Raw genomic sequence first — 71727 nt, 5'->3', positions numbered from 1 at the left:
GGTCCTGTCCATTCGGGAACCCTGATGTCCCCATATTAAGGGTTTCGAAATGGACAAGTAGGTATAGGGAAAGACGTCCAATTCCCTAAATGCACCAGTCCAATTGGAAACCCTTAATATGGGGACCTCACGGTTCCCGAATGGACAGCCCAAATGGCAGAAAGGTTCCCGAATGGACAGCCCAAATGGCAGAAAGGTTCCCGAATGGACGGCCCAAATGGCAGAAAGGTCCCCGATGGACAGCCCGAATGGCAGAAAGGTTCCCGAATGGACACTGCACTGGAGTGGAATGGCAGAAAGTGTCCCAGTACATTTCCCTAAACGCACTTGTCCAATTGGAAACCCTTAATATGGGGACCTCAGGGTTCCCGAATGGACAGGGCTTACCCAGCAATGGCTTCACATAGCTGGGCATGGTCCTGTCCATTCGGGAACCCTGATGTCCCCATATTAAGGGTTTCGAAATGGACAAGTAGGTTTAGGGAAACACGTCCAATTCCCTAAACGCACTTGTCCAATTGGAAACCCTTAATATGGGGCCTCAGGGTTCCCGAATAGACAGCCCAAATGGCAGAAAGGTTCCTGACTGGACAGCCCAAATGGCAAAAAGGTTCCTGAATGGACAGCCCGAATGGCAGATAGGTTCCCGACTGGACAGCCCAAATGGCAGAAAGGGTCCCAAATGGACGTTCCAAATGGCAAAGAGGTTCCCGAATGGACAGTACATTTCCTCTAAGTGCTGCTATTCCTATATCTCTTGAACGGCAGGTCGTAGAGACTCGGGACTAAGACTGGCGTGTTGGTCTTGCCTGAGTTCTATTTAGGACTAGGTGATACAATCCCTTGTTTGCACATACTTGAGCCCTTGCTGATGTGAGTGGGATGACGATGAGCGACTTGAGACCTTGCTGATGTGAGTGGGAATGACGATGACGTCTCAGGGTTTTCAAGTGGGCACCCTCCTTCCTCAGCGTTTCACTGATGAGCCCACTACACCTCCAGAGGGTTCAGCGATGAGGCCTGGCGTCCTAGGCTCACCCCCCTTGATGTCATCTCGTTCTTGATGTTATTTGAGAGCCCAGGTGTTGTCTCTCCTCTTAATCCAGAGCCACTGGCTCGCCCTTTCAGCAGCACCAGAGAGGGCTTTGATGGCTTGACGTTGGGCCTGGCCTCGGATTCCCATGTCCTTAAGCAGCCTGGTAGTTGACATGCCTACGAAGCCTCTGCATCCAACTTCCACTGGGTGAACCTTAGCTTTCTAGCCATGTTGTTCAGCGTCGGCTGCCAGCTCAGCGTACTTAAGCCTCTTACGTTCGTAGGCCATGCCCACAGCATCCTCCCAGGGCACTGTAAGCTCTATGATGTAGACGGAGCGAAGTGAGATGGACCAAAGCACGAGGTCCGGTCTGAGATTGGTCGTGGCGATCTCAGATGGGAAGCAGAGCCTCTGTTCCAGGTCCGCCAGTAGCTTCCAGTCCCGTGCCGCTCCCAACTGCCCGGCCTCTTGATTGGAAGTACAGGCCTTGGGCTGCTTCGTACCTTCACAGACAAACTCTCTTGCAGCTGCAGGATGGGATGACAGAGGAGGCAGGGCGTTGATGGTCATACTATATGTGGACCTTGGTTCCAGGTCTCTACGATCTTCCGAAAAAAAGTTATTCAAAAACCAAACAGGCCCAAACTCTGGTTCGGGTACTTCCCGAGGTCCTATCGATTCGGGACCACGTTATATCATCTCGGGGTGCGCAAAACCCCCCAGAAAATATGTTGCATATCTCTATTCCAATAAGAAGTCTATATTTGGGGGGCTGTCCAAATGGGAACCCCGAGGTCCCCATATAAAGGGTTTCGAAATGGACGGAAATAGGTTAAGGGAAAAATTTACATTTGGGAACCTTTTATATGGGGACCCAGGGTTCCCGAATGGACAAGGCTTACCCAGCAATGGCTTCATATAGCTGAGCATGGTCCTGTCCATGCGGGAACCCAGAGGTCCCCATATTAAGGGTTTCGAAATGGACAAGTAGGTTTAGGGAAAAATGTCAAAAATTGGGAACCCTTAATATGGGAATTCAGGGTTCCCAAATGGACAGTTCCATGCCCAGCTATGTGAAGCAATTGCTGGGTAAGTACTGTCCATTTGGGAACCCGTAATATGGGACCTCAGGGTTCCCAAATGGACAGTACTTACCCAGCAATGGCTTCACATAGCTGGGCATGGCCCCCAAGTCCCTGGCTCTGGAAGTGGAACACCCAAACACCAGAGAGGGGGAGAAGCGCAGACAGTGCCCACGCTTCTCACCCTCTTTCACTTGTCCAATTGGGAACCCTTAATATGGGACTTCAGGGTTCCCAAATGGACAGTTCCATGTCCAGCTATGTGAAGCCATTGCTGGGTAAGTACTGTTCAATTGGGAACCCTTAATATGGGACCTCAGTGTTCCCAATTGGACAGTACTTGCCCAGTAATGGCTGCACATAGCTGGGCATGGCCCCCAAGTCCCTGGCTCTGGAAGTGGAACACACAAACACCAGAGAGGGGGAGAAGCGCACACAGTGCCAACGCTTCTCACCCTCTTTAACTTCTCCAATTGGGAACCCTTAATATGGGACCTCAGGGTTCCCGAATGTACGGGGCCATGCCCAGCTATGTGAAGCCATTGCTGGGTAAGTACTGTCCATTTGGGAACCCGTAATATTGGACCTCAGGGTTCCCAAATGGACAGTACTTACCCAGCAATGGCTTCACATAGCTGGGCATGGCCCCCAAGTCCCAGGCTCTGGAATGGAACACCCAAACACCAGAGAGGGGGAGAAGCGCAGACAGTGCCCACGCTTCTCACCCTCTTTCACTTGTCCAATTGGGAACCCTTAATATGGGACTTCAGGGTTCCCGAATGGACAGTTCCATGTCCAGCTATGTGAAGCCATTGCTGGGTAAGTACTGTTCAATTGGGAACCCTTAATATGGGACCTCAGTGTTCCCAATTGGAACGTACTTGCCCAGCAATGGCTGCACATAGCTGGGCATGGCCCCCAAGTCACTGGCTCTGAAAGTGGAACACCCAAACACCAGAGAGGGGAAGAAGCGCAGACAGTGCCCACGCTTCTCACCCTCTTTCACTTGTTCAATTGGGAACCCTTAATATGGGAATTCAGTCAATGATTTGAAGTAGGCCTAGCCATCAACTCTCTGTATGCCTACTGACTTATGCGTGTATATGGCACAAAGGATAATTACATATCTTTTGGATTTCTCTTGGATTAGGCTCTTGACCAACCAACTGATGACCCTCTTTAACATGAAGGGGAAGGGGGAGAAAGAGAAGCTGCGGTTTGAGGACACAAAATTGTTCTCGGCAATAAAAGGTAAGGTGTCTGTTCCCCTCCAGACACATTTTAACAGGGTGGCCGCGGGTCCTTAAAGTCTTAAAATGTCTTAAATTCACATTTACTAATAAAAGGCCTTAAAAAGTATTAAACAGTCTTAAATTCCGTTTTGGAAGGTCTTAAATGTTTACCTCCGCCAAGGAGGTCATGTTTTCGGTGCCGTTTGTTTGTCAGCAGGATTATCGAAAAACTACCGGCCCGATTTTTATGAAACTTGGTGGAAGGGTGTAGCATGGGCCAAGGAGGAACCCATTACATTTTGGAGCGGATCCGGATCCGACTCACGAACAAGCAATTTTTAGCCTTGGCGGAGGTCTGCGCTCTCAGAGTGCCCTTCTAGTTATTTATTGAATGCTGTAAGCGTGGTCTAAAATTCACTCCAAGCGCAAAATGCTTGTATATTTAATCTTTGCCTAAATCAACAAGAGTTGAATTTGAATGCCTCTGTTACCCTGTTACAGTCTTTTAGGTTTTTGCTATTGTGTTCGCAAACTTTGTCCCCTGGTGACCACATTTATTTTGGTCTGAGATCCTGTATAGAGAACCTTTTTAAGGACAAATATATTTTCACGGATACAAGTCAGTATAGTCAAGGCCAGACATTTTAAGGGACATAAACATAAGACAAACACATTTTTGAGTGGAGGGGATCTTTAACGTCAGTCTTTTTTTTTTTTTTTTATTACTGTTGAATACTGTCGAATGAAATGGAATGTTGGTTAATATTAGACTTGATGTAATGTTACTTGATTTACATCTATAACTCATGTACATGTCTCCCGCAAGCTAAGCCTCAACAGTGGCATCTGTATTTATTTATTTATTTTACATGTTTGTTTTTTTTGTTTGTTTTTATTGTAGCTGCTGTTATGAAATGGGATCCGTCTGCAACAGAGGCCCACGTAAGAAGCGCAGCTGCAGACCATCTCAAACATGCCCCCGGGAGAGTGGGGGGAGGCGGTTACAAACCGTAAAAGTAAATTTGTGTGCTTTGTGTCTTTATACACAGTCTACTCTTTCTAGTTTCATTTAGAAGAAGTTCCTAAGAAGTTAATAAATTTTGAGATTTAAACAATTTCTTGGAGTGGTCAGTTTTGCTGTGAATGGCTGAAAAGCGATCTGTACATACTGATGTTGATCAATTGAAGTTGATGCATTTTAGACATTGTTATTGGAGGGTACTACTTTTGCATAGAAGCTGTTCTCCCCTGCTACCTAATTTGACCAGACTACACTTCCAGGTAACTTCTGTTTACTGCGTTTAAAAGGTTACCTTCATGGTCAGTTTAGTCAGTGGTTATCAAAATGGGGCCTGGGGACCCCCAGGAATCTTTGAGGGGTCTCCAGGGGGTTCACAGAAAAATGATAACTTTGTCATTACAATTATATTCATAAGACTTGTCCCAAAATGGAACGCTTATAAGATAGGCTGACTACTGTAATCCTAGGTGTCACTTTCACCCTGTTATTTCCCCATGTAAACGGTTCTACAATTAAATACTGAATCAACAACAATCTTTCCATGGGTCCCTGGGGCAAAATCTTATTTAGGTCTATAGCCCTAATATGTGAGTTATCTGCGGGTCCATGACATGAAAATATGAGAACCACTGATCTAGGTGACGATGGAGCACCTGGCTAAAATAATTTTTTTTTACCCCCAGTGCTCTTAGTCTTTTGTTTTTAATAAGTTACTGTGACACAAATGTATGTTGGAGTTAAGAATTTTTGTATAGATAGATCCCTGAAAATGTGGCTGATGACTGACAGGTTTTGGGATTCCAATGTCAGTGTGTAAAATAGGGTCAGAAAACTGACGTCCATCAGACGTCCACAAAAGACGTAGCCTATAGCTCTCATGAAGACGTCTTGTGGATGTCAAAAAATTCAGTCTTTAACACGTCTTTTCATTGACATCTATACAACGTCCAGAAAAGATGTATAAAAAACTTTCATTCTGGCTCCTCTGAGGACGTCTTCTGGATGTCTGGAAATCATGTATTTTGGACGTCTTTTCATTGACATCTATACAACGTCCAGAAAAGACGTATCAAAAACTTTCATTCTGGCTCCTCTGAGGACGTCTTCTGGATGTCACGTATTTTGGACGTCTTTTAGATGAGTCTCTGCTCACTGGGCAAAGTCATATGAGCCGTGGGGAATTTTTTCAGCAACAAACTGATTGCGCAATATATCAAACCACAATAGACATGTGAGTGAGTCCCTATTCCTCATAACAACAATTGGATCCTTTAATTGGATATGGTTGAGGGCTAAGAGGGGGGCTAGACCTGTCTCAAGGAAATGCAATGTCTCCTTCAGAGACAGAATTAAAATCTTCTCTCACCTAAGCCTAACCCTGCCTGTTTTTGAATGGGAGTCTATGTCAGCTATACCATAGGAAGATGCTAGGGGTGCCAAACATAGTACACATGGTCAGTGGGAAGAGACGATCACACACACCAAATTTGATGGCTGTCCCACTTACGGTTCTCAAGTTACGGCAAAGTGGCCCTCTTTACGGCCCAAACTCTGGTTTGATGATTGAGGCCTAAGAGGGGGACTAGACCTGTCTCAGTGAGATGCAATGATGGCCTGTGCATTAAATTCTGTCTCCTCAGTGATGACAGATTATATTTTCTTTGACCATGAGAAGTCATGACACAACACAGGCAACAAAAGAGTAATATATTGGTTTATTTTATAAAATACAAAACAAATTTATAACAAAACACGTTTGCAAAAAAGAAAACAATGTTTAACCTTTAATTTGGGAAACAACTGTAAAAAACATAAAAATGTTAAGCTTCGAATGGTGAGATTAATAAAATATCAAATATAACAAAGATCCAAAAGAAAGATATGTTAACCTGTGAATCATAAACAACTTGATTGTCTAATTAAATATTTCATTCATTTCATTTTCTAAATAAAATATTATAAAATACTCTAGTTTTATATTATAAATATTATAAAATACCTGAGTACCCGAGTAGCCAGTACCTAAGTAGGGTTTGTTTGCGATCGCTGCTATACTGCTCTGCTTGCGCGAATGTTCATCCAAGCCCTTGAGAGTACTGGGGTTTGGCCTAAAACCAGTAAAATTCAAAAACAATGCATAAAGTAAAATCGCTACCACTCCACCATGTGCATCTGCCTGTCAGTGCACCTGCCGCCATCGTGCCACTTATTGTCCTGATACAATTAGCATCAGGACCACCGACTACGACTCCACCTCACACCCATCTCTGTCATAATCACACAAAGCTGGACACTTGGTTTAACTTTAATCTTAGTAATCTGGCAAGAATGCCTCACTGAGGTTGCATTATTAAAAATAGCCTGTCTTATTCCTTGAAACCTCAACACTTTTTTCAGTCAACTGAGGGTCCATTCTAGCCAGATTGTCTAAGCAGGCAGGGAGTGGCGTGTGTGTGTGTGTGTGTGTGATCCGAGTGAACCATCATTTCAGAAGCTGTTTTTGGTCAGCAGTGTGTGTTTCTCTCTCCCTCCTATCTGACAAGAGACACTGAGGAACCAAACCCAAACCCAAACCCAGGATAGAGTGGTTCAGTGAATGTGGAGTGGAAGGTGTGGATGTGGATCTGTGTGTCAGAGGAAACTCTGTAGAAGGACAGAGAGCCAGCAGGCCAATCCAGAAACACTGCTACTCTGTTAGAGCCAGAGGAGGAGAGGGAACGTATAGCTGTTGATCTTTTATTGTGACAGAGTAACTGTTATCAGAGGACAGACACCAGGACTTTTCATTCCCTCCAAGCCTGCAGTCATTACCCTCTCCTCTCCTACTGATTCCTCTGTCAGTCACTCCTATATAAACCTTTCCTTTCCACTCGACCTCCCAGTAACAGCGACCAGTCAGACCATTTCTACACAGCAGCTGTTTCCAGTAGTCAAATCTCTCTGGGTGATCAGGATATGGCTGCTCCTCTCTTGCCTCTGTCACCTTTCTGTTGTCTTCAGACAGGAAGAGCTTTCGGTTTGCTGTGTTTGGGTCCAGTGTGAGTTCACAGGCATCTGATGAAGAGAACAAGACACAATACAGGAGCAGTTCATCATCTGATACACCTGCTCTATTGAATTATTGTTGGTTTATTAACAACAGTTTAATTTCTGTGAACAATTATTTATTGATTTGATGCAAATTACAAGAAAAGGCAACCAACCACTGATAGGGCTTGCTAGAGCCATTTCTTTAATTTACCTTTTTTTGTGAATAGTTTAGAGGAATAGCATCACCTGGTTGCTAAGTCCCTGTTTTCACCTGACACAAGGAAATACAGGAAGTGAGAAATCATGGGGCTTTTGCCAGCAAATTGATCTAGGTGGAAGACGCCAAGAGCGCAGTAGTTTTCAACTGTGAAACGATTAGAAATAGCCTAATGTAACCTTTGTTTCGTTGTGTTATTTGTTTTACTCATTATGTACTGAAAGGTTTTTTATTTAAACTTTGTGGAAGGCTCTTTTTCGTTACATCACAACTTCACCTGCTACTCCATTTATCATCATCATCATCATCATCACGATCAACAACTAGCATCAACAAACCATGAGTAAATTAAGTAGCCTAATTCAAGAAACGCGTTGAGAACATGTTTGGCATCTATAACCGTGCAGCATGTGGAAATATTGGAATCAGCCCCTACATAAGTTGAAAACTAGCTTGTTGTGACATGTATCGCTACATTGAGTGGAATGTTGGATCAATACTGGACTGTGGATATTGTTTGTTGGATTGAACTGATGTGTATTGGATTTTGGCGTAGATGGATGGCTTATAGCCAGTGCGCTTGGTATGCACACACTGAGAATTGCTCGCAACTAAAAGGGTTCAAGCGAGTAGCATTGTTGGAGTACCCTGTACATGCTGCATTGAAGTTTAATGTTGGATTATACAACAGGTAGTTCCGACCAAGCAATCTGATTGGTCAACTAGACATTTAGAACGTGATCAAGTCAGCATGACAGCACACCTGGCTCATCACTAAAAATATTACTCCGCCATATATTATTATACAATATATTTAAATATAACTCTGTTCAGCCTTGATGTTACTAGACGCTCTGCCATACTCCATCAGCTGTGCCGGCGAGTCGGTGACACGGCGCTACTAGCTTAAAAATACATGTGAAGTTTGCGGACGTAGTAGCTAAATCTGTCCATGGAAAAATTATTTTTTTCAGCAGATATCTTAGTTTCAACAATATTGAGCTAGCAAGGCAATTTTGTGTTTATAAGTGTGGTATTTATTCAGTTTGGGAAATCCCACGATCTCTAGAAAGCATTAGCTCAAGTTGGCTGGCTGACTCAACTGGGACTAGAAATCGTCTCTGGCTCTCTCGTTACTAAGGGTTGCCTACTTGCTGGAGTAGCAAACTAGGTTCCATTACATAGGAGTCTACTGAAGTGACTGATTGTTTTACAGTCATTAGTCAGACCCCATGTATTTCCAGGGAAATGGAGATAACGCTAGCAAAAAGTTTTTTATTTTGAGAGCGAATTGCCCCACAATATGAATACATTTTGTTTATATCTTTTATTTTGTTGGTAACTGTTGTATAATTGCAATATTACACTCGATGGTGTGCTTTACCGTCATTATTGGCACGACAGTGATGTGGTCAGGACCGAGGCGCTTGCTTAATTCTATGCCCTTGTGTTTGGACTTTTGAAATTAAATGGCTAACCCAGCGAAGGAAAAGGAAAGTGGGAGTGTAGAGTCTAAAAATGTGAAAGATGAAAGGCAAACTAAGCCTACTGAAAGGGTACTGATTGCTCAGTTGACCAAGTTAGTCAATGGAAGAAGAGCAAAGTTGGGACAACTGATAAGCAAAACAAACTGTATTGAACCTCTCATGATCGACTATGTAAATCTGGAAAACGTTCAACTGCTAAAAGCTATGCTGGCTACACTTCACTGAATTCTGACAGCTGCACTATTCCATACAGCAGAAATTGCCTAAAGAAGAAAGGGAGAGTGTGTTATATACGTGTTGAAAACATCAGTAAATAAAACAAACATCACCAAACAAAAAGCAAGTGGAAAACAGGTCAAAAGACTTTACCGCTTCCCTGTCTGAACTAAGCCCACCTGTTCCCACTTTGTCCTGCCTAAATAGATACACACGTCACGTCCTGTCTACTGCAGTCGCAATACATACAAATGAGCAGCAGAGGGCAGACTTCTATCTACAAATAATATAACAGTAAGCATTAATTTGTCAACATCTTCATTCATTTCATCAACATCAATTTTCAAATAATTCAATAAAAAATAATAATTCTGTAGGCAACCAAAATGGCTCTAACACCTCTCGCGGCAGTATTGGATGCCCACAACTATCTCTCCCAGACCACGGAACACAGAAGCATTACATAGTCTGGCCTACATTTTCAGCCCAAATAAGGGATTCCGGCTGGCTGCATTTCTTTGCTTGAGCTCTGTGGTGCTAATATGGATTTTAGGCTAGACTCTGTAACGCAAAGTCTGCCAGAAGTTTCTGGCAGACTTTGTGGGAATGAGCTGAGCTGAGTCGAGCTGGATACTGATCTGTTGTTGTACAGAGGGACAGGCTGGGATGACAAGGAGCTCAGTCTTTGATAGATTAAGCTGGGCGTTCCTTCATCCATGGCGAGATATTGGCGAGGCATGCCGATATCCATGCCGAGACCGTGGGGTCATCTGGCGGGAATGATAGGAGAAGCTGGGTATCGTCAGCATATGAATGGTACGAGAAGCCATGTGAGTGGATCACTGCACCAAGTGAGGTGGTGTATATTGAAAAGAGAAGGGGTCCAAGCACTGACCCTTGAGGTTCCCCTGTGGACAAGCAGTGGGATTTAGACACTTCCCCTCTCCAAGACACTCTAAAGGATCTCCCTGAGAGGTAGGACTCAAACCAGCAGAGAGCAGATCCTGAGAAGCCGAGCTCAGCGAGTGTGGAGAGGAGGATTTGGTGGTTAACTGTGTCAAAGGCGGCCGATAGGTCAAGCAACAGAAGGACAGAGGACTGACCGGCAGCTCTAGCTGATCACAGTGTTTCCACTACAGACAAGAGCGCAGTCTCGGTAGAGGGTCCGCGTTTGAAGCCAGACTGGTTAGGATCATACAGGCTGTTCTCAGAAAGGAATTCAGAGACTTGATTAAAGACTGCAAGCTCAAGTGTCTTGGAAAGGAAGGTGAGGAGTGAAACGGGCCTGTAATTATCAACCTGAGATGGGCTGAGTGTAGGTTTCTTTAGCAGCGGGGTAACCCGCGCTTACTTAAAAGCAGTGGGGAACACACTCGTTGTAAGTGAGGAGTTGATGATGTGCGTGACTGCAGGTATAAGTGTGGGCGAGATGGCCTGCAGGAGGTTGGAGGGTATGGGGTCCAATGGACAGGTAGTGGGACGAGAGTCAAGCAGAAGTTTGGAGACTTGCTCCTCAGTGAGATGGGAAAAAGACAGGAGTGAGGTCCTGTTAGCTGGTGGCAGCATACTGAGTTAGTTTAGCAAAGGAGTTATTTGGCACTTGACCACCATGAAATCTAGAATATAAATTACTCACCAGGATTGGATGCAGCTGGGACAAGTTTGTAGTGTTCAGATTTTTACTTCCCATTCATTTGAATGAGGCCATGAAAATGGTTTGTTAGAGCCATTTAATTTCTTGACCTTTTTCTTTGGATAGTTTAGAGGAATAGCGTCACCTGGTGGCTAAGACCCTGTTTTCACCTGACACACAAACAGGAAATATGGGAAGTGAGTAATCATGGGTCTTTGCCAGCAAATTGATCCAGGTGGAAGAGGACGAGAACCATGAAACGATTAGAAATAGCCTAATGTAACTAGCGTTGTTCCGATACCGATACCAGTATCGGAAATGCCTCCGATACAGCCTAAAATGCTGGATCGGGTATCGGCGAGTACGCGAGTCTATGCACCGATCTGATATCATGTAATTTATTAGCCCCGAAAAATCAACTTTAACGTAGTTTCACCCGGATAAAACGTCCGTTTTCCTGGAAACCTAAAATTACTGCTGTGTTCTTCTACAGATGAGTGAAGCAACTACCGTCTGGCTCAATACTGCTGCCTACTGGTGGGGGTACAAAACTGAATGCAAGACTATTAATTTCTAACACAATACTCACAGGTGTTGTAGTGTACACTTGTTAGATAGTTGATTACATACATTGGACAGACACAATAATTTTTTGAAAATGTGCATTATAACAAGGGCACACCAACAATAAATAAATAAATGCAATAATAATAAAAAATAAATACATTAATAATACATAAATAGATATTAAAAACAGGTAGTCCATCATAAAATTAAGTGATGCTGCACTAACAATAACAACCAATGAACATTAACAATTTATCTGTCACTTTGTGTGTGTGTGTCTGTGTGTGTGTGTAGATAACGGCATGTGTATGACTGAGTGTGTGTGTTTGTGTTTCCTAGTGTGTTAGATTGTCATAGAAGCTGTGGAAGTCTTTTGGTATGACCTCCTTGAGGTCTTGGAGGTGTTTGTATTTCATCTCCTTGATCTTGTCAAGGAGACTTGACTGAGTGTGTGTGTTTGTGTTTCCTAGTGTGTTAGATTGTCATAGAAGCTGTGGAAGTCTTTCGGTATGACCTCCTTGAGGTCTTGGAGGTGTTTGTATTTCATCTCCTTGATCTTGTGGCTCTCTGTGTAGAGTGGTATGACTGTAAGCATGTCTGAGGTGGTGTGTCGGAGCTGGTGCTTTGGCAATGGAGTCCAGTTATCCGAGTGCTGAAGTCCATCGTCCAATTGATGTTGTACCTAATAACATACAAAAAGAAAAAGTTATGTCTATAACTGGCCTTGCCTTGTTTGCCTCCTCATATGACATATTGACCATTGCACACATTTCCTCCAGGGACACAGACATTGCTACTGTAAAAAAACAAAACAAACAAAACCCCCGGTCATATCAGATTAGTTTGCCTCAACAGGTTACAGTAGCATCATGTTGAGGCAAGAAGTTGGTTATCTAGCTAACTAGACGAGACATCTGTAATCTGCACAACACTGATATTACATAACGTTACATCTGCTGATGACAATCTTAAGTAGCGACTGATCAAGTGAACGATAGGCTATAACATTAGTCTGATCATTTCTTGTCATAAATTAGCTTGCTATCTAGGCTCCTCAGCAAGCTAGCTGCTATACTTCATTTATCATCGCCGTTTCAATAAAGGACAGAGTTTCAACTGAGTTTTCTAATAAGGATTACTTTAGATGAAGTAGGGATTGATCTAACATTAGCTAGCGAGAGAAAGGCTATGAATAATCTGATAATTTCTTGTCACATCGCTAACGTTAGCTTCTAATCTAGCTTCTAGCTTCTAGTCTCCTCAGCAAACACTTCCATCTATAATCACAATGTTAACATCAGAGCTAAATTTGATAAACAGGTACACTGCATAGTTTTAACTAAGTTTGCAACCTAGGGCTAATTTGAAAACATTTTATTGAACTATTTACCTCAGACAAAGTCAGACGAAATCGCCTCTTCACTGTTTACCTCAGCTCTGCGTGCGGCACTTCATCCAAGATGGAGGCGGGGTGGAGTTACGAGGTTTTGCCGACAGTTTGAGGATCCAATGGCGTTACAAGATTTAGTCACAAGCTCTTTTTAATACTTTTCATTGGTTAAATATTTGTAAAACCCACAGACAGATATAAAGGGTGACCAATAGCATTGATTTATGAAAAACAAAAAAAATGACGAAATGTGGAGATACAAGGTTTCCGTCCGACAGCGACGATATACACATGAATAAATAAAATAAATATTATTATTTAATAGTTTCATTAAAACACGTCAGCTATCATCTTCATTCACAGTAGGATCTGAATGAATTGACGTCACATACTTCTGTGTAAATGGACTTTCTATCTAAGTAGTTGAATGTGTGTTGCTTTGTTTTCATTAATCAAACTAAATTCACACTTACATTTCCTCAGACCTGGTTTCAGCCTCTGCACTCCACCATGGTCCACACCAGGACCAGCAGATTCTCTTTGATGATAGAAACATGGACATTTAATAACCTTCAATATGAAGGATTTCCACTCATATCCCCCATTAAACATTAAACAGTATTCCTGAGCTTCTCAGTGTGACAGAGGAAATGTCTGTGACTCTCAGCCTTCTAGCAGACTCTCCATACCTGAGAGAGTCCAGTCTCCGGTGTGGATCCTCCAGTCCAGCAGAGAGCAGCTTCACTCCTGAGGCTCCTGGATGATTGTAGCTCAGGTCCAGCTCTCTCAGATGGGAGGAGTTGGAGCTCAGAGCTGAGGCCAGAGAAGCACAGCCTTCCTCTGTGAGCAGACAGCCTGACAGCCTGCACACACACACACACACACACACACAAGAAGCAAACTGCGACATAGTGTTGCATTTTCTTCCAGTGATGTATAGTTTGTAGTGCTGGGTGATAAAACGATATTGATAATTATCTTAAATTTTCCTTGATTTAAAAATAAAACAAACATGATAACTTTCAATAATATTGATCACAGCAGAGTTTCTCTCTTAAAGCATAAAGCAACCTAAGACTTGTTTTCCTAGTTTTAGTCATCATGAAGATTGATTGATTCAAAATTTTATCAATTCCTTCACTGTAGAGTTTTATGTAGCTTCAGTTAAACAGGAGCGCTGCTGTCCAACACACACACACACACAGCAAACACACTCTCCAACAGCAGTTACACAGTAACACTCACACTGCAGTGAAACGTCTTTAAATAGCTGCGACTGAACACTTATGATGTTTCAGTTAGAATAGTTTATTTGATATTTTTTAGGTTGCTCATACACTTCCTTGTTTACTTTACTGGCTGCTGGTTTTCTGCTGGGTTCAGGTCAAACTGGAAGAACGGGCTTCACTGCTTTGTTTCGTTATTAGGGGTTCAAGCCCGTAGTGCTGAAACCCTCTTGTTTTTGTGCTGGTTTATTATTACTAGGGGTTCAAGGAAACCCTATTGTTTTTGTGTTAGTTTATTATAATTAGGGGTTCAAGCCCCAAAGGGGCTGAAACCTTATTGTTTTTGTGCTGTTTTATTATTACTAGGGGGTCAAGCCCTGAAGGGGCTGAAACCCTATTGTTTTTGTGCCGGTTTGTTATTATTATTTTCTGTTGGCGCAAATTCCTGTGAGATGGTACATTACAGAGACATCAAATTTGGCCAAATGACAGATATTGGTAACCATTACTAGGTCCAGAAAAATGAACCCAATCGGCCTTAAGGTGGCGACATAATTTCAGGTTTTATGTTAACGGCCATAACTTCTACACCCTAAGTCTGATTTTCATGAAACTTGGTCCACATTATACAGGTGACCATACTCTACAACTTTGCCATTTGGAAAAACACATTTTTAACATCTCCTTCTACACCGTTTGACCGATCACCACCAAAAGTTTTATGTATCATCTACAGACCTATCTTATTAAAAGCTGTTAAAAGGTTGTTGATATCTTCTGTCGTTTTGAAGATATTAATTTTTAAATTTGAGAGAGAGCATTGCCTGTCCGCTAAATTGTCGTAACTTCATGACCGATTGTCAAATCATCACAAAACTTTGTGAACATGTTCAGATGTCATCAATGACCATGTGTGCACAGCCGTTTTAATCTTGAATAGTAGGGGGCGCCACAAATGCGAAAAGTTTATATCTCGTAATCGGCTACATGGATTCGTACGGAATTCGGTTTGCACGATCTAGGGTCATGACTCAGTCGATGCATAAAATTTGGTAATGATTGATTAAAGTGGGCATGGCTTATTACAACAAATCTAAATTTCTAGGCATTTCACATTCTAAAATTCAAAAAATCTAAATAAATCACCCGTTTGTCCTAGAGAGCTGAAATTTTTTCAGCACATCCACTGAATTGTGACAAAAGTTTGCCTCACTGCAACCTATGGTCATTCAGAAGTCCATCACTATATTTTTCAAAATATGCAAAATCAATTAACATCTATATCTCCACAAGCCTTCATTCATATGCTACCAAAATTTTCACAGACATTCTCTAGATGGTAGATATCAAGTGTTTCAAAGGGTGTTCATTTTGGTCAAACAGTGAGTCCACAGTGATATTCAATATCTTGCTGTAATTTGTACTATATGCACATTTCCTATTACGCCAAATGTTTGATCAAACTTCACCAAAATATTTGACAATACACCCGAAACCAGCGGAATGTGTGATTTTTTTTTCAGAATTTTATCACTAACATTTTGACTGTAAGTGTTTTAAGTTTAAATAGACAAAAATACCCCAGTTTTGCCCATGTGGTGTCATTGCCTTGACTTGTGAGAATGAGTGTGGGAACCATGTCTTCCCAGTGGTGGCCCAGTCCTACTTGCCAACAATGTACAATGTACACATATCTTTGCTAGATATTGGTGGCTAGTTTCTGCTCAAGAAATATTTACCCAATCGGCCTGAAGGGGGCGCTGTAACTATAATTTTACTTTAAAGGCCATAACTTCCATAACTTGCTATTTGGACCCTCAAGTTCCGCCTGGAAAGTTTTTGAGATATTTTGAAAGTTTTGAAAAACAAATTTTTAACATCTCCTCCTACACCGTTTGACCGATCATCACCAAAATTGGTATGTAGCATCTACAGACTAATCTAATTAAAAGTTGTTAAAAGGTTGTTGATATCTACTGTCGTTTTGAAGATATTGATTTTTACATTTGTGAGAAGGCGTGGCCTGTCAGCTAAACAGCTTGCATACCGAATTTTGTGCGATCCGACCAAAAGGGGGCACCGCAAAAGCCAAAAATGGGCGTGGCCTAACACAAAAACGGCCGTAACTCCACACCCGTTTGTTCAATGATCGCGAAACTTGGCAGGTATATCAAGAGATATATTTGGACGATTTCCTAAGAAATACTGACACTTTTTTCGCAACGTCAGTAACATTCACAAAAGGCTTGAAACCCACTCATGGCCGCTTGCGGCTATATTTCTTATTTAAAGATTATATAAGGTTATAGTGTTGAAAAATAAGACTGTTGAAAAATAAGACTGATATACGACATTTCAGTTCCACTTGGTGTCTGTGTCATTATTATTAATGTTGTTATTATTATCATTTTAGTTTTATTCTGGCAATAAAGAAGTATTTTAAATTAAAGTTGACTGATCTATTCCACTTTTTATTCAGGAGCAAAATTTGACAGTTGACAGAAATAATAATTTTACATAAAACTCGATATCGCCTGATATGAAAATTTAAATCGTGATAACATTTTCAGCCATATCACCCTGCACTAATAGTTTATTTATTGTTTATTCTTGAGGATTGCTTTTTCAAGCTTTTGTACAGGTTTTCTGAAAGAGATCCTAATCCTAATAACTATGTGAATATGTACAGTATATAGTATACGTATATATGTATACGCATTTATTATTATTATTATTCACATTAATTTGCATTATTTGCACTGTCTCTATAGTTTTATAGTATGTACATTACCTTTATTTATCGTATTACCTCTTGTTTTTTATTATCGTCCTGTATTTGTTTTCCTTGATACTGTTCTGCCAGTTGCTGTGGCACCTGAATTTCCTCAAGGGGGTTAATAAAGTGATATCTTATCTTATCCTATCTTATCTTATCTAGCTCTCAGTGTAAACTCCTTGTTTAAAAAGAGTTACATGTTGGATTTTCTCATTAGCACACTATTCTGAAATGAGTTATGATAATGCAAAAAAGCTAGGATAGAAAGTAGAGCTGCATGTTGCTTTCTCAGCTGGTTTCAATAAACAACATCAGCAAGAAAATGAGAGCTCAGGTATTGTCACTGACATTAATGTGCATATAAAGCAGAATTTAAATTTGTCTGTTGAACAGTAACAGTGATCCTGACCTGAGAGTCTCCAGTCTGCAGTGTGGACTCCCCAGTCCAGCAGAGAGCAGCTTCACTCCTGAATCCTGCAGGTCGTTGTTACTCAGGTCCAGCTCTCTCAGACTAGAGGACTGGGAGTTGAGAATTGTCCACAAGTCCTGACAGCATTTCTCTGTGAGCTTGTTTTGATTCAACATGATAAAACAGAAAGAAAATCATTCACTCTATCTTTCCAGAGCGACTCACTGTCAGTGAGCAGGAAGGGCTTCAGTTTCGAAGTCCAGTTCACTTGGGCAGGAAACATTGGTTTTTCAGAGTCCCAAGCACTGTTAGGGTTAGGGTTAGCTTTCATCAATGACATTTTTTCATTGAAGAAAACAAGACAATAACTAAATCAAAAATGTATTATGATGACAAAAATTATGATGAAATGTACTGACACTTTCGTCAACAAATACAAATGAGGAGGAGCAGGACAGTCTGGACCAGAGGAGCTGCTGAGCAGTAAAACAGGGTAGATAATGTAACAATGTTAAAGGCTGTAATGTAATGATGTAAAGATACAGGTGAAACTGACAGCACAGAGAGATGTAGCAGGACAGAGGGGCAGAAAAGCAGATTTCTTGTACAAGGGGCCTCATTTCTATTGTTCTTTACCTTGTAGACAAAAACAAGCAACAAACAGAACAGTGTAGCACTGTTTATATTTTTAAGTTATGTTATCTTTGACAAAAAGCACTTGAAAGGGAGCACTTCAGATATATAAAGGTTAGTTATTTGTTTGACAAATGGAACTATTTAAAATGGAATACATTAGATAGGGTTACAGTCCAAGTAATGGGATCCTTTACTGATAATAGCCTATATATTGACAATATAAGAGAATAAAAAGACCCCCTAAATCTACTGTAGATGTAGTAGACTAAAATCATATAATATTTGGTCAACTAAAACTAAATGGCATTGCAGTCAAAAGACTATGACTAAAACTAAATCAAAATTTGCTGTCAAAATTAACACTGGTCCCAACATGTGATGCTCTAACCGCACCAGTTTAATAACATTAAAGATACAGAGTGGAACAGAAGAGGGACACAACACAAGACATTTGTATCATGCAGAGTTTACACCTGCAGCATGTAGAGGAAACAGATATGGTCTTGTCTCGCTAGGCCTACTTGTCGCTCCTGAAATATGTAAGTAGACTTTTTGATACACATACTGTGCCAGTGGTTGAAAAAGTTTTAGCTGTAGTAAGCTAAAAAGTTTCCCCCATCTTTTTTTTATTTTCATGATAATGGGGTGCAGGTCTGTCATCATCTCAGCTTGCTAGCAAACCTGTCGTCATTGTTTGGTTATTGTCAATGATGCTAATGCTAGCTATGTAAATCTGTCTTGTGTATCTTAGTAGGCCTGAGTAAGTTTTGCATGTCACATTCATTCATGCATACATAATTAAATGTATAAATGTGCAAGATATAAAGTGACATGCGTCATGCGACGATTACAATATGAAAAGAAATCAGAACATTCAGGATTTCTTCAAAAGAATGAAATCCAAAACAGCAGAGCAGGACAGGGGGACTGACCATTGTTCCGACGGCCCATTATTCCGAAACCCCAATAGTCCGAAAAATGTTCCATTGGACCGAAAGCCCATTTGTCTGACAGCCCTTTATCCTGAAAACAAACACCCATTGCTCCGAAGGCCCATTGCTCCGAAAATACACACTCTCCCTTAGTGTTGTAGTACTCGAGATCGGTCTTGGTCTCGAGACCGGTCTTAAGACCACATTTTGCTGGTCTCGGTCTCGTCTCGGACTCGACTGCATTTTTACTCGGTCTTGACTCGGTCTCGGACAAAGAGGACTCGGAATTTTATTTCAAGACCAGTCGAGACCACAAGTGCAGTAACATCATTACCTGCCGGTGCATTGTCTGACTCTGATTTATTTTTTACTGTGATTGGATATAAAACTTTCCCCTTCAAATTGCAACCGATAACTTGGCTTATTTTAAGTTTGAAAGTTTATTAACCATTAAACGCTGCCACCCTCACTTACCCCCCTCTGAGCCGCGCCAAGAAAGAGAACGCAGGATACAGGAGGAGAGAGCACCATGTGTGGCTGAAGAGGAGAGAATAAGAATAATACAATTTGCCTACAGAAATCACAGAGAGTTTTGCAAAACAGTTCTAAGAACAAACACCGATTCCATACAGGCACACGGTGCGTTCAATTCAATGCGCTGCATTAAAGCATTGCAACACAGTTATCGGTTAAATTATAATTTCACTAATGTTAGGCTTAAATTCCACAAGGTAATAACGTTACCGTTAAAGTCTGTAGTGCAGCAGAAGACGTGTTATCAGGTTACTGTTTATACCGTTACTAACACAGGCGAGTAAATTGTGGAATTTCAAGTTTCACTTTCGTCTGCACAGCGGGGCTCTGGCAGATTGAGTAGGGGAGAGCGGGGCAAGTTGTCACATTGGTCAAAGTCAAAACACTAAAACATAAAAACAATTTGTAGCCTATACATGACAGTAAGTTTATGTTTCTTCTCATTTCAGGAATCAAAATAATTATACATTGTGACATAAAAGCAAGGGACAGCTATAACCTGATAATAATTTTGAATGTTTTAGTGAAGCTCTGTGCTCAGGGTGTTTTAACACTTCTGTTTCATTCTGCCCACTGTCTTGAGCCTTTCCAAAGGTCAGTGAAATCGAATTGCAATGTTTCAAAGGATTGCCTTCTGTCACCGAGTACATACTGTACATCCATTTGTATTTTACTTAAATTCCTAAATGATGCTTTCTTTCTTTTTGAATTTTAGCAGAGAAATTGTGTAAATGTTGAGCCATCACTCTGATTACATGGTCTTGAAAATGGACTCGCATTGGTCTGGTCTCGGTCTCGACTCGGTCTCCCCCCCCTTTGGTCTTGGTCTTGACTCGGTCTCGCCCCCTCAAAGTCTTGGTCTTGACTCGGACTTGATACGCTCTGGTCTTGGTCTTGACTCGGTCTCGGTTTAGGTGGTCTCGACTACAACACTACTCTCCCTGCAGTTAGAAAGATTCATGGCCTGCAATCAGTAACAAGGCCCTGCCTCCTAATGTTTCACACCCTCTTTCCCCCGGTTGATTGGGAGCATCTATGTATATATATGGCTGTCAGAACTTACCAACTACACCACTGCTCCAAACATCAGACCATGTGCGTCCATGAAGAAAACATGAGTAGCTTGTTCTTCTGACGCCCGGGCCACACCGCCTGCGTGAGCGGCGCATGTGCATCGCGGAACCTGTTGCTTTTAATTTCGGTGCCCATGTTAACAGGTGAGAGCAGCCACACAGCCAGCGTGAGCAGCGTGAGCAGCGTGGCTCAGGTGCGGCTCGGCTGCAGCTCATCCAGAGATTTGGTGTCTTGCCTATTTTTTCAGCGTGACGTGGGCAGTTCCCAGCAAAAATAGACAGGGAAAATGATCTGTTGGTAGTCATATTGACATCATACCAGCAACATTACACCTTTAAATACTGTTTCAATGTCTATATCTGTAGAATATGTCACAGACATGAAAAAAAAAATCTGTTTCCGTTTCAAATTAAAAGCCTTCTAGCATTTCTGTGGACAGAATCCCTTCATTTGTTAACACAAGGCTTCTATTGTTAAATATTTGCAGGACCGTGTTGTAGAAAATTCAGTGACTTGCATGGCTAAATTAGTGGAGTACCGGCTTTTAACTGTGGAAATAAGGTAGTCATAGCTGAAACCCCACGTAGGCTATAGGCAGTATTTTTCCGGTGCCTCTCTCCCTCTCTCGCTCTCTCTCTCTCTCTCTCTCTCTCTCTCTCTCTCTCTCTCTCTCTCTGAACGAGGGTAAACAAAAACCACGTGACTGCTTCCTTGGTACAACTCTTCACTTTTCGGACCGCTCATCAACATATAAATGACATAATGACATGAAATTAAACATTCTATGGTCATTATCAAAGGTAAACTCAATGTAGAGGGATAGGCAGCGCCACAGTAGCGCTGTAGCAGCAACGCTCTCTGTGTGTGACACCACAGGCTGTGAGCCGCAGCAGTTCAGCGAGGTAGCCGTCAGGCACCGCTCACGCAGGTGGTGTGGCCCGGGCGTTAGGGGATTAAGCCCTCACTACCATCATAATATCACTGCTGCATGGAATGCTGCATAATTCCAACCAGGGAATAAGGATTGTTAGAGTAAATATCCGACTGTGAGGTCCGACAGCCAGCTTCCTCCATTGCAGAAGCACATGGCTAATTATTATGCAGAATGATATAATTCTTATGCTTAATATCTTATATCTTAACATCTAATGCTTATTTTTTTTAATTTTGTTGCCACTTTATACTGTGACTGTATTTTTGAATGTGCATTGTTTTCTTTTGTATATAGCCTACTTTTGGAGGTACAATTTCTTTAAAGAATAAAGTATGGAAGCTTTATATTACATTTGTATGGTGCCACTCTGTTGTGTTGTGATTGGTAGGTCTATTTATCTTTTAAATTAAACTTTAAACACAGTAATGTAAGACAATGTAATGTTAGTAATTAAAGTAGATATGGGTAGTGGAGACAAAAATGGTAAATTAATGCTATTCTGTGAAAGTGAATTTTATGATCTGTTAAATTAAATGCTAAAGGAGTATGATTTTGATAAAGAGGGGAAATGGCGGACTTTAGCTGCAACGGAAATGGGGGACTTTAACTGGTAAGACAAATCTCGGGAAAAGTCCCGAAAACGAGTAATTAAGAATTTTGACTTTACCCAGGTAGTGACAGGACCCACAAGGGTAACCCATTCCTCTCAGTCTCAGATTGACCTGACAGACCTGAGAGAATAACAAGATCCTACAACATGGTAACGGGAATGTCTGATATATAATATATATATTAATCTGACACTTAATAATCTGATACTTATAACAAGAAAGCTGTCAACAATTGTTTTAACAACTGTACTATTAGAAAGTCTCCTCAGTTAAGAATACCTAAGGGTGACCTAAAAGCTTTTGAGGATGCTATAAAGGGAATCAACTGGAGTGACCACCTATCAGACGGGACTGCAGAAGACAACAGTCACATTTTTCTATCCGTAATTCAGACCACAATAAATAGCTTCCTTAAGAGAACTAAAATTAAACAGGGCTAAAAGAGCACACTTCCTTGGTTAAATGGAGACATTTGGAAATTAATGAAGGAGCAGGATCATGCGCTTAAAATAGTGCTTAAGTCAAAGCTAGTAAATGATAAGCAGAGGTTCATAATGCTGAGGAGCAGGGTAACTAAAGAACTAAAACAAGCTAAGGCAAACTTTTATTAATATAATTGGTGAGGCACAGGGTAATTCCAAATTAATTTAGGATAATATAAAGAAGTTAACAGGCAATCAATCTAATTCAAAAAAGCGGTGTGAACGGTTGCTTAACGCAAGATGTAGCTATTATTTCTACAGCTTTTAATTCATATTTTATTAACTCTGTGAGAGACCTATCACAACATTATAATATTGGTCCCTTAGATTTGTCGCCATTAAATGAAGGTCAACCCAGCTTTTCCATACATGAAGTCACTGAATCAAAAAGCTCACTGAAAAATTCCAGGGCTAAAGACATATTTGGAATGGACCACAAAGACTCACTCGTCCCATCACAAGCATTATTAATTAATCTTTCAGGCAGGGTGTGTTTCCAAAGGGATGGAAATCAGCCATCATCCCATCCAGTTTGGATTTAGAGCTAACCATTCCACTGAAACCACAAACTGTTTTTTCATTGAGAATGTCAAGTGTAAAATGGATAAGGGGGCATAGTAGGGGCTGTATTTCTTGATCTCAAGAAGGCATTTGATACTGTTAACCACAATGTCTTGATCAAAAACCTGTCCAATTTTAACTTTTCTGCAGAATCTCTAAAATGGATGAAATCCTACCTCGAAGGGAGAACTCAGTGTGTCAGAGTGGACGACGAAGTATCGTTTACTCTGAAGTATGATGTAGGAGTGCCTCAGGGTTCTATCCTTGGACCTCTATTGTTTAGTCTTTATATTATATTAATGGTTTGCCCGGTGCCTGCAGTAAGTGCGACATTCAGATGTATGCCAACGATGCTGTGATTTATGTTCATGCCAAAAACAAAGAACAGGCTGTGGTTAAATGTACATCCATAATGGTCAGTGTCTCCAAATGGCTTAGAGACTCATGCTTGCACTTGAATGTTAAAAAAACCAGCCTGCATGTCCTTTATGAAGGTAGCATGTAACGTTCCTGAGCCAAATGTATATGTATCTGGTGAGAGGATCCAGGTAGTGTCTAATTTAAAATATTTGGGCATTGTTCTTGATTCTAACCTTTACAAAACAAGTAAAAACAATGACAAATGCACAAAAACATTTAATCTGGCAAATTTTAAGTATATAAGAAGCAAGAAAGAAAGAAAAGAAAGAAGAAATTGTATTATTTCTACTAACAGACTGTATTGATGTGGCCCTTATCTAAAGCAGGTCACAGTGTGTTGGCATGGTGCTGTATACTGAGCTGACTGGAGCACTAACACTGACAGAGAAACTGGTTTGATTCCCACTGGACCGCCCATGATAACAATGTTTTCACACATGGTGCTGTAAGGTGATTGGATAAATAAATCCACCAAATGGCACATGCTTTGTTATACTGTAAGAAAATAAAGTGGATATGAATTAGGAAACACTTTAAAAAGAAGTGGCTTTATATCATCATAATCTAAAATAGAAACATGAGAACATGAGAAAGATTAAGAAGTGAGGAGAGACAAAAAACATTACACAAAATTACACAAAAGCAAGTCAATAAAAGTGTGTTTTACAAAGAGTTTTAAAGATGATAGTGAATCTGCAGCCTCAGTCCCTCAGAAAGGCTTTCCACAGTCTGGAAGCCCTGAGGAAGCCCTAAAGTGCAACCACCTTCAGTGTTGAGTCTGGATTGAGGGAAAGTCAGGAGGACCTGAAGATCTCAGCTGGCTCTAAGCTCACAGGGAACTAAAAGCTCCACAGTGTAATTCAGGACCAAAACTAGCCTGCTTTAAATGTGTTCAGTGACATTTTATAATTACAATTTCCCATTTGGCAGACGCTTTTATCCAAAGCGACGTACACATGATATTTCAATACAACACAAGCAAGGTTCTAGTCAAGAGAGAACAATGAGAGTAAGAGCCATAAAGCTAAGATCTGGTCCAACAGGACATAGGTGCTACGAGGCAGTGCTATGAGGCAATGCATAGAGTGCATAGAGGCAGATAAAAGTTAAAGTTAAATAAAAGTTTTTTTTTTGTTTTTTTTTTGGTTGGTTACACAGTCCATTAGGTGATAAGGTGTTCACTAAAGAGCTGGGTCTTTAGCCTTTTCTTAAAGATTGAGAGGGACTCTGCGGATTGAATGGAGTTTGGTAACTTGTTCCACCACCGAAGAACCACAGAAGAAGAGTCTGGATAGAGACTTAGGCCTTGTTGTGGCGGCAGCACCAGGCGCTGCTCCTTGGCAGAGCGTAGTGGGCGGGAGGGAGCGTAGACCTGAATGAGGAAGTTCAGGTAGGTCGGAGCCGTTTTGGTCATCGCTTTGTAGGCGAGCATCAAGGACTTGAACTTGATGCGGGTGGCAAGTGGGAGCCAGTGGAGGGAGATGAACAGCGGAGTGACATGTGCTCTTTTGGGCCGGTTGAAGACCAGAAAGGCCGCCGCCTTCTGGATCATCTGCAGAGGTTTGAGCGTACATGCTGGGAGCCCTGCCAGTAAGGAGTTGAAGTAGTCAAGGCTGATATTACAAGAGCCTGTACCAGGAGTTGTGCTGCATGCTCAGACAGGTAGGGTCTGATCTTTCTGATATTGTACAGGGCAAATCCACATGACCGAGCAACAGAAGCCACATGCTCCTTAAAGGTTAGTTGGTCATCAATCATGACACCCAAGTTTCTGGCAGACTTTGCGGGAATGAGCTGAGCTGATTGGAGCTGGATACTGATCTGTTGTTGTACAGAGGGACTGGCTGGGATGACAAGGTCTCAGTCTTTGACAGGTTAAGCTGAAGGTGACGTTCCTTCATCCATGCCGAGATATCGGCGAGGGCAGGGAGCGTAGACCTGAATGAGGGAGTTCAGGTAGGTCGGAGCCATTTTGGTCGCCGCTTTGTAGGTGCATAAGAGATATTGGCGAGGCGTGCCGATATCCGTGCCGAGACCGTGGGGTCGTCTGATGGGAACGATAGGAGCCGGGTATCATCAGCATATGAATGGTATGAGAAGCCATGTGAGCGGATGACTGCACCAAGTGAGGTGGTGTATATTGAAAAGAGAAGGGGTCCAAGCACTGACCCTTGAGCAGTGGGATATAGACACTTCCCCTCTCCAAGACACTCTGAAGGATCTCCCTGAGAGGTAGGACTCAAACCAGCAGAGAGCAGATCCTGAGAAGCCAAGCTCAGTGAGTGTGGAGAGGAGGATTTGGTGGTTAAATGTGTCAAAGGCAGCCGATAGGTCGAGCAACATTAGAACAGAGGACTGACCGGCAGCTCTAGCTGATCACAGTGTTTCCACTACAGACGAGAGTGCAGTCTCAGTAGAGTGTCCGCGTTTGAAGCCAGACTGGTTAGGATCATACAGGTTGTTCTCAGAAAAAAATTCAGAGACTTGATTAAAGACTGCACGCTCAAGTGTCTTGGAAAGGAAGGTGAGGAGTGAAACTGGCCTGAAATTTTCAACCTGAGATGGGTTGCGTGTAGGTTTTTTAGCAGCGGGGTAACCGCTTAATTCTCTGTCTAACTGGTAACCAGAGGACAGATGTTAAAACTGGGCAGATGATGATGTCACCTTCCCACTGGTTAAAATCTAGCTGCTCTATTCTGAACCAGCTGGTAAAACCTGCAGGGCGACCTCTGCAGATTCAGGAATCCTGTTTTGAGAGAATAGACCTTAGTTTGGAGAAATGTGTCAAATCAACTTAGAAAAACTGTAACTGTTGGACTTCAGAGCTGAGACCAGAGAAACACAGCAGCTCTCTGACAAGCTGCAGCCTCTCAATCTGAATAAAGAATAAAGCATGTAGCTATAAAATAAAATATTACTGAATGCTTTCAACAATCTAGTGTTTCATAATCCAATTCCATCTGTTCAGGTTTTAAATGTGCAGCTCAACATTAGTCAATGGACTTCAGCATGTTGTCAGTGTGGATCAGCATCATGTCGGCCTTATAGAGTCTTTCCATCTGAAACCAGACAGGCTGTCACACCTCTGTCTCAGAATTGGTCCATTTTCCTTGAACACATTCTGTAACCAACCATATGAATAAAGACGTTTGGGCCCTGAATGCCAAGTAGTTTCAATTAAAGGTTTAGTTAAAGTCCAGAATGGACACTTTTTATTGGGACAATACTTTCAGATGGCAGTTTCTCTGGACATAATTGTGATAAAAAGCAGAATTTGAGTTGGATGGGGCAGCCACCAAGAACTTATGCAGAACCAAAAATCAAGCTGTTCATTTATTGAAACCAATAAACACCACCGTGCCTCCAATGCGCTTGTTGTCTTGTTGTTGTCTTGATATGTTCCGGAACCTTTTCCCTCCAGACCGACTCGCGGGAACACCAACCACTTGGGGTCACTGTTCATAGTCAGTATTGAGATGACTTTTAGAAAATATGGAGCCAAACAACTGGTGACCCTTTAATATATAAAGATTCAGTCTGACAAAAGAACACATGCACCTTTTTTCACAGATTTTTTGTTCAATTTTGTTTGTACATTTTAACCACGAGTTCATCTTTGTTTAGCAGTCATTCATGGAAAACATTATAGAAATAACAAAAACTGAAGTACATATTGCATTATAAAAACACAGTTCTGGTGATCCATATTAGGCAGTTGTCTCTGGCTCCCATTAAGACCAAACTTAAGAAAAAAACAAACTATATTCTCTGAATATCTTTTTGTGAATTGTATAATCCAGATAACACTTGGTAATACAGGCTGCTCACCAACACAAAGGAAGAGGAAACAAACTGACTGATGCAGTTAGTTTGGGAACAGTGCAGAAAACACCATGGAAAAGGTTTCAACCAGAGATACACAGCTGAAAGGAAATTTAAAATGACATCTGAATATGAAATGACTGAAGAATATTATTCTGAAAATGTCCAAACAGCAATTTCATTAAACTTTCATCTTCATAAAATTTCATCTTGCACCATGCAGTACGTCTTTAAGTCTGTGGAAACACCAATAAAGTGCAACTTCCCTGGTGTCCAAAGTGCATTTTTTATCAAAATATGCATTCAAATTGGAGTTATGAATTAATTTCATAAGGAAGATAAAATGTTGTACACATTAACTACATACCATCATGCTTAAACTGTGAAAGATATGAGTATACTAATATTCTCACGTGACTTTTTATCACTGAAGATACACAAAATAAAATATTTTTAATACATTGTGTATCCATAGTTGGATCAATACCTGGGTGATTATGTGCTCTATACGTTCTGTGTAATTACCACAATAAAAATCTGATCTTTCCTTCCTTTATTGCCTCCAACACACTCACATCAGAGTTTTGTTCTCCATAGATGGAGGCCATTTTGGAACCGATTTGGACTCCTGTATCTTTAATACTATGGAGAATATAATCACCATAGTTCATTGTTATTCATTTGAATACACAAGGATTGTGTGAAAAAAACATCAGGACAATTTGAGACGTAAGTCTGTAAATGATCATCTGATTTAAGATGGAATGACTCTATGCATAAATCCTCAGATTAAGTTTCACCACAATATTCATTTAATATTCATGTCAGCACATTATTAAATATTCTGTCTGACCTGAGAGTCTCCAGTCTGCAGTGTGGACTCTCCAGTCCAGCAGAGAGCAGCTTCACTCCTGAATCCTGCAGCTTGTTGTCTCGCAGGTCCAGCTCTGTCAGATGGGAGAAGTTGGACTTCAGAGCTGAGACCAGGACTTCACAGTGAGTCTCTGAGAGTTCACAGCCAGAAAGTCTGTGGTTACAGATTAATGTGAAATGAGTCATTATCAAAGCAGAGTTGCCACTAAGCATACCAATCAAAACATATACAGCATAATAATACTGAAAATAATTATAATTATTTGAAATTTTTCAAAAAACACTCAGTGTATATTTTTTTTATTATAATTTAAGCAGAAACCAAGCAGAAATACATAAATGCAATTACATGAAAGTAATTCTGTAAAAAGTGTTTGAAAAACTGATTTACAAAATGATTGAGATTTTATCCTAAACTTGCTAACTTTGTTAGCTTGTTCATGTCGCTCTGTAATTCTGATATGTCTGAAATGAGTTGAAGGCAGGATAAGACGAGGGCAATCTTTCATAGATATTACACCAATAAAGAGGCTAAAGAGGTTGAAGAATGTAACGCAAGTAACAACTGATCTGTTAGATCAGTAATGTAATGTGAAACTGAAACTGGAACAGTAATGACTTACTTTACATTACAGGAAAACACATGACTTTGTAAAGCGTTAAGCCTAACACTGTGTACCACAGCTATGTAGAGCAACACTTTATAGTGTGTGTTTGAGGAACTATAGATCTTTATTGTAATTCTGATGGTATCAGGTATGAGGGTCGCTCTACACTGTTCTATACTGTTGGTATTCACATCAGGACTAACCGAGCCTTCCTGCAGTTCCTCACAGCTGGGATCAGTCTCCATCGTCCTTCCTTTGATGTGTTGTAGGCCTCCAGGTCCAACACATCCAGAACCTCCTCTGACATCTGCAGCATGTAGGCCAGAGCTGAGCAGTGGATCTCAGAGAGTCTCTTCTCTGGTCTGGTGTCTGACTTCAGGAACTGTTGGATCTCCTGATGTACTGACTGGTCGTTCATCTCCATCAAACAGTGGAAGATGTTGATGCTTCTGTCAGGAGGGGTTCTGAAGGTGTTCATCCTCTTCAGATTGCTGATGACTGTCTGGATGCTTTCTGGTCTGCTCTCTGTCTGACCCAGCAGGCCTCCTAAGAGTTTCTGGCTGGACTCCAGTGAGAGGCCATGAAGGAAGCGGACAAAGAGGTCCAGGTGGCCATTTTTACTCTTCAGGGATTTGTCCATAGCTCTCCTCAGGAAGACATCCAGGGATTGTCCACTGTCTTCAGATCTACCCAAGCCTTTTCCCAGGAATGTCTTCAGTACCTTCTCATCCTTGTTTGTGTGACAGTGGAACATGTAGACAGCAGCCAGAAACTCCTGAATGCTCAGATGGACAAAGCAGAACACCTTGTCCTCGTACAGCCCACACTCCTCTTTAAAGATCTGTGTGAACACTCCTGAGTACACTGAGGCTGCTGTGATATCAATGCCACACTCTGTCAGGTTGGCTTCATAGAAGATCAGGTTGCCTTTCTCCAGTTGGTCAAAAGCCAGTTTTCCCAGAGAGAGAATCATCTTCATAATCTCTGTAGTCCAGTGTGGATCTGTCTCAGGTCTCCCACGATACTTGACGTTCCCCCGTTTGGACTGAACTGCCAGGAAGTGGATGTACATCTCGGTCAGGGTCTTGGGCATCTTTCCTCTCTCACTGGTTCTCAACACATGGTCCAGAACTGTAGCAGTGATCCAGCAGAATACTGGGATGTGGCACATGATGTGGAGGCTTCGTGAAGTCTTGATGTGGGAGATGATTCTTCTGGCCTGCTGCTCATCTCTGAATCTCTTCCTGAAGTACTCCTCCTTCTGTAGGTCAGTGAAGCCTCTCACCTCTGTCACCATGTCAACGCGCTCAGGAGGGATCTGATTGGCTGCTGCAGGTCGTGTGATTATCCAGAGGCAAGCAGAGGGAAGCAGATTCCCCTTGATGAGGTTTGTCAGCAGCACATCCACTGAGGTTGACTCTGTAACATCAGTCAGGATCTCGTTGTTCTGGAAGTCTAGAGGAAGTCGACACTCATCCAGACCGTCAAAGATGAACACAACCCGGAACTTGTCAAACCTGCAGATTCCTGCTTCTTTGGTCTCATTAAAGAAGCGATGAAGAAGTTCCACCAAGCTGTATTTTTTCCCTTTCAGCAGATTCAGCTCTCTGAAAGTGAATGGAAATGTGAACTGAATATCCTGGTTGGATTTGTCTTCAGCCCAGTCCAGAGTGAACTTCTGTGTTAAGACTGTTTTCCCAATGCCAGCCACTCCCTTTGTCATCAATGTTCTGGTTGGTTCATCTCTTCCAGGTAAGGGTTTAAAGATGTCTTCACATTTGATTGGTGTTTCTGGTCTCTGGTTTCTGGACACTGCTTCAATCTGTCTGACCTCATGTTCCTCATTGACCTCTCCACTCCCTCCCTCTGTGATGTAAAGCTCTGTGTAGATCTGCTTCAGAACGGTTGGCTTTCCTGCTTTAGGAATCCCCTCAAACAAATACTTCAACTTCTGCTTCAGGTTGGATTTGATTTTACGTTGGCAGATGGCAGCAAGAGTCTCTGAATGAATAAACAACAGATGACATCAATGAGATGATGCTATAGTAAGTATGAGTAATGCAAACATTTCCTGGTAAATGTGCACATTCCCAACTCAATGGACTCTATTCGGCTCATTACTGATGGGCGGACAAGCAGGTCCTCACTGGGTATAAGGTGTAAGGTAGCTGTTGTTGAGTCAGTTATTATTACTCAACCAGGAGTTTCATGCAACCAATCTGATTCCTTAAAGACACATTCACACTGTGCTGATTCCCATAAAGCTCTGCTAGCTATGCTTTATTGGTTGCATGGGTAATGATTGTATAAAAACCCTGCTACCCCTGAGGACCTTCTTTACTGGGATTATGGATAAAGTGATGATGCGGCTGCATCACACTTGTCTTTTAGAAGGTACTGTCAGGTATTATTGTTATATCGTGCACAACTGTGATCAGTCTTTGAGCAAGATACTTAACCCTGACCTGCTGCAGGGGCACCGAACTACTTGGCTGACTCTGCACCCCAATTAGAGGCCGAAGCAAGAATTCACCCACTGGGGGATCAATAAAGTATATTAAAATCCAAAGAAATTACATAAATGCAAAAACGCCAGTTTTGCTGTTTTCCTGACATTTGCACAACATAAAATTTACAATAAACACAGACACTCACAAGGCCGCCAGTCTCTCTTCACACATCTATTGTCTGGATGTAGGCCAACAAAAGTACACAAATAAAAAAAAGCACAATTTGAAAAGACGGACAAAACATTAGAGAAGTTAGACAGACACACAAGTTGCGAAGATCAGACATGGCTATTTTTGTGTTGGCTGTAACTTCTGTCAAGTTTATAATTTCATTGCAACCACTTTGTTGAAGTTATGCACAATGGCCAAACTTTCTATTGTTTTTGAGAACTGATGACTTCAGAAAGGACAAGCCTGGATTTGAACCTGCAATCTTTCACATGAGAGGCTGATACTTTACCTACTGAGCCAAACACCTGTTCCAGGTTTACTGAGGAGAAACTAACTAAAGGTAAGGCTAGAGTTATTGACAGTGCTAATCACTTTATAGAACATCGTAGTGCTCTCCATTAACAAATAAAACCAAACTAACGTTAGAGCTCCACTACCAGTGTTGCATCGCGTTGCCATCAGCGGTGCGCCAATGTGACGTTCTCGCTCCACAGAGCTTGTTGACTTTTGAATGGAAACACCAGAAAACAACCAATTCAACTTTATTTCAATGAGGGCAAACGGGTGCGTCAGCCATCAAGAATTGAACCTCAGCGATTTTTTAGCTTGGACACAGCCATCGGACGCAAGGCGAACGCGAATGCAACGCGAACGCGAATGCAACGCGAACGCGAATGCAACGCGAGCAGTGGAGCATCTTTCAGTGCTGGTAAAGGAATCATTCCTTCGATGGCTGATGGCCATTGACAGATGATGTCAAACACCTGCTTTGAGTTTTCTGTACTATGTGATTTAGTGTTGATTTACTTTTCATGAAACTTCAAAATGGTCAGAGTTCATCAGGGACTTGAACTCACAACCTTGTGTTCCTAAGACCTGAGCTTTACCACTCTGCCAACTTCCACTTTGGTGTGCCAGAGTGGGGAAACAAAACAAAGGGACAAGTGATCGGTCATAGATGATAGTCCAACCCATATTGAAAGAATATGAATATTATAATTGTATTAGTGCCCCACATTAATCAATTTACACATGGCTTTACAGACATCATCTTGACAGTCCAGACATCCTTTGAATTTAGTTTGATGAACATTGATCAAACTATCTTGAACATATCACAGTCAATTTATCAAATTATTTTCAGCTAGACATTGCTATTTACTGTACGCTCAGTTTTGAAGATATCATTACAATTTGTAATGTCTATTTACTAATCAAGGTATGAAGATTTCAAAAATCATATTGTTTTTTTCCTGTAATGTACAGTTTAGGACAACACTAGGAGGACAACACTGTGGGATCAGTCAGTTTTTACTAAAAACAGAGGGGGGCGACTTCAGAATCGGGGGAAGGTACCAGTGAACGACATATTTAACAAAACAAAATGACGGACAATACAATATTGCGGACATTGAAAGTGATATATGGGTTGGACTTGGCACCCTCCAAAGGATCTATGGACACAAGAAGTTTCTCTCTATGACACACGGTTCAGACGTTATTGACCAAAACGCAAAGTTGCTTGTTATAGTGCCATCATCTGGCCAGTGTATGTGGGGTGCATTGCCTGAGTAGTGGGAGACCATGGGAGCCCACCTGCCAAATATGGCTGCTGTAGGACTTACGGTTTCTGAGCTGCAGATACTTCTAGTGGAGAAAAAGAAAGAAAAGAAAAGAAAGAAAGAAAGAAAGAAAGAAAGAAAGAAAGAAAGAAAGAAAGAAAGAAAGAAAGAAAGAAAGAAAGAAGAATTCCAGCAAATACAATAGAGTTCCAGCACTACGTGCTTGGACCCGTAAAATGATACAGCTAGCACTTTATATACATCTTGTACAATAAATCATATGTGATGCATGATTGCATAAGTTGTATATTCTTTTCAAATGTGCCTTTTTTAAAATTTTCCCATGACTTACCTATGGGTCCTGAGCCGATGTTTGACAAACTCTGCACTAGATTATTCCTGTTCATCTTCATTAAAACCTTCTTGGTCACCTCCAGAGTGTTTTCGCTGTAGATCTGCACCATCTCATCCACTGTGTCCTGCCTGCCTGCCTTCTCCAGTCGGCTCTTTGGGATGGCTGGGAAACCTTCCAGGCTGTCAGGCTGCTGCAGGAACCACTTGAACCTCTTGAAGTCTTCATCTCCCAAATCCTCCAGAGTTTTCAAGAGCAGATCTACAGGCATGGCCATTATTGCTCCCTGGTAAAATCACAGGAAATATTCAACTCTAAGAACAATTATGTGATTTCCCCACAGGAATGACTAAGATTCATGTCATCACATCTCATCAGTACCAATATTTTAGACATGTGTGTCTAAAGATAGTAAGATTATTTTATCAGCCAGGTCACACAAGTAATCAGTAATGTAATTGGTAATATTTGTCTGACCTTATCTGCCCCTTCATTACAAACATAGTACTCGTAAAAGTATGCATGTCTTCAGCAAGGTCAGAGTACAGGCTAATTCCCTTTTTTCTCTTTCCATTTCCTTTATTTCTGTGAACTAGGAAAGATCTTTTTTTTTCACTTGGAGGTTTTTCACCTAGGTTTTTCACTTCTGTTCTTGTCTATATGGCCAGTGTTCCCAGTTTGGCTTGAATACAATCCCTTTTTGATTCAGGACCAACTAAAAGAATGTCTGATTTCTCTCCATTTAGCTTTAAAAAATTGTTACTCATCTATTCATTTATGGCTGAGACACAGTCAGCCAGACTTGTGAGTGTATCAAGGTCATGTGGCCTCACAGACACATACAATTGTGTATCATCAGCACTGGCCTGAAAATTCACACCATGCTGCCGGATGATCATACCCAGTGGAAGCATGTACAGTGAAAATAACAGAGGTCCAAAGATGCTTCCTTGGGCCACACCATAATCAACATCAACTGGTTTAGAGACATGTTCTCCAATTTTTACATAAAATTTTCATCCAGTGATATAAGAATGAAACCATTTAATAACTGTGCCAGAGAGACCAACCCATTTCTTGAGGCGATCTAATAAAATGTTGTGGTCAATAGTGTCGAATGTGGCACTCAGGTCTAGGAGGACAAGAACTGATACAAAGCCAGCATCTGCATTTAATCTAAGATCATCTAGGACTTTAACAAGGTGGTTTGCCCTGAAGCCGGATTGAAACGTCTCTAGGATGTCATTTTCAGAAAGGTGTTTATATAACTGAAAACCACTTTCTCCAGGACTTTACTCAAAAAGGGTAGATTAGAGACGGGGCGGTAATTATTAAGAGCAACGGAGTCCAGCTTTGGTTTCTTTAGTAAATGTCTAACTGACAATCTGGAGCGCAGACGGGGATAGTTTGTCATAGGTGTTCGTGAAAAGGGTGGATGGAATAGGATCTAGAGAACAAGTGGTGGCTTTCATACCCAAGACAATTTTGTGGAGAGCAACCTTGTTTATTGGGTCAAAACTAATAATCATATGTGGTGGAGAGGTGGTTTGATGTGGCAATTTATTACTAGTTAAGGAGATTGTAATGTTATGTTGTATGCTGCACCTAATATTTCTGATCTTCCCTTTTGAAAATGGGCAAACTCCTCACATCTGTAGGGGGAGGCCTGATCAACTATGTCTGAGGCTGCGCATGGGTTTAAAAGTCTATCTATACGTGAGTATCCTGGAGTTTCCTGAGTTTCTTGCAATAATATTTGAGAAATGAGTTTGTCTCTCTGCATGCACTGCTTTATTGTATCTAACAGTGAGGTCTTTATAGATATCACGGTGAACTGTGAGTTTGTGTTTTCTCCACAAATGCTCTGCTTTTCTGCATTATATTTTCAATTCACAAATGGACCTAGCTCTCCAGGGCATGTTGTTTCCTTGACAGTTTCTTCTCCCTTATAGGCGCAACAGTATCAAGTGTGTCAGAAAGCTGACTATTAAAATTAGTGACAAGATCATGTTTAGAGTTGCTAGAAGGGAGAGACATGTCAGGCTGACTCACAATGTCGGAGAATTTGGCGATTGCATAGGCATTAAGATGGCGCTTGTTAATGATCAGCTAATAATCTTCATCCCAATTTCTTCAGGACAACCTTTTCACAATTTTCCATTAGATTCAGAGGACCACTTTTTTGGAACAATTTAGGCCTACCTGAACACATTAGAATTAGAATCTGCACATTAGAATCTGCTCCAACTTAAATTCATTCAAGAAGCAAATTATTCAGCTGTTTTTGGTACAATTAAGTAATGTAATATCGTAATCACTCTCTGCCATATATACATTACACTCGTAAATACTTACCACTTCTTAGATTATTTTTGATTGTATTTATTTTGGTTGCTCCACAATAGGAGTTCCACTTGACTTTAGTTTTTTTTTTTGCTCCTCTTGCACATCTTTTCTGTTTCTTCAGTTGATGTCTCTTAACTCCCAATCTCTATGTATTATATTCTGTGTCCCTCCTCTGTTATGTTACATGATGTGGTTCTCTTTCATAGCATTTGTTTCGATGTTTCACTATGAGATACGTTCCCTCGTGTATCTTCAGAAGCATTTATTCCACTAGGGTCGTGACGCATGCATGCATCAGGACCCAGCTCCTCTAAATAGGGCTGACGCTGCATCACTCATCATTCAATCACCTCTTCTCGCTTCAGAAGCTTGTCTGTTGCTAACTAGCTTAACTGTTCACAGACAGAGCGCACAACTCCATCGCCGGGCGCTAGTTTTTTTGCAGCTTCTTCAGGTTTCGTCCTGCCTTCTCCATAGGTAAGTCGTTAAAAGAGATTTGTATTAACTCTAGTCTGCCTCCAAACAGTGGTTTAGTTTCTCCGGGTTTTACCATGAAGCTGGCTCCAGCTCACCTCATGAGACAGGCTACCTCACCGTCTTGCTCCACCTGGGTTAGGTTGGGCTCTTATCACACCAGATATTAGCCAACTGTTTAGCACTCCAGCAAAATGGCGACAGCTGCAATGCTGTCCCACACCATAGGGGAAGAGAACACCTGTGCTCAGCCCAAGCAGAGATCGATTTTCCCGGATCGTGCAGGCACTGCACCCGGTTCACAGCAAAGAGCCTCCGTCGGAGGCTAGCTTCACTGCAGTCACCAAGCTCGGTGCAAGTGATGAGGAAACCCCAATACCAGCTAGCCAAGGCTGGGGCTCGTCACTGGATATGTCAGACTGGATGGCGGAGGGGCCCTCCTGCTCGAGTATGAGGAGGAGGAAGGGTCTATGGGAGAGGAGTTTCTCGTGTCCGCTGAGGACCCCTAACCGTTCCTCTGACTCACCATGTCAGTGGCAGTCCCCTTGTTATGTCGACTGCCCAGGGAGTGACAGGGGAGCTCGCCTCCACCCAAAATTGTCAGTTGCATCGCCTGAGCCACCGTCTCTGCCGTCAAAAGCAGACCGGTTCCACTCCACCATGACGGAAAGGGCGAATAAGGCGGCTGCTGTGATGGAAAGGGCACTGAACGTCACATCCATGCTCACTGCCTACCAAGGCGCTGTATGCTGACATGGCTGAAAAACCTGGCCCGGCCGTGTGGGATGAGATTTCCACGGTCACTGGCATCTGTCTCCGTGTACAGCAATGCGCTATCCAGGCAACAGGGAAGTCCATGGTTATGATGGTGTTGCAGGAGCAACCTTGACCAACCCATCTGATAGGGAGAAGGAGGACATCCTGGATGTCCCGGTTGTCCCTGAGGGGATCTTTGGCTCTGCACTAGCTTCCATGCTGAAGCAATGCTGGGCGAAGAAGAGGGAGGATAGAGCTTTGCAGCTCTGTCTCCCATGGAAGGCGCAGCCAGTGACATACCAGTTACTCTCACCAGTCAGTCTCACTGACCTCTGCTCAGGCGATCTCCAGGTCTAACCCCCCCTTCCACATCCCCGAGCGCCCTAAAGGTCCAGGTCCCTGCTCCAGTGCCTCCCAGAGTCCCCGATGCTAAAAGCACATAGTCCAGAAAGCCCTTCAACCCTGCTGCTGTGCAGGCTAGCCGGATGGTTCTGGATGCACTCACACTCACACAATTTCCATAAAGGAAATAAAATGTACACTGATGCATCCAGGCTGTCAGCTAAGGGCGCAGTTAAATATTTTAAAACAAAAAACAGAGAAAACACTGTTGTTCCCCCTTATAACACCCCCCAGGGGGCTTCCGCTCCCTGGGGGGTGAATTGCCCCAGAAATGCTGTCCCAGCACTAATAGGTTGTGCATGCGCAGTAGCGTCTGGTCGCACCGATGGGCGTCGGCCACTGGAGGGCAGCGCTATGCTGCTGCTCAGACATCAGCTGGTCTCTCCCCTATCCATAAGGGGAAAGAGTTGAGCAGCTTGCACAGTGTCAGAGTGGGTACTGAAGGTGATAACCAGCGGTTACAGACTTCAGTTTGCCACGGCTCCACCCCTGTTCAGTGGGGTGGTATATTCCCATGCAGAAGGGGAGTCGGCCCGAACCCTACAGGAGGAAAATTCCTCGCTGTTGGAAAAGGGGGCGATCATGAAAGTACCACTCGAGCAGAGCTATGACAGCTTTTACTCGAGATACTTCCTGGTGCCGATAAAAGGGTGGAGTGGGATTCGGCCTCTACTGGACCTACATGCCTTCAATGCCTTAAGCATCTCAGAAAACACCTGGTGTTGCCGTTTGGGCAGTCTCTCAGCCTGAGAGTGTTTGTGCAGTGTACTGAGGCAGCTTTAACTCCGCTCAGAGATCCCGTCATGCCCATATCAACTGCCTGGAGTTGTTAGCAGTTCTCCTGACCCTACAACACTTCCTCCCATTCCTCAGGGGATGTCACGTATTGGTGAGGACAGACAACACCACCATGGTGGTGTATATCAACTGTCAGGGGGGTCTGCGCTCCCGGCAGCTACACATGCTGGCACGCAGACTGATAATATGGAGCGATGCACATGAGGGTGATGCGCGTTCCCAGAATTCAGATCCGGGGGAGCGGATCAGCCATCAAGACGCAATCACCTCTACGGGGAGTGGCGACTGCACCCAGCTGTAGTCAATCAGCTTTGGGAGAGGTTTGGCAGAGCGACGGCGGACCTTTTTGCGTCCAGAGAAAACGCACAGTGTTTGCTGTTCTTCTCTCTGCACGACCAGGACATGCAGCTGCTTTACGGGTTTCCCCTGTTGGCCTTGATTCCCCCCACCCTGTTCAGGGTGAGGGAGGATCGATTGTGGTTAATCTCGGTCGCTCCTTACTGGGCCTCAATGCCTTGGCTGGCGGAGGTGAAACAACTCCTCTGCGGCCAGCCTTGGCCCCTGCCATTACGCAGGGACCTGTTGTCGCAGGAGGGCAGGGAAATATTTCATCCTCACCCGGAACGCCTTGCCCTGTGGGCCTGGCATGTGAGTGAGTTACTCTGAGCACTGCGGGGGTTCCACAGAGTGTTATAAATACCATTCACAATGCTAGGGCATCTTCCACTAGGTCTTTATATGACTGTAAGTGGAAGGTGTTTGAAGAATGGTGTGCTAAGGCACAGGAAATTCCTTTCCAGTGTTCAGTGGGTGTGATTTTATCCTTCCTTCCATCCTATTATATCCTTCCTTAACCGATAAACGGAGAGCCTTGACTCACCAGAGCCTTCGAGGCTTCGAGCCTATTGAGCAGATTGGCATGAAGCCATTGTCGTTTAAGACAGTTTTATTGGTGGCTTTGGCATCGGCAAAGCGTGTGGGTGATATTCACACACTGTCAGTGCATCCTGCATGCATGATCTTTGCCCCTGGGAATTTGCGGTTACGTTACAGTCAAACCCTGCTTTTGTCCCTAAGGTTATCAACTCATGCTCGCCTGTAGAGCTTTTTGCTTTCCAACCTCCACCGTTTAGCTCTCCATGGCTGCAATTGTTGTGCCCGGTGCACGCTTTATGCACATATTTGGATAAAATTGATGGCTTCAGGAAAGGGCACCAGTTGTTTGTGTCTTGGGCTGCGCCCTGAAAGGATAACCCTGTCACAAAGCAGAGGCTTTCTCACTGGATTGCGGGGGCTATTGCACTGGTCTATTCAAGCTCGGGTCTCCAGGCCCCGGTTGGTTTACGCGCACATTCCACCAGAGGTTTGGCTACCTCCTGAACCCTGTTTAGAGGGGTCTACCTCCTGAACCCTGTTTAGAGGGGTCTCTATTCAGGATATATGTGCTGCAGCTGACTATTGCTCATGCTGTTCTTAGCGTTGGCTCTGAGGTGGAGCAGGCGTTGGTGGTCAGTCTTTGAGATAAGCTTGTCTGGCAATACGTGAGTCTCCATATCCCATAGTGAGACATCGAAACGAATGCTATGAAAGAGAACTTTAGGTTACTTGTGTAAACCCGGTTCTCTGAGTAGCATTAGTGAGATATCTGACCGGACTGCCCTTCTTGCTACTGGAGTGAAGCGAGAAGAGGTGTGCTTTCTTGAATGATGAATGATGCAGCGTTAGCCCTATTTATAGGAGGAAGGTCCTGATTTACATGTCACGACTGCCAGCCACTCGTTGTGGAATAAATGCTTGTGAAGATATGCATGGAAGCGTATCCCATAGTGTGACATCTCTCTCATGCTATTCAGAGAACCGGGTTACGTAGTAGTAACCGAAAGTTTTGTTGTTGTTTTTTTTTTTTTTTTTTTTTTTATATGTGCAATAAACTAAACTAAACAAATTAGCATAAAATAATCACCTGATCTGTGTGGGTGGGTTTAAAATTAAAGAAATTATGTATTAATTCTTATGGCTTAATAAAATCAAACAGTGCACATTATAGCTTACAGTCCTGAAGAACACTCATATTAACACTAGTAGTTGTCCCCCAATCAAAGCAGTCTAGACCCGGGCCTACTCCATGGCGCTGAAAGGGCGCACAGCGCTATATGCAGACTTTTAGTGCAGCAGCTACTTCTCAGTCCCAAACATAATGATCTCGTTCCCATGCATTAATAAGTCATGGCCACACATTATTTTATTAACATGAGATGTCACCAGACAGGCTCCATACTTTTAGTTCTTGGTGTAATAAGTCTAGGACATCCAGTTTCTTATTAATGGATTTGAGGACACTGACCTCAATATCCGTGGTGAGTAGATCTTCCATGCTGTTGGAAGAGTCGGTCTTTTTCCTCTTAGCTGGGATGTCTGCTGGTTGGTGTGTTGTGTCTTCCGTTGCGTACTGACAGTAGTATATTATTGATCGATAAATCTTTCCACGTTCTCCAGGTCCGTTGTGAGGAGTGAAATGTTCTCCGGTTTATTTACGTTTGTTATGTTTCCTGTTAACTGAGATTAGTTGATGAGTTGTTTTGTTATAGCGGATCTTGCTTTCTTGTCACATCCTGCAAGGGAAACATAGCCACTCGTTATAAAAGGCATATAAGCATCACTCTCAATGACACCCACCACTGGAGCGGGTAATGCAGCAGACTTCACATTAATTTGTTTGGATTTTAGTTTTAGAGCATAGCAGCAACAGTTTTCACCTTTTTACAATAATAATGACATATTGGCTCACTATCATGCAACTCTCTCCCCTTTGCTTCAACATCAGGCTTGACTGAAGGAAGGCGCGCATGGTCTCATTGCGTTTTGGCCCTAATCTAACCCACACATTCAGAGAATCAGGAAGTGGTTTTATGATGCATCTTACCAAATGGTGAAACTGAACTGTCACAAAGTGTTTTATATTTCCAACCGAAACAGAGTTTCACCCTCCTAATCACAAACAGAGGCTTATTCTGTATGATTGCAGGTACAGGTCTCTGACCTGGAAACGGGCATGTTTTAAAAAGAGCTTTGTCCCCTCTGATTGAGGCACTAAACAAACTGCAACGCTAAATGTCCCTTTGAGGGACAATAAAGTATTGTATTGTATTGTATTGTACTGTATTGTCTTATTACAGTTAAATCAGTCAACAGTAAGCGTTAACAGGTTGAACAATAATACACTATAAACTGTAATGTAAAGTGTTTGTTACAATACCTTTTCATGATGTAAATAACCAGCCATCACACCGGGGAGTGAAAGTTAAACTAGACTACTGGGTTGATACTGTGAGGGAGGGAGAGAGAGAGAGAGAGAGAGAGAGAGAGAGAGAGAGAGAGAGAGAGAGAGAGAGAGAGAGAGGAGAGAACGAGGAGGAGGAGGAGGAGGAGCAGAGAGAAAGTGAGAGAGCGAATCAACTTTGAAAAACGACAAAAGAGCAACCTGGTATATGCGGTCAAATGCAGTGAGGAGTGCAAAGATCTCTGTATTGGGGAAACGAAACAGCCGCTCAGTAGACGCATGTCCCAACACAGGCGAGCAAACTCCATGATGTACACATCTTGGACAGAGAAGATGGGTGGTTTGAAAGAGGTGTCAAGGAGGCCATCTATGTCAAAGTGGAACGACCCTCACTTAACAGAGGAGGGGGTCTGAGACATCACCTGTCCCCAGCTTACAATGCTGTGTTAAAAACGGTTCTTCGGCGCTTTATGGACAAACCAACTTGCTCCACCTCACAAGCAGGGGAAGGGGCATCACTGTAAGCTGCTGGGAACACCATCTTCTCTTGCAAACACACACTCAGTGGGTGCATTCCATTTGGCCAAAATGCATCCTCTCCTCCGTCCTCGCGGCCTCGTCTCCTCGGTGACTCGGCATCCAAAAATGAGCCGCCATCATGAAGGACGTTCCAATTGGTCAAAAAACGCATGAAGGATCCTTCATGTCTCCTCGGGTGCATTGTCTTGTGTCTCCTCCTCCGTCCTTGCGACCTCGTCTCCTCGTTGACCCGGCATCCAAAAATGAGCCGCCATCATTAAGGATGTTCCAATTGGTTAAAAGACGCATGAAGGATCCTTCAAGTATCCTCGCCTCCGTCCTCCAATAAGGCGTGTTCGGAGGATACTCAGGTGTATCCTCGATGCGGAAATAATGAGCGAAGGCAATTAACCATTGGCACGTGCGGATATAAGCCCGCCTCCATACCATCCGAAAACGTGCGGACATTGGCAGAAAAAAAAATCCACAGGTGTAAGTAGCCCCAACTTGTTATATATTCTTCAAACAGAAATAGCAGAGGTTTTAAATGTTAGACGAACATTTGTTAATGAAGGGTTATACGTTAAAGGTTCATATACTGACAGATCTGTTGTAGTTGTAGGATGTCAAACTTTTCCCAAATAGGCATCAGTAAATGATCTTAAGGCTTGAATGTGATTAGGGACAGAGGAGACGCGCCAGCTGATCCTCCAGCGCATAGAGAGGGTGAGTGGGGGCAAGTAACGTGAATTTTATTTTATAGTTATTTATCATTAATATGAATGACATTCCATGATCTAATAAGCCTGAATGAAATCCGTTCATTAGGACATATAGAAATAGCCTATAAATGCACACATGCAACTCTTTTACCATGCGCGTCTCTTTCTAATAGGACCTCAAGTCAGCAGCACCGGGCTCTGGGTCTGAGGATGGGGAGCAAACGGCTGCGGCCTGGCCCCGGTTCTCCCTCATGCATGAGACTACCGGCGGGAGGCCATCGGCGCTCCCTCCCGCTTTAATAGACTCGTGTGGACCAGCAGCCGGAGTCAGCCGCTGTGCGCTCCCCATCCAGCCCCGATCCCAGTCCCCCTGATGAGCAACCGGGGCCATCAGATGCTGCTGCCCGCTCCCATGTGTGAATTCCGCGGCTTCCTCGGTTCCCCCGGCAGCCAAGAGGCGAAGAGGAGAGGGAGCTGCTGGGGTTTCTCCGGGAAGTGACCGAGGACGCACGGGCTGAGCAGCAGACGGAGCGATTTCCAACTATATTAGAGACAATTTAATTTTTTTTTTTTAATGTAAAAAAAAATAAATAAAAATTTCTCTGCCTTTTAGGCGTAGCCTACCTCTGTTTCCATTCTCACCATATTCATAACCTTGGCAATGACCGTTGCCATGACAGGACATATTTTCATCATAAAGGCCGGAATCACTGCTGGAATCACTTCTGTGTCTTCTCTGGATCACCAGTTGGTTTGCTGCGTTTGTTTGATGTGTCTCTCATTCAGTGTTCATCATGCTTATGAATTGTGTTTGTGTGTGTTGCCATGGAATTTCTTTTCTGGAGAATAAATTCTTACTAAACATTAACAGCATTTTCTTGTTTTAAATCGCACATTTTGCTCTTACAGCTAGATCTATGGTTATTTGGGAATTGTATTTATTTATTTAGGAATAAAAAGAAAGCACTTTGGTTCATTGCCAGTGAGTGTCAAACAGCCCACATGATCGTTGTCTAATCCAAGTCGCATAAAGGATAAAAGTTGGACAATTTGTATAGCACCTTCTTATCAGTGCTGCAAAGTGCTTCACAAAATTAAAATGTAGCATACAGCAGACAGAATAACAAAAAAACTGAATAAAAACAGAAACAGAAACGCTTTTTAGGCATTAGGGATTTTTTTGAAGTGTTCTACCTTCATGAGGTAGACGAGGCTCACTAGAGGCTGGCATAATTTAGATGAATTAAACATTAATCTGAACTTTGTTAAACGTTTTTATGTGGATAAAACATGAGCCTTAGAATAATTTAGACAGCTGTCATCCTGCGCGGGAGGAGCCTCAACGCAACGCTTGACACGTCAGTTCAATATGGCGGTGTGAGGACGTTCCAAATGACAAGCCAGGTTCACTCGCCTCCTCGCATCTTCTCCTCGTTTCCTCCGTGACCTTTGACCGAGGAGTCGAGGAAGAGACGCGAGGCGAGGAGACGAGGAGAAATCGTTACCAAATGGAATGCACCCAGTGTGAAGCCGGTTAGTTCAGATTCCATTTTGAGGCGACAGAGCAGAGCAGAAGGAGGAAAAAGTGTGTGTGTGCGTCTCCAGTGTTTCTGGTTACAGGTACTAGTGCAGTGCCCGTTCACCCCACTGCTGCACAGAGCACTGTTCGCTTGTTTATTCAAAGTTTATTAATATTGAACGTGTCCAATCCGACACTGCACGTCCTCGGGTCCCCAGCAGTACACCCGCCAAGTGTGAAGTAGATCGGACGAACGGTTCTCAAGATATGCGAAGGACACACATACACACATACAGACAGAGATTCCTTGCTTTACAATATGATGTTTCACAGCAGTATGTGATGTCCATTCATTCAGATCCTACTGTGAATGAAGATGATGGCTGACATCATGTGTTTTAATAAAACTGTTATATAGAATAGAATAGAAATATTTACATATATAGCTTCTCTGTGCTTTTAGAGAGGTCATGAATGATGATTTCCCTGTCTTGAGGCAGACCCATTACAATGATTATTATAATGATTATACATGATTATTTCCAACATGTTAAATTTTCAAAACTTGCATACTGTGGGCAAATTCGGACTGACTCTTGTAGTGCGATATGGGCAGTGATACAAATCGATTGAGGCTAGCAAAAGACAATTAGAATCACTGAATAAAGGTGCAGTGATTTACACAGCACTGTATCTCACTCTTCAGCCTGGGGACCGGTGCTCTCAGAACAGGACAGCTCAACAGATGAAAGATATCTATACAAAGAAGACAATTAGAGTTGACAAAAAAACCCCATGAAAACTGGTTTAATAAAAAGTGATAACTGTAGAGTTGGCTACTGTGATTAATTAGGCTGTCTTCTTTATCCTGTATAAACTACTTCATTGGATAACCTTCAGTAATACTTTTTATGTATGTTATACATATTAATTCTGCATGCACAAACAAGAAATATGGCTTTGGCAGAAATGCCTATTGATTAGAAAGCTCTTAATGGCTTAGGACCGGCCTACATTACAGAATCCCTGCTGTTCTACATTCCATCAAAAGCCCTCAGGTCTTGTCAGATACTCTTGAGTATCTTGCTCTTGTTTTCTTTCTTTCCCTTTCCCCTGCTATAGACTGCCTACTGCGAGCTGGCTCTTGTATAGTCTGATCCAATGGACTATCTGGAGGAGTTTCTGGGCGTTCTGAGCCCTCTCTTACGCTCTCTTGACTCTTGCTGTCTACGTTTCCACGTCTTTCTCTTACTCCTCTTTTCCCTTTCATTCAAATCACTGATAGTTTTTAGCTTCCCATCCTCTACTCTCTTCTTCCATCTTTGCTTTTCCTTTCTCAGGTATTCCTCCTTTAACTCTGGCTCACTATATGTTTTCTCTCTCCGCTTTTTTTGGTACTCCCTGTTTCTTCTCCGTCGCTCCTCCACTGACAACTGCTGCCTAGCCATAACTTCCTAAAATACGAAAGTCAGAATTTAATAGAATTACTATGAAATTGTGCAAAATTACTATGAATTTAATGATGTTTAATTTGGTGAAATTTTATAAAATGGTTATGAAATGGTGCAACTAAATTCATTTATGGTTTTAGTCATTGGGGATACATAGGCCTGTGTGTGGAAGAAATAAAGGGGAAATTGTGTAGGCTATATTATAAATAAAGAGGTTAATGAAACTTTACAAACCATATTACTATTTATTGTGATCATAAATTATATTCAAGCCTCCATTGAGGATGATTTTGATGTTTTTGTCAACACCGTCAAACTATGTGTCAACACCGTCAAACCTGACGGTGTTGACGTCTGACGGTGGTGAAGAAAACACACTTTTTTACATGACATGCATGAGTTGTATACAGGAGCCATCTTGTTTTCCCTCTGTTGCTAGCAGCCTCTGGCCTCTACTTAAAATGCATAAATTTATGTCATAATTTAAAACAATTCTTTCTATATAAAAGAGACAGTGTTGACACCACCAACCACCGGCTGCTCAGCTCGGACCTCCATCTGTGCTCGTTGTCGGCTCATCCATGGTTCGACACATCACCCTGCCTGCGGCTAAAACCTTCTGCTACCCGGGTGCCCGAGTCCAGGATATAGACTCCAAAATCCCACAGCTGCTGGATCAAAACCCATCTGCTTCAACCGTTGTCATCCATGTGGGAATTAACGACCTCCGGAATAAACAGTCGGAGACACTTAAAGACGACTTCACGAACCTTATTGACAGCCTTTTACAATCAGACCACCGGTTCATCATCTCCGGCCCACTGCCCTGTCCCAGCTTTGGAGACGTCAAATTCAGCCGTGTCCGTCAACTTCATACATGGCTCAAGGGATACTGCTGCTCGCTCAGCGTACCGTTTGTAGACAACTTTATTACCCTCTTCAACCGCCCATACCTCTTCAGACACGATGGAGTACATCCAAACTCTCACGGATCACGTCTTCTCGCCATGAACATGGAACTTGCATTAAACTCCTCCAACGCACTACGAAACTGATGTTTGGTGAGTCCGATTCATTATACTAATGACTGTCACTCTGCTACACAAATTCCTGTAATTATAAGTCATAGACATAGACCCCGTAATCTCTCTGTAACATACAGGAATCTAAACAATTTATTACTGGTTCGGACTCCAATTATCAGTCCCCCACAAAGCCATGCACCTCGAACAATAAAAATGGCTTTATTAAACGTCAGGTCGCTAACGAATAAGTCATTTTTAGTTAATGATCTTATAAGTACACATAACCTAGACTTCACCCTACTGACCGAGACCTGGCTGGATAGAAATGGCGCAGTCGCGCTCATTGAGACTGCACCTCCTAACTTCAAGTTCATCCATACCACTAGATCTGATAAGAGGGGCGGTGGAATAGCTACTGTCTTCTCTGATATATATAACTGCAAGGAAATCTCCCTCGGGGAATTCACGTCTTTTGAATACCTTGCTGTATCTATACACTGTAGTGCTGCGATTTTAATAATTACTGTCTATCCGCCACCAAAATCTAAATGTGGCTTTCTTGATGAACTCTCTGAGCTACTGTCCAAGGTCTCCACTGACTACGATTGTTTAATTATCTCAGGTGATTTTAATATTCACGTTGACAATCAAACAGACCCTGATGCCAGAAACTGGCATCATTAGCCTACTGGAGGCATTTGACCTCACTCAGCATGTTTCTGGCCCCACCCACAATAAGGGATACATACTCTGGATACTCTGGACTTGGTCATATCAAAAGGACTTAATATTTCCGTACCCTGTGTCATGGATGTTGCTATCTCAGATCACTGTTGCATATTTTTTGATGTGTCTGCTTTTCCTGTACAACAGAAGAGTACTCGAACAATCAAAAAACGTACCATTGATAATAACACAATTGAAACCTTTAAGAAAACTTTAAATGAGTTACCGTTGTTCATGGCATCACCAACTGAGGATCCTGTGAACAACTTCAACTCAAAAGTACGAAATATCATTGACAGCATTGCACCTGTTAAAACTAAAAACATAAAAAAACAAAAAGCCCCCTGGAGAAATGGAGTGGTTGTTAGGCAGTTTAAGAGAAAGTGTCGCCAGGCAGAACGACAGTGGAGAAAGACAAAACTTCAGGTTCACTATGAAATCTACAAGGATAGACTGAGTTACTACAACAAAGAAATTAAACAGGCCAGAGAATCCTTCTTCTCTAAAATCATTAATGAAAATATCAACAATAGTAAAGTGCTCTTCTCTACTGTTGATCGACTTATTAATCCACCTTGTCCAACCCCATCAGAGATGCTGTCCACTAAAAAATGTGAGCAATTCGCCACATTCTTCAATAACAAAATTATTGCCATCAGACAGAACATTAGTGCCTCAAGTTCTATAAATGAACCTACCCTCCAGTTCTCCAGGAATATTACTTGTGCCATGTCTCATTTTGACCCTCTAGACCTACAACAACTAGACAATTTTGTTGGGCAGCTCAGGTCCTCCACCTGCTGCTTGGATCCTCTCCCTACCACATTTTTTAAAACTGTTTTTGACTGCTTAGCACCTGAGGTATTGGAAATGATTAACTGCTCTCTTCAGTCAGGTATATTTCCTGCAGCGCTTAAAACAGCTGTCATTAAACCACTTCTGAAGAAGAGTAACCTTGATGCAACAGTTATTGCTAACTACAGGCCCATCTCCAACTTACCTTTCCTCAGCAAAATACTTGAAAAAACAGTTTATTCTCAGCTTAATAACTATCTAACATCAAACAGCCTTCTAGACACTTATCAATCTGGTTTTCGATCCCACCATAGCACAGAAACAGCACTTATCAAAGTTGTGAATGATCTGCATATAAACACAGACTCCAATAAACTATCTGTTCTTGTGCTTCTGGATCTCAGTGCCGCTTTCGACACTGTTGACCATGACATTTTACTACAGAGGTTAGAAAAATGGGTCGGCCTATCCGGCCCGGTTCTAAACTGGTTCAGATCCTACCTACAGGATAGGCAGTTCTTTGTGTCCATTGGTGACTTTGCCTCGGAAAGAGTGAGTATTATGTGTGGAGTACCCCAAGGTTCGATTCTTGGACCACTACTGTTTAATCTCTATATGCTCCCACTCGCACATGTCATACAGAAACACAAAATAAACTACCATAATTATGCAGATGATTCACAACTGTACATATCCCTGTCCCACGAGGACCTAGATCCCATACATTCCCTAACTCAGTGTATTGATGATATTAATCTATGGATGTCACAGAACTTTTTACAACTGAACAAAGACAAAACAGAAATACTCATCTTTGGTGCAAAGGCTCAGAGACAGAAAATTGCAGCTCATCTCAGTTCTCTGTCTCTGGAGAGCAAAAGTGAAGCTAGAAATCTGGGTGTAATCATAGACGGCGATCTAAATTTTAAGAGCCATATCAATCAACTCACAAGATCAGCCTTCTACCATCTAAAAAACATTTCAAAACTGAGGGGCTTTCTATCAAAATCAGACTCTGAGAAATTAATTCATGCATTTATAACAAGTAGACTAGACTACTGTAATGGTCTTTTCACCGGCCTCCCAAAATCAGCTGTGCGGCGACTACAGTTAATTCAAAATGCAGCTGCACGCGTTCTCACCGGAACTAAAAAGTCTGAACACATTACGCCGGTTCTTAGATCCCTGCATTGGCTCCCTGTCAAAACTAGAATCGATTTTAAAATTCTACTACTTGTTTACAAAGCTCTAAATGGCCTTGCACCTCAGTATATAACAGACATGCTAATTAGATACAAACCAGCAAGAACTCTCAGGTCCACAGGCAGCGGTCTTTTAACCGTCCCTCGTACTAACTCCAAAGCAGGGGATGCTGCCTTTTGTATTTATGCCCCAAGTAGATGGAACGCCCTGCCTGAGGACCTGAGAGAGGCCCCCACACTGAACACCTTTAAAACCAGGTTAAAAACCTTTCTTTTCACAACAATCTATGGCTAAGTTCTTAATGTGTATGTGTGTGTGTGTGTGTGTGTGTGTGTGTGTGTGAGTCTGTGTGTGTGTGTTTTGTATATTTTGACATTGGCATATTCTGCACTGATTCTTGTGTAACTGCACTAACACTTGTTGATGCATATTGCATATGCATACTGTATTGTCTTTTTATGTAAAGCACATTCTGTTGCCCTGTGTATGAAATGTGCTGTATAAATAAATTTGACTTGACTTGACTTGACTTGACTTGACTTGACTTGACTTGACTTGACACGTCATGGTTGTGACAGTGGCAACATCAATAAATATGTCAAAATTATTGAAAAATTAGCAAACTTACAGGACCTTGTTTGGCCTTGTTGCATTTAGCAGATGTGGAGGGTGGAAAGAGGGTCCTCAGGAATATAGTTGACCATGTGGTTGCCTGATTTTATTGCTTTTTTATAAATATCTGACGGTGTTGACAAAAACTTGGGACACATTTTGAGCAACCACAAAATAAGAGTAAATATTGTTGAAAATTCACTGCTTTTAGTTTTAAAGAGGTTTTTCACTCTACTCTTTCATCTGGCATATATATTATACATTTTAAATGATTTTTTCACAGTTTTTTATCAAATTGAAATGATAATCTTTTGTCTGAGGACAACTGATTTTGTGGGTACTGGGCTATCATATAATCATATAATTTACAAAATTAAAAACAAACATATGAAAAAATGTTACATTTGTGCAAAAGACCCTCAGATGATCAACTCTGATTATTTTAAATAAGAAAATGAACTTCATTTTCAACAGAATTAGCACTTTTCTTAGTGGGACATGTTTTCGCCAAAGTCTCAAGAATCAGTGATACAACACACTGCGAAAGAGAAGGACTACTGACAAAAAACCCACTTACATTCAAACAATAACCCAGATGGTCCAGGATTTCTACAATAATGCTGCACGAATGACGACTGACAAACAGGACACGATAACACGGAAGAAAATAAAACATCAGAGAATGATTCTGACTGACACAATATTCAACCTCCACAGGGAGTTCATCAAAAAGGAACCAAATGTAAAACTGAGTTATTCATCCTTCTGTGCTTTACGTCCATTCTATGTCACAGCACCAAAACCATCTGATCGAAAGACATGCCAATGCCAATACCACGAAAATGCAAAGCTGATGTTTGAGGTCCTGAGAGCATATGGTATTGTCAAGTCTAGCAAATTGAAGGATAGTTTTGAACTTGTGTGTGTTGTTCTCAGACAAGCGAGGCATGTCTTCTGTGCTCCTGCACACGGTGTCTCCACAAGCACACACTTCCCACCCCACAGCAAGAGTTGACCGATGTTGAGTGGCAGCAATGGGAACGAGTTCAGGACCAAACAGCAGATGGAATTCACTACAATACAAGACTTGTGAAGCACAATGGCACACTGGCAGAGCTCATCAAACTGTATGAAGACAACCTAAAGAGTGAAACAACAACACATGTGTGCTTGGTTCAGAACCAGTCCAGGGAATACAGGAGCATGATACAGAACTGCAATGAAAGCACTGTAATCGTGCATGTGGACTTTTCTGAGGCATGGAAATGCAAATACAGTTCTGAAGTACAGTCATGCCATTTTGGCCAGAACCTCCCACAGCTCAATCTTCACACTGGCATTTACTATACAAAAGAATAGAAAGCAGGATTTTGTACCATATCAGAATCCAAGCGACAGGATGCTTCTGCCATTTGGACTCACATGGAACCAGTCCTCAGAGATATTCGTTTAAAATTTCCAAAAGTTGATACCATTCACTTTTGGTCAGATGGCCCAAGCAAGCAGTACAAAAACAAAAAGAACTTCTCTCTCCTCTGCAATGTCCCTCCAACACTGGGTTTCCAGAGAACAACCTGGAACTTCTTCGCCACTTCACATGGGAAGGGAGCTCCAGATGGCATTGGGGGAACTGTGAAAAGGACTGCAGACAGCCTTGTGCTACGGGGGAATGATATTGTGGATGGCAAGATCTTCCATGAGATGGTTGGGAGAAGCCTTTGCAGTACTCAGCTCTATCATATTGCTGAAGGTGACATGCAGACATATGATGCACTCCTTTCTCAACCACTAAAACCTGTACCAGCAACAAGGAAAATCCATCAGGTCACACCTTACGGAAACAGCATCCTTTGCAGATCATTGTCATGCTTCTGCAGTGAGCCACAGATGTGCCAGTGTTTCAGCCCAACAACTTTTCAGTTGACTGAAAACACACATGCCAGGGTACAGGCTGAGGAGAATGATGGCCCTACCACAATGGGAAAGAACAGAGGGCCTTTGGCAATGCTGATGGAGGAAATGGAGCAAGAACCCCAGAGTGGTCCTGATGGGACTACAACAGATATATCTGCTGGTGTCATTAATTGTGGAGATTGGCTTGCAGTCATTTATGACCAAAATTGGTGGTTAGCAAAGGCTGTCACTGTGGATGCTCATCATCAAGATGTTCAAGTGGAGTTTTTCCACCCTCATGGGCCCAACACGCGCTTTCATCCAAAACCAGGTGGAAAGGATCTGTGCTTCGTACCAGTTGAAGATATTCTGGTCAAACTCATGGAGCCATCATCACTGGGTCGTGTAAGCAGGACGAGGGAGATCTACCACCTGTCTGCTGAAGTCATGGACTTCATAGAGGAGGAGCATATTAATCGTCTACTTCCTGATAAAGCTGACTGAACATTTTCAAAGATTCTCAAGCCCAGGAATGGATGAATTTTTTGTAGTTCCTGGTGTGTTTTCTGATGGTTATGCTTAAACATTGTAGTTGTACTGTAGTTTTAATTTGCTGTTCACTGCTGTTGTTAATATGTACAGAAGGATAAAATGTACATGTCAAATTGTTATTTGTTGTACCAAATTGTTAAATAACGTTGTTAAGCAAGGAAGCATTGACTTGAGTGGTGAAAAGGTTGTAATTGTTTGTTGTAATTAGGCCACTGCCACCACCATCAGTTCTGTGTTACCACCGTCAGGTCTCAGTCACCACCGTCAGATGGAACTTTCTTTGTTTTAAATGAATATGCTTATAATCTGTTCCTCCAATGCTGTTGATTTATTAAAGTAATTGTCTCTTTAAAATTAAAAGTGTGTTTTTTTATGTCCAAAATGGTTATTTTGTATATTTAATGCTAATGATAAAAGTTGCATGATGTAAGAGTTTTTAAAGGAGTACACGTGAAATAGTATAAAAAATGAACAAAAATGAATATTCAACATTTAACAGCATATATGTGTACCTATGGTGTAGACACAATGATTTAAAAGCTCTAAATCTATATAAGACTAAATAAATAGGAATAATCAGCTTTTTATTGTATCTGACGGTGTTGACAATAATTAAGTAATGTCAGGAAAAACACATATTTTATGAAAGAATTACAAAATCAGGAGGTTGCACCGAAATATTGCTTGATTGCTGAGACCTCGTTCTATAAACATATAAGTTTAGATTTCTTAACATTTACATTTTTTTTCTTTTCAAAATTAAAACATGTTTTATCCAAATTCTCAGGAATCAGTGCTCTACTGCTGGTTTGTTAGAAGTACAAAACCCCACTCAAAAGAAGATTGGGGATGCAGCCTTTTTTAACTATGCTCCTATACTGGGGAACACCCTGCCAAAGAATATTAGAGGCAGGCTCTGTAAGCATTTTCAAACGACTGCTAAAGACGTATCTTTTCAGCTTTTAAATAAGCTTAATTTTAACAGTTTAAATTGATTGTGTGTCTTTTATCTTTAGTTTTTACTTGATTTGATTCTTTTAATGCAATGCATTTTGCTTGATCTTTTATATGAATTTTTTCTTTTCTTCTGTCTTTTATCTGCCCTGTATTGATGTAAAGCACTTTGAGCTGCATGTTGCGTATGAAGGTGTTATTGTGACAAGTAGTATGTGACAGATACGAATAATTAATTTTCAGACAAAAGTATTTCATTTGAAAAACTAATTTCCTTCTTGTCTTATTACAGTTATTACAGTATTCAATTTTCAGCACATGTAATTTCATTATTGGTTTCAGATGTATATTAGTACTGGTCACTGTTAAGACTGCAGCCAGTGACAAAAAGAGGAATGCAGATCAGTGATGCAGATCTTGTTTGTTAGGGTTAATTGTTCGTCGATCTGTTGGTAATGTCTCGGGGGGATTGTGCTCCTCTTCCTCACTTAATACAGACGAGTGAAGGCGAGAGCTGCGTGTTGTCTCTTCATCCTTCTCCCGCTACTATTCCCCTGTTTAAGGTCATTACTGTCCACAATGCACTATAAATTTATGAGCACATGTTAGTTAATAGTTTTTCTCATGTTACCGTTGTTTTATATGAAAGTAAGATATATGTTTTGTTGATATATTGTTGAAAGTTTCAGGGTAACTTCGTTGATGTATAAGCTAGCTGCCAGAGACCTCATGGTCCCGCCATAGAGTCCAACTGTTCACCTTTTTGTAGTTGGTATTTAAGTTAGTTACTGTTACCTAACAACCGATTCACGCGATGCTTCCGGTGAAGAAGACACCCTAGGCAAACAGCTCTGGCGCTCAGACCTAGAATTTGTTAAAAAAAAAATCCTTCATCGAGAAATCAAGACCGACAAAACTCCATATAACTCTCTTTAAGTATCTTCTAAATGTGTGGTGATGTCAGAAACTGCACAAACAAGCAAAACTGGCCGTAAAAACCCGAACCGAAAGGGAAAGCAGGACTCAGATGAGCTAAACATGGCGGACTCCGAGCCAACTACAACTAGAAACAAAGCTAACAAGACTGACAGTTCAGAGGCGCCAGAAAGGGCTCAGCAACTATTTTCCCAACTCCAAGCCCTCAGTAGTAAAGTCGATGAGAAGCTCGATAGCGTTGTACAATCTATCAAGACCTTAAACGAGGACACGCGAGCCATTCACCACAAAATAGGCAACACAGAGAAGCGCATATCAACCCTGGAGGACACGCTAGAAACGGCTAGCAACCAGCAACCATGACAAGAAGATCCAACAGCTACTACAAAAATTGATGATCTTGAAAATAGGTCAAGACGCAACAACTTAAGACTCACCTTGATTCCAGAGGGCTTGGAAGGGGGTAGGCTCATGCCCTTCGTGGGAAAACTGCTCTGTTACATCCTTGACAGAGATGAAGACATATCCCCAGAAGTTGATCACACTCACCGCGCAACGAGACCTAGACCTGCCCCAGGAGAGCCACCGTGTCCTATCCTCATAAGATTACTACGATGGAGCGACAAACAAGACATCCTCACCGCTGCAAGGAAGAAGGGACAGCTCACGTGGGAAGGGCACCGCTTCTCCGTCTTCCAGGATTTCTCAGCCGAGGTCCAGAGACAACGCTCCAGCTTCTGGGACATTAAAAAGACGTTGCAAAAAAGCGGGACTGCAGTATGGGATGATCTACCCGGCGAAACTTCGCGTCAACCTGGCAGACGGGCAGCAACGCATCTATACTTCTCCAATGGAAGCCGTTGAGGACTTGAAAACCAAGCTACCTAATCACTTCTAAGTGGTATGTCTCTCCCCATAAGCATTACAGCCGAAATACATGGGACACGGACGCGACGCGGCGGGGCGGAGGGGTTTTTTTTACCAGCTACACAGACTCCGTCTTTGTAGCGTGTGGTTGCATGGTTTTCTGAGGAGATATCAAGTAGGATACTTTGGTTTGGTTTGGAAGTGTAGGCTATATTAACTGGTATTGAATTAATTAACTAGATCGTTTTAACTACAGGATCATGGATACACATTGATTTGATTGATTTATTTTAATGTGCAATGTAAAAACACCCACAAGGTTGCTCTGCTGCGTCACATTGCCTCTGGTACAATGAGGTATTTATTTTAATCATTTTTAAACAGATTGTACTCGTTTTTTACACAGTTCTATGGAGTTTTTACCTGTTTGAGGGCCGCGTAGCCGCGCGTAGAGGGGGAAAAATAGACCAGACGCGCAAAAATAGAGAAGAGCCGCGCGATGCCCGCGCGGGTGCGCGCGGCTTCCGTGGTCCGTGTAGCAGCTTCAGTTGATTATTATGGACGCGCTCTGTTGCGGGCACTCCGCGGCAGACGTGTCGGGACACGGACGCGACGCGTCACGTAGGCGGGGCGGAGCGGGGTTTTTTACCTGCTACACAGACTCCGTCTTTGTAGCGTGTGGTTGCATGGTTATCTGAGGAGATATCAAGTAGGATACTTTGGTTTGGTTTGGAAGTATAGGCTATATTAACTGGTATTGAATTAATTAACTAGATCGTTTTAACTACAGGATCATGGATACACATTGTTTTGATTTATTTATTTTAATGTGCAATGTAAAAACACCCACAAGGTTGCTCTGCTGCGTCACATTGCCTCTGGTACAATGAGGTATTTATTTTAATCATTTTTAAACAGATTGTACTCGTTTTTTACACAGTTCTATGGAGTTTTTACCTGTTTGAGGGCCGCGTAGCCGCGCGTAGAGGGGAAAAATAGACCAGACGCGCAAAAATAGAGATGAGCCGCGCGATGCCCGCGCGGGTGCGCGCGGCTTCCGTGGTCCGTGTAGCAGCTTCAGTTGATTATTATGGACGCGCTCTGTTGCGGGCATTCCGCGGCAGACGTGTCGCGCCGCGTCCGTGTCCCATGTATTTCGGCCGTTAGTCTGTGAGTGTCCCTACTCCCGTGGGTTCACAATCGAAGAAAAACAAAAAAAAAACCCTGCCATGTAATATAATATCATACTTCTGATATTTTCTCTTTTTTTTGTGTGTGTCACACACACTATATATAAATAGCAGGCTAATTGTTCATAACACTGATACCTTTTTAGTTTTGCTCATACCAGCCTGCGCTTACTTTACCTTTCCAAAATTAAAGCGGGTCGTTAGTCTCATATGATACAACTTCTCACTGGGAAACGTTAGGACACATTAAACAGTAAATGAAGAATTACAGTCAATATAGACAGCACAAACTATGTTTTTGTTAAATGACAATGGTTATTATATTTTGGGCGCTGTCTTAAACCGAAGGCCTTGTTTGTGTATTTAAATACATTTACTTTTTGACTGCCCAAGATGGTATAGCATAAGATAATTTTTCTTTAATAAGGTCATGCTATTTTGTTTCCCAAAATGTGGTAATTTTCTTCTCATTATCCCCCTTCTTCTGTGGCGCATAGGTCAAATGGCTTATAGTTTTTTGTTGTGACTATTGGCTGCTTTATCTCCCATGGTTATTTCCATGAGATTAAAAGCATTTCTTATATTGAGAACTCACCAAATGCACAGAGAGCCAAATAAGAAAAAGTTCCATGTGAAATTACTATTCAGAATTTGTTGGGGTGTGAGCTCAATATGGACTTGCTAACTTAACATATGTGTCACAGCAGTCATCATAGTAGTCTAACCACAAGAATAATTCCCACATTCTGGTGGATTGTTTCATAATGTATATCCAGTTCTCAAACAATAAGAAGCATAGGTCTGGGTAAGGCTGCCTGGTTTGTACACACCTTACCCTTGCGGATACTTAGAGGGACTCGCCTCCATTGTAAGTTCCTTTCTTTATCTGGGCTATCTTGCCCAGTTATCACATTTCTATTATTATGTCTTTTTCTTTCATCTTTCTTTTTTTTTTCCTCTTTTCTTTTCGCTACTCCTACTCCTTACTGTACAGTGCTAATGCAACTTCATGGTTACCTTTTCACAGTCAAGCACAAGTTGGTCCTCTCTGACATATTAGGAGGCCTTACATGCTTATCTTCCTGACCACTCTGTTGTATGAATAACACGATCAGTAATGTCAAAGTAGTGAGCTGGAAAGTTAATGGCATACAAAATCCAGTTAAAAGATACAAAATTCTCACGCACTTAAAATCCCTTAACTGCAACATAGCTATGATACAGGAATCTCATTTGAATGAGGAGGAATCTAGGAAACTAAAGCAGAAATGGGTAGGGCAGGTCTTCTGTTCCCCAGGATCGGGTAGATCTAGGGGGGTCTGTGTTCTGATTGCAAATGTCCCTTTTAAATTAAGCAACAGCATAACGGATAAGGAGGGTAGATATATTATCATATCTGGTTTTCTATACAATATTAAGTGTACCCTCATAAACATATACGCCCCCAACACCGCCCAGGCAACCTTTATTTCATCTCTTGGCACTATTATTGCCAAAGCATTGGAGGGCCCCCTCATTATGTCTGGTGACTTTAACTTGATGAGAGACCCAGTGGCAAGTGACCAGGACTTGAACAAATTCTTTAACGGGATGACTCTTCCAGCTCTCAATGCCCAAGACAAGGCAGAGTTGGAGGCCCCCCTTACCCAATCAGAGATACAATTGGCTATTAAAAAACTAGCTTCAGGTAAAACCCCTGGAGAGGATGGCTTCAGCATGGAGTTTTACAAACGCTTTAATAAGGCCCTTTCACCAATTCTCCTTATGCTTTTTAACAAGATAATTGACTCGGAATCAATGCCACCCTCTATGCGGCGTGCTATTATAACTGTCCTGCCTAAACCTGGTAAAGACCCCCGCGAGATGGGCAATTATCGGCCCCTTAGTATTTTAAACAACAACTATAAGATCCTAGCAAAGACACTTGCTCTTCGTCTGGAGAGAGTGATCCCATCCTTAATTCACCTAGACCAAGTTGGATATATACCAGGACGTCCCTCTGCTAATAACATGTGGAGGCTGTTACATGTTATAACGGCAGCCAATCACTTGAAAACTCCTGTAATCGCTGCATCATTAGACGCAATGAAAGCCTTCGACAGAATTGAATGGCCATTTCTTCTGTTCTCACTCTCTAAATTTGAATTTGGTCCCCTATTCATGCAGTGGGTAAAGGCACTTTATAATGCACCAGTCTCATGTGTTAAAACCAACGGATTGATATCAAACTCATTCAATCGACATCGTGAGGTTCACCAAGGATGTCCTGTGTCCTCGTTACTATTTGTTCTCGCCCTGGAGCCACTTGCCTGCGCAATACGTACCAACACGCATCCGTTTGTGATGCACTTTGAAAGTGTAAGATGTTTAAAGAATCATATTGTATATTATCAGCACATCTGAATCAAATTAACATGTGCATTAAAGCATGTTAGTGGATTTTCCCCCACTAAATTAGCAGATTTAGGGAACGTTAACGTTAAGTTAGCAACACATAACGTTAACCATGAACAGCCTATTAATTGTAAATTCCGTTCTCTTAATGCCATTTCATCCAACGTTGTGGAATTAGAGAAAAAGGCTTCTAAACGTGATTTTTTTTTTTTTAGGAGTTAAATAGAGTTAAATATTAGTTAAATATAACATTGGGGCGTGTGGTTATAGAGTGGTGGGTGGAGGTGGTGAAATGAGGATATCCATTTTGGAGTAAGAGCTAGTATAATAAAGTTAACATTACACAGAAATAAGGACGAGAGCTATTTTTGTGATACGTCACTATTGATATGGATTTAGAGTGCATATGTGAGACTTCAAAACAGTAAACAAAAACGTAATTTATGGGTTGAGTGTTTTTAGGCTTTGTGATTCTGTTGACTATTACCTGTCTATATTATGTTGCAGATCAGCTGATTTTGGATTGATGGCAAAGGGAGAGGGAAGTTGGAGGACCTAAGTGAGATTGAAAACACAAGGTAAGTTTACAATAGGCCAGCAATTTTGAAAAATGAATCATACTAGGCTAAATGGGGAAACATACAAAATATTAAAAGTATTATACTACAGTATTTTATAAGTAATCATACTAAACATGCATTCTATTACCGTATTATATAAGTAATCTTGTTAGTGTATATTAGTAACCTACTGTAGGAGCACTGGGTGCTGCCTGGTGGAGGAGCAGTGATGCAGCTGGACTGCTATGTGATGGAGCATCAGTGATGCTGCAGGTCAGGAGTGCTGAGTGGACCATGGTGAGATTGAAAAGACAACAAGGTATGTTTCAAATAAGAGTATACTGTCTATACTGCCATATTATATAAGGAATCATACTAAACATTTTATATTAAGTAATCATACTGGATATGTAATATATATTATAAGTAATCATTTTAAGGAGTCATACTGCAGTGATGCTGCATGCTGCATGTCAGGAGTGCTGCAGGGTGAGGACCAATGATGTTATAGGTTAGGAGTGGTGATGACCAATGATGTTACAGCTGGAGGAGCAGTGATGTTAGCTGGGTGCTTTTAGGTGGAGGAGCAGTGATGTAAGCTGGGTGCTTTTAGGTGGAGGAGCAGTGATGTTGGCTAGGTGCTGGCAGGTGGAGGAGCAGTGATGTTGGCTAGGTGCTGGCAGGTGGAGGAGCAGTGATGTTGGCTGGGTGCTTTTAGGTGGAGGAGCAGTGATGTTGGCTGGTGCTGGTAGGTGGAGGAGCAGCGATGTTGGCTGGGTGCTGGCAGGTGGTAGAGCAGTGATGTTGGCTGGCTGCTGGATGTTGGCTGGGTGCTGGTAGGTGGAGGAGCAGTGATGTTGGCTGGGTGCTTTTAGGTGGAGGAGCAGTGATGTTGGCTAGGTGCTGGCAGGTGGAGGAGCAGTGATGTTGACTAGGTGCTGGCAGGTGGAGGAGCAGTGATGTTAGCTGGGTGCTTTTAGGTGGAGGAGCAGTGATGTTGGCTGGGTGCTTTTAGGTAGAGGAGCGGTGATGTTGGCTAGGTGCTGGCAGGTGGAGGAGCAGTGATGGTGGCTGGGTGCTTTTAGGTGGAGGAGCAGTGATGTTGGCTGGGTGCTTTTAGGTGGAGGAGCAGTGATGTTGGCTGGTGCTGGTAGGTGGAGGAGCAGCGATGTTGGCTGGGTGCTGGTAGGTGGAGGAGCAGTGATGTTGGCTAGGTGCTGGCAGGTGGTAGAGCAGTGATGTTGGCTGGCTGCTGGATGTTGGCTGGGTGCTGGTAGGTGGAGGAGCAGTGATGTTGGCTGGGTGCTTTTAGGTGGAGGAGCAGTGATGTTGGCTAGGTGCTGGCAGGTGGAGGAGCAGTGATGTTGACTAGGTGCTGGCAGGTGGAGGAGCAGTGATGTTAGCTGGGTGCTTTTAGGTGGAGGAGCAGTGATGTTGGCTGGTGCTGGTAGGTGGAGGAGCAGTGATGTTGGCTAGGTGCTGGCAGGTGGAGGAGCGGTGATGTTGGCTGGGTGCTGGCAGGTGGAGGAGTGGTGATGTTGGCTAGGTGCTGGCAGGTGGAGGAGCGGTGATGTTGGCTAGGTGCTGGCAGGTGGAGGAGCGGTGATGTTGGCTAGGTGCTAGCAGGTGGAGGAGCGGTGATGTTGGCTGGGTGCTTTTAGGTGGAGGAGTGGTGATGTTGGCTGGGTGCTTTTAGGTGGAGGAGCGGTGATGTTGGCTAGGTGCTGGCAGGTGGAGGAGCAGTGATGTTGGCTGGTGCTGGTAGGTGGAGGAGCAGTGATGTTGGCTGGTGCTGGTAGGTGGAGGAGCATTGATGTTGGCTGGGTCCTGGGAGGTGGAGCAGCAGTGATGTTGCTGGGTGCTGGAGCACTTGTAGGAGCAATCGTTAGTCCAAATGTTTCCATTGCAACGACTAATGGGTTCGATAGCACCTTTGGAGCTGTTTGGGGGTTGCAGTGATGTTGAAGCTTGGCTACTGTTGTTCCTTTTCACCTTTTTGGATTGGCTCTTGCTTCCAAGATGGCCATCTTTTAAGTGTTGTTTTTTTCTGTCATTTCGTTTTTTTTTTGCCTCAATTCTAAACCTCAGCCGTATGAATCTTTTAATGATTTTTTCTTGTACTCCACAGCATGACGGAAGCCAGCTGGAGAGTGCCTGAGCTTCTTTCTCCAAGACACCCACTGCGTTGGGGAGCTCCATGAGGGAGGAACCAGTCTTGGTCCTAAATAGTTCCTCAATTTGGTGGATGAAATCATAGGCTTCTTGGGAGGGACGACAAAGAGCACCTGCCTTGAACTCTTTTAAGTTCACCAAGATGCTGTTTTCTCCAGCAGGACTGTCATCACTGTGCTCTGTTGCAATTTTGCATTTTTCACAGAGGCTGGCAAACCTGATGACTTTGTGGACGATGTAGCCTGCAAGATGGAAGAGAAAACATTTCTCAGTGTTTGTGAGGTCAGGTGCTGCTCTGTTCACCGCCATCAGCTGTTCCACTCTGACTGATGGAGTGATATTTTGCACCACTGTGTCCAGGAAGTCTGCCAAAAAGCTACTGTCATCTTCCTGGTAGCTCCCAGACCTGATGGTGGTGAGGAACTGCCCCACAGATATGATTCTCAGTGCATGATGGAATTCCACTGAGTTGGGACAGGATTTTTAGACCTCACACAGCTGAATGTATTTTCAAGGCAGTCTTGTGTGAACCTTGACGTTAACACAAACCTGTGTCCTCGTGTCAGCATCTCCTCCTGTATGGCCAAAATTGATGTCGTTGCCATTATCACCCCTGTTTGAACAGGCTTCCAACCTCCCTTTTGACCAATCTTCATCCCACGGAACAGATGGACGATGTCCTGGAGGAAGGTGATGGCCTTTTGATACTCCTCCATCTTGAGCCTGCTCAGGGCTGTAACTGGATGGCGAGATGACATGAGATCAAACCAATGATCAACTTGCTCCAGGAACCACGCTGTAGTCATGTAGGACAGAGGGCGGTTTTCTTGCTGCACCATGTATTTCAGCCCAGCACTTGTTGCCTTACTGAATACATTTAGAGCAGGACCAACCTTCATCTTATCAAAGTGACTTGGCTCGATGGCTGCAGCTGACAGATGGGGAGCTATTTTTAATGCCATCCCTTCTTGAAAGGTCAATAAGTCCTTAATAGGGACCACTGAAACCTCATTAGAGGGGAGGTTCTCTTTGTTTACAATATCCTCTGGAGTTATGAACGCCTGTCCACGGACAAGGGCACTTTTTAGATTTTTTACCAGATGTGGGACATCAGGCATGAAATAGAGCTGCCTTTCTGGTGTTGCTGGATGTGAAATTGATGTTTTATTGTGGTTGACCCCAAAGGATTTCTACATGGCCCGGTTAGGGCTACCCATGTCGGTGGTGACATCAAGCACATGTAGCCCTATGGATGCTGCCCTCTGGATTATTTCAGTAATTATTGGCCTGTACTCTGCTCCATTGGTAGAATTGCCACTGTAATGATATGCCACTACTTGCTTCCACTGTGTTGTGTTTCCAGCCAACATAAACACACAAGCATGTGTTGCTACTCCTGTGTGACCTGGTAAAGTCACATCACCATACGGTTTGCCGGAAAGCATGTGCAACTCCACACTTGGTGTGATTGCCATTTCATCCAAGGTCAACACACACTCCCTTTCAAGCTCTGTTAATCCATCTGCCTTCAGTTTGAGGAAATCAAAGACCTCTGTCAACACACCAGGCTCAAATTTAACACACTGCATCCTTCTTTGCAGGGTTCTTATTCCTGGCAGGGGAACCTGCAATTCCTGCAGGGTCTTGTAACCTGTTGGACCGGCAGCAAAGCAAATTTTTAACACCTTCTTAATTGTGTCATTGCTCCATTTCATCCCTTTTGTGGTTAGTCTGCCTAATGCCTTAATTTGGTCTTTTGAAAAGGTTTTAATTTTTTGTCCCTAATTTTCATTGTCTTCTTGAGAGCTGCATTTTCCTTCCTTATTTTTCTTAGTGCCGCCTTTGCTTTTTTGGTGATTTTTTCTTGTCTCTTTAATTTTTTCAATAGATCCAATTGACTGGCTGCTGGCTGACTGGTATGCTGACTGGCTGCTGGCTGACTGGGTGGTGTCAGCTCTCCCTGTCTCTCCTCACTAGCCATGTCCTCTCTTTCTTCACTGTCACTTTCCCTTCTCTCAGTCTCCTCATCCCTTCTTTCCTCAATCTTTGAAACTGATATAAGTAGAAGACATGGCACTGTTAATTTTTAAATATTCAAAATAATATATCACTTCAAAATGAAATGTTACTAATTATTAAGAGTTCATACTTATTATACCTGTGTCACCTTTAACACTATAGCTGTGATCAGCAGCTATGGCCTATATATTTACAGGTCCAGGGTTGCATTGTGGTGCAGGGGCCCTCCTCTTTTTGACCACAGGGCGATGCACAAAGATGGTGGGAATAGCACCTGCTCTCAGCCTAGTCTTGCCCTTTTTGGTCTTGACAAACTGGTCTGCCTCAAAACGTGCCTGCAGAGTGACTTGAGTTTACTTCCCACACACAACAACTCAGGTTTGTCTACCCACATACATATCCCATAGTGGTTGAATGCACAGTATTAGGGAACACTTTATACTTACTGGACATGTATACACTCATTACATATATAAAAGACAACCAAGAACATGAGACAACTTTATACGAATTCATATCACATCAGTAACTGATCCCACTTGTCATACTTTGTTAAACATCAGCAGCAAAAGCTGTTGATAATCACAACTAATGAAGTTCCATAACTTAAGTTGGGGAACAAAGACCACACCTCATCTCCCAAGGCAATTTCCCGTCCAAGCCTATATAGGTGTGTCTAACCCTTTCTCCTCTGTCTTTTTCTCCCTCTTTTAGGGCTGGGCGATATGGACCAAAAATCATCTCGATATTTTTAGGCTGAATGGCGATACACGATATATATCTCGGTATTTTCTACACAGTGGGCTAAATGTTCAGTTCTAAGTCAAAGCCACATGTGAGATGTCTCAAGCACTTTTATTAAAACGAGACTGTGATCAAAATAAAATGTAAAGACAGGGTTTCCTTCCCTATTTGAAATATACTGCAACTGAAAACCCTTTCGGAAGGGGAACTGGTGGCTGGTACGCAAAGATACTTCTTTGCCAGGTGGCTCCATGCTGGAAAGACAATTTCATGTTCCTTCCACCATTTGAGAGGATCTGTATCACTCTCTACACTAACTGACTGTAAGTAGCTTGAAATAGGGTTGGGCGATATCGACAAAATCAAATATCACAATATTTTTGACCAAATACCTCGATATCCATATTGCGACAATATTGCAGGGATGACTATTGGTGCTTTCACAAATATTTACACAATGAGATTTTTGATAAATAATCATCAGTAATGTGGATATAATGACTAAGTGGGTAAAGGCAAATAATAGAACAGCTAGAACAGTCTGGTAAATTCAGAAAATGACATCACTTTACTGTAATGCAGCCTTTAAAACCAGGAAAAGACAACACTTATGCCATATCACGATATTACGATATCCAAAATCTAAGACGATATCTAGTCTCATATCACGATATCGATATAATATCGATATATTGCCCAGCCCTACCCTCTTTCACTCTCTCTCTGTCAGCACAAGAACCACAGGGGGACTCGATGGAGCCTGAAGACTCCCTGCAGTGAGACAGCACCCTCACCCCGCACCCTGAGTCTCAACTCCCTGGGTTTTGCAAGCCTTTCCCTGTTCCTTATTTTAATAAACCAAAGATTAAGCTTCCCAGTGGTGTGGTCTTTGTTTGTGAAGTGCAAATGCAGTGTTTGAATATGATTACCTCGCATATTTTTTTGTTGTTGTAATCTTTAGTTATTGTAAGATTGCTCCTGCTGACTTGAGCCAGCCATTTTTTCCTCCTCTCCACGTCAGTGGGGAAACTGTACATTCGTACTCCTTTCTCTGACCGATTGGAGCATCCCCATGCAGCACAGCAAACCATGGTGGAGACTATATGCAAGGACAACACGGAGGAAAGGACACAGACAACCTGCTTGACATGCTATTCATGTTTCTGAGTTTATTAGAGATGTATTTAATGAATTAATTGCGGTAAATAAATGCATAGTAAAAAGACAAAAGATACATGAAACATATATGTTTATATGTGTATAAACATATATAAATATGTATGTCTTTTAATGTGTCCTGTCCTGTCTGGATGGGATGTGTTTTAACCCTTTTTAATAGCAGATTTCTGCACATGCAAGCCAAAGAGAAATTTCTGCCTTTTGCACTTGGGTATCAATGTATATATTAATAAGTGCAGGGTGCATAAGAATTGTAAACAGAAAGATTATTTTAAGATTTTCCACTTATTTGCAATGGATTTCCTAAAACAACACAACATGCTGCTGCTGCTAGTCCATTGACCCATTGTGCTGTCAGTAGACAATCATTGATAGTCACCTGTCTGTCTCCTTTTGTTATGGTCTCCTTCCTCTTTCTGTCCTATCTGAAAGTCATAACGATTACATTAGTCATTAAATCATTAAGATTACTTAGGCCCTAAATTACCATGGGATTACTGAAACCACTATGAATTAAAGAAATGGTAGAAAATTAATCTAATCTGCATTTTGAAACATTCCTTCCCTTCCCCTCCCTTTAAATATATCAATAAACATTAGGATGTGATTGCTCTTGACTACCGTACAAGTTTTACTTTTTTTTAAAAACATATTGATGTAACTACATACACATGTCGGTGTGCTATATAAATATTGTACATAAATATTGTAAATCAATGCATTTATTGACTACTAATTACCAAAAATCGCAGTTCTGTCTCTCTGTATTTACGTTCAAATTGCCCACCAAGTACTTCCTGGAACTGTCTGAAGCTACGTGAATCATGTGACGATCAAGCGTTTTGAACTTCCGTTGACGCAACTCTCTCTCTCTCTATGGCTGCGTTCGGAATGGTTCACTCATTCCCTCACTCACTATTCCCCATGTAGTGTTTATCATATAGTGAACTATATGGGCAACGACCAAACGAAATTTCGGACACTACAGTAAATATAATGGCGTCAAAAAAATGCGCTGGATATTCGTGTGACGCACCGGGATGCGCCCAGCATCACGTAAATAAACCAAGCATCATGACAGCAGGTTGAAATGGTGTGAAGTGATTCAGTCTGAATAAAGTTGAGCTAAGCTAACGTTGGTAATAACGGTTAGCATAACGAGACGGAGTCAGCTAACATATCCATGGGTTAACGTCAGGCAAGTTAAACAAATTAAACTCAGTTAAACATAGAAATGTTGGTTAGATCATAGACTAAACTTTGCATTTGTGATTTATGCTCCACTCGTGTTGCTCCACTTGTGTTGAACGTTGTCTTGTGGTTCTCACAGGGAGTCAAGTTCATGCCACACATCGCTAGCCAGGTCCATGTCAAGGGTTTACTCGTGCTTAGCCAGGTGAGATTTATTTTGAACTTAATTTAGAGCATTATCGATGTCGCTCACAGATGGTAACGTTAATGACTTGGTAGCTTTTTCACCTGTACTGGAGCCAGTGCTTCACAAATGAAGTACTTTTCACCCTGTGCTGTAATCATCATGATGATGTATGCTGTTTTCTGTCAGACACTGAGCCGCAGATACTTACTGCAGTTTTTTCTGTTACAGAAACTCCTGCTCTTCAAGAACCACTGACACTTCCCTGGAAAATGCTCCCAAAGAAATTAACTTATTTATGATGTGTACATGTATTTAACATGTAGAATGGAACGTGTTTTGAAATAAATCTTTACTTTACATATAACAGTTTGTCTTGGATCATCTCTTGAATAAGTCTTAGTTGTCATCACTCTGTAGTCCATTGCCCTCAAATTACTTTTCCATCTCCATCTCACCTTGGTTATTACAATTACATTATTACACATGCAACAAACTGTGAATAATTTCTGACAATATTGACTAAAGCCACACATCTAGACCACATAGTCCAAGTTAACCAACTTGCTGTTGCCTCAATGTAGAGATAGTATTACTTGTAGGCCACTTTATAAATCAAAGTGGGCTGTCATGCATGTGTAGTGCATCTCCCTCTGTTAATACTCTTACATTTCTCTTACATTTTATACATAACCATTACATGAAGGCATTCTTACAAACTTGCAAGTAAACGTGCCATGTACTTTGAAGCTCATGTGTTGCTATTTTTGGCCTAAAAAGAGTGCCTTACCTTATATTGAAAATCAACTTAATATTGTGACTCTTCCCCTGTCACAGCCTATTGTACACTGGTATAATCTTTCTCCTTGCTTTTGCTAATACTCAGCTCTCTTGTCAAATTTATGCTGTTTTCCAGAGATCTCCTGTCATGGGTGGAGTTGAGCTCGAAGTTTACCCATCTATCCATCCTCAGCCTGTGTGGAGCCAATAAGACACACTGTTCAGTCATCTCCAATTTGAACCTCTGCTGTGACCCCTACTCTTTGAAAACTACGAGCTCATATTAACTTTGCAAAGCCTAGTCTCTTTATTCTCGATTAACTTACAGTTTCCTCTCCTTTTCAGTCATAAAATATGTCCAGTGTTTAACAATAAATACCTATGTTTTATGTTTCAATATTTTGTCTCAGACCATTTCTGAAACAATCATTGCTGTCAACATACATTTCACTCCAGTGTTATTGCTAGCCCATTCGTAACCATGTAAACTACCAGACTCCAGTGTACCTGGACTGTAATCCTAGCTCTAAGTGATGGAGTATATATGTACAAAAGATTCATATCAGCTGGGCCTAGATTCTAAGAAAATTGCACACCTATAGTTCTTTTGTGATTTTTGTGATTTTTAATGAATATAATTACAACATTGATACCCACTCTCCCATATAAAAGTTTTCAATACTACTCTGGAACAGCTACATCCAACATGGAGAAGAGAGAACCAGGTACCAGCACCACAGGGTGGTAAGGCTGGGGAAGAAGAGTGGAGGGGGAGGAAGGAAAGGCCAAGGGAGGAGAAGGTAAAGAGGGAGAGGAATGAGGAAGAACAGTAAAATATGAGTGAACAGTGTGATGACCACAAATATTGTAAAAAAAAAATATATATATATATATATATATATACAGTATACATTTTAAAATAAGTAACAACAGGAAGTGAATCATCACATAAAGAATTACGCTCTGGCTTATTAATGAGTTTGTTTTTCTGAAGAAAAAAACAGCTCTTTGAAGTTACAATCCAGAGTAGGAGTAGGCTAGGCCAAACTTGGAGCACACTGAAATCACCCTCCCCCCACATCACAAGTTAAAGTGGCAGCTTCACCCACTCTGGATTGTGGCTTCAAGAGACTGCGAGATGCTGTTTAAAAAAATGTCATTTCCCAAAGGGGTGAAATGAACTCCATCTCTCAGAAATAAGCCAGGGCAGTCAAACTTTATGCGAGGATGCCCTACGCTGTTGCCACCCAAATCCCTAACAAATGTGGCCATCACACTGTTCACCCATATTCTGGTGTTGTTGATCTTCCCCGGATTGGCAGCCCTCCACTCGCGTCTCTCGGGGATGCTGGAGATGGTGATCTTCATCCCAGGAAACTGCTGGTGGAGGTGCTGCAGGTCCCGCTTCATCAACGCGACAAGCTCCACTCCCTTGATCTTCCCAAGGTCATTGCCGCCGCAGTTGATGAGCAGGACATCCGGGGCTGTTCTTCCTCTCAGGGACTGGTAGAAGAAGGGGACAATGTTCCTCCATCTCAGGCCACCCCAGCCAAACCACCAGACCCGGGCATCCAGGCCGAGGTTGCCACGCAGGTTGTTCCTGGCTCTCTCCTCCCCACGTCGGATGTAGCTGTCCCCGATGAGCCACACTTTCTGACCTGAGGATTAAAATACATAGAATACTTTCTATCTAAATACACAGTGTGAGTAGAACTCCTGTACAAAGAAAATGGTTAGACTTATTTGCATTTGTCCATTGTTCTATAGACCTATTGACTTATACAGGTTCATATCACCACTTCACCTCATTACAGTCATTATCCCAAAGACAAAATTGGAAGGAATTGATATTAACTTTAATTTCTGCTAGTTTTGAGGGCAATCACTTGAAAACTCTATGGATACATATCACATTACTGCTTCATGAATAGTACGTGTAGGCCTATTCTCTCTCATATTAAGGGGCACACAAACAATACAAAATTAGTTATTATGGACATATTCTGATTAATCCAGTTATAGACTCACTCTGTCCAGGTACCAGCAGCCCAGTGAAGCTGTTCTGTGCCATCTCACTGTAAAATATAATTAAAAAGAAATGACGACGAAGGACAACACTGTTTTCCTTTCTACCATATTATACTCAATAATGCTAGCTACAGCAATAATTATTTGCAGTCTAGATATTGATCTAAATATCTCATTGACTATACTATAACATGTATTGTTCTCAAATCATTATTCCACACAGGCAGCATGCCTATTCTGAATCTCTGCATTCACTTCACAAAATAATTACTTATGGCTGTACTGTAGCTATCTTTGAAAATAACTGGTGTAATTAACATTATGTTGGTCCACTCTTTATACAAGTTCATGAAACTGTGCGGTAGCTAAATTAAAGTAAAATGGAAAGTGTCTTTGAGACATGTAGTAATTAGGCTAGTATAGGCTAATCATAGAAGAACATTTAACATAGTCAAGTTAAGCTAGCTAGTCAGCATCCACCAGCAGACATTAAATGGTAGCATAACTTAACATTAAATCAAGAGCTTTTACATTTACATGCAAATTTACATGTTATTAATAAAATAATAAAAATTTTATGCGAGACTGATTACTCTGAACTTTACCTTTTTACGCGCAAAAGCCGTGCTGTAAACTGTACGTGGCAAACACAGAGCAGGTGTCAGCTCGATGCAAGCGAATGGGTGGGGGATGGGCGAAACACGTCTCCTTATAAGTTCAAGATCAAGCCCAATCGCTCCTTTCCAGCAACAAGAACATCGGTGATTTTCCAACTCGCTTGCTAGCCAACGTTAGACCAGAAAATGCCTTCTTGTGTTGCCTTCAACTGCGTGAACCGATCAGACGAGAAAGAATCAAAGGTTCCTCTGTACCGGTATGTGAAAAATTATTGCCAAAGTTTAATATATAGCTTAAGTCATATTTCATTTTTAAACTATCTACCTAGCTAACGTTACCATTTTAGCTTTCAGGTTATGTTAGCTATTAACTACAGTTCTTACATTCTACATTGAATACATCTTAACCAAGGCTCTATTAATTTTATATCTATTGTATATCGATCTACTTTGCTAGCATACAAGGCATACAAACAAATGAACAATTTACTACTATTGTAATTCAGAAGTCATAATTAACATTGCTGTCAGTGGTGAGCAAAATGTAACTTAAGTTGATATGGAATATGCAATGTTGAATTCCATCAAAAGGCTCACTGACGATAAAGTACATGAGTACCTGACTACCTTTATGTGTGTAGTTTTTTTTTTTAAATATATTTTTATACCCACTTTCAGGATGTTACATTCACTTCTGTGGTTTAGTAAGGACAGATATTTTGGGGGACAGGGCTTAGGTTTAAGAAAAGAAATCTATGGAAACAGTACTTTTCTGAAGAATCACGGTGTGAAAAAATAGTAGCCTAAATTGACACATGCCACACACTCTGTTGGTTCTCTGCATGATAGTGTGCCATGTGTTTTGTTAAAATCCATTTGAGATATCCCTAAACTCAACTGAAACAATTTCTCCACAGCTTTCCATTCAGTGACCAGGAAAGGCTGCGTCAGTGGGTCCATAATATAACGCAAGAATTGGATGCCAACCACACATGCCCGGATATGTGCCCAACATTTTGCTGAGGAGTGCTTTGACAACAGCACTGGGAGAAAACTCCTCATTTCAACAGCTGTCCCCACCATTTTTGCCTTCCCTGGAGCCGCCACAACATCCCGGGCACATACGGTAAGTGCAGAGGTAAGTAACACTGTAGAAAATGACCACAGTTACTGTACTGTGTTTGTGAGTACTAACAAGGAAGTTGCAAATGTCACTGAAATATCGGATAGTAGTGACATCCTTGTGATGGAGGAACTGCATGATGACACAGATTTTGTGTCAAATGTAGACCCGCATCACAATGATAGAGCTGTGGAATTGGATGTTGAGGAATCACAGGTACAAGATTGTGCGGTACATTATCACGTTTCTGAAGCCACAACATCAAACAGTGCTGACCACAACTATGCAGTGATGGAATCTCCCAGATCATTG

General features: G+C 42.1%; 2 protein-coding genes and 1 long non-coding RNA gene across 3 annotated transcripts in view; 2 read left to right on the top strand and 1 right to left on the bottom strand.

The window, feature by feature from the left end:
* Nucleotides 1-11987: 11987 nt before the first annotated feature.
* Nucleotides 11988-33681, bottom strand: LOC139651898 (protein NLRC3-like). The gene is made up of 6 exons (XM_071528785.1): nt 33405-33681; nt 29013-30810; nt 28182-28355; nt 13629-13774; nt 13421-13449; nt 11988-12203 (listed from the first exon to the last, which is right to left on the bottom strand). Exons 1-6 carry the CDS (start codon nt 33679-33681, stop codon nt 11988-11990), a joined length of 2640 nt encoding a protein of 879 aa, XP_071384886.1.
* An 8750-nt stretch (nt 33682-42431) lies between these two features.
* On the top strand, nt 42432-43431 carry LOC139651893 (uncharacterized). Its single transcript, XR_011695730.1, has 3 exons — nt 42432-42471; nt 42662-42705; nt 42875-43431. It is a non-coding gene; the product is annotated as an uncharacterized lncRNA (long non-coding RNA).
* Nucleotides 43432-71706: 28275 nt separating this feature from the next.
* The window catches only part of LOC139651896 (DNA transposase THAP9), a 1815-nt gene continuing 1794 nt past the window's right edge, over nt 71707-71727 (top strand). The window contains exon 1 of the mRNA XM_071528784.1: nt 71707-71727. This exon is cut by the window's right edge and continues 1794 nt beyond it. Coding sequence (XP_071384885.1) covers nt 71707-71727 — 21 coding nt within the window.

Source organism: Centroberyx affinis, unplaced genomic scaffold (assembly GCF_046629955.1).
Source record: "Centroberyx affinis isolate AG114_WGS23_722 - 3 ecotype Tasmania unplaced genomic scaffold, CSIRO-AGI_Caff_v1 ptg001725l_1, whole genome shotgun sequence".
NCBI classification, from domain to species: domain Eukaryota; kingdom Metazoa; phylum Chordata; class Actinopteri; order Beryciformes; family Berycidae; genus Centroberyx; species Centroberyx affinis.
This window is presented reverse-complemented; position numbering and strand designations above follow the sequence as displayed.

Bases quoted from the DNA above. Each gene is read 5' to 3' on its own strand.
- LOC139651898 (XM_071528785.1), bottom strand. From the start codon at position 33,681: ATGGCCATGCCTGTAGATCTGCTCTTGAAAACTCTGGAGGATTTGGGA. The intron at 13,775-28,181 runs GTCAGACAGAAT...GTGTGTGTGCAG, and splicing joins TGCAGACTGGAGACTCTCAG to GCTGTCAGGCTGTCTGCTCA. The intron at 13,450-13,628 runs ATCCACACCGGA...CTATCATCAAAG, and splicing joins GCTCTCTGCTGGACTGGAGG to AGAATCTGCTGGTCCTGGTG.